General features: G+C 39.6%; 1 protein-coding gene, 1 non-coding gene and 1 pseudogene across 2 annotated transcripts; 1 reads left to right on the top strand and 2 right to left on the bottom strand.

The window, feature by feature from the left end:
• The first annotated feature begins 8,605 nt into the window (after positions 1-8,605).
• Positions 8,606-8,714, top strand: LOC120106830 (small nucleolar RNA R71). The gene has a single exon (XR_005508845.3). It is a non-coding gene; the product is annotated as a small nucleolar RNA R71 (small nucleolar RNA).
• A 17,674-nt stretch (positions 8,715-26,388) lies between these two features.
• On the bottom strand, positions 26,389-54,688 carry LOC103708771 (zinc finger CCCH domain-containing protein 32-like). The gene is made up of 3 exons (XM_008793843.6): positions 53,727-54,688; positions 28,947-29,057; positions 26,389-28,640 (listed from the first exon to the last, which is right to left on the bottom strand). The coding sequence occupies exons 1-3, from the start codon at positions 53,838-53,840 to the stop codon at positions 26,718-26,720; spliced, it is 2,148 nt and encodes a 715-aa protein (XP_008792065.4). The 5' UTR covers positions 53,841-54,688; the 3' UTR covers positions 26,389-26,717.
• A 2,615-nt stretch (positions 54,689-57,303) lies between these two features.
• Positions 57,304-57,401, bottom strand: LOC113462839 (small nucleolar RNA R71; annotated as a pseudogene).
• Between the last annotated feature and the right edge of the window lie 14,688 nt (positions 57,402-72,089).

Genomic DNA, 72,089 nt, shown 5'->3' on the forward strand with positions numbered 1-72,089 from the left:
TTTTTCTTGTCCATCACTCCGTGTTTAGGTCAAAAATGCCTAGGAAAGCCGTTGTCCCAAGCCGGAAGAGACCCTCCTCCGCGAGTGGGGCCGAGCGACGGTCCAAGGCTCGGAACGAACCCACGAGGCCACCACCTCCGGTTCCTTCCCCGCCTAGGCCGGTTCCCTCGCGCTCATGCGCCGGGAAGGTTGTCTCTACCGGGAGGCAAGTCAACTTTGACTTCCTCTCCTAGGAAGGGTCAACCTAGGACATCACCTTAGGGCCCAGGGCTTAGAGTCCTTTTGTTCTCTTGACCTCCCTACCTATCCAGGGTTAGTTAGGAAATTTTACGGTACTGTCGCACGGGGTAGCGGCGGTATCCAGGGGACTGTAGCGGGTGCCCCAGTTTTCATTTCCGAGGACTTCATTGCTCGAGTCCTCCATCTCTCCAGAGAGGGGATCGTTCCCACACACTCCTCAGATAGGACAGAGACCCTTACGGCCATCTTAGGGAGTCCACCTGGTGCGTTCGAAAAACTGTTCTCCCAAGTGCAGGAGAATCGCACAAGTAGTATAACTCGGAAGTCCGAGGTCGATTCCTCAGGGAACGATCTATAGATTATTAGCGTAATTTTTAGATGAATTTTTTAGTTGATCTTCAGAAATTAAAAGCAGAGAATAATAGGTAATTAAACAATGTTCAAGAATATAAAGAAGGCTAGAGATCCGGAATTCTCCTTGACAATATTACTTTCAACAAATAAACTCGGCGATTTCTTGATTAAGGATTAATTTGATAGAATAGTTCTAATCATGGAGTATATAATCTAAAAACATGAATTTAACATCCAAGTATTTATCGTGCCGGTTACGTCTACGACAAATTAAGCATTGAAACAATCCATGCATCAATATATATAAACCATACAAGATCTATCTAATAAATAAATATGCAAGAATCCAAAACATACCAATGGATATAAAACATTTAGAATAAAGGTTTAGAATGTACTTGATGAAAGCAACATGACAAGGGTTCATCCATCACCCTTTGCCAAAAAAAATCAGCCCTCCATTAAAAAAAAACGTTCACCTCCCATATATTTTTTTTCTTTTATTTTCTGAAATAGAACATGCTCTGTTTCTCTCTCTGTTTCTCTCCCCCTTTCTCCTCTTCAACCGAACGGCTGTCTCCTCCTTCAAAAAAAATGAGAGATGCCTGCCCCAGCCGAGAGAGGAGCTTCATATAGTTAGTATCCGATCCCCCCTGAGCGCACGCGGTGGAGATGGGCGGACGGAGAGGAATCTCAGACGTTGATCGCGGCTGGGATGATGCTGGATATGCACGTGGGCAGATTCAGTGCTGGGAACGGATGCGGAAAGGGTGGTTGATCACGGGTGCGGCGATCGCGGGATGAGTGGATGGCTGGGACGCGAGCTCCATCAGAATGAGATGCACGTGGGAGAAGAAGCTCGGACGCCGTGGAGGAGACTCGTTGATAACGGGATTGTCCTGGTGAAGATGGAAAGACTCCACGCTGTGAATGTTGACCCCGAACTTGTGCACGAGATGGAGCTGGGAGGTGCTGTAAACGTAGATGGGACGGATGCCGGAGCTGATTGAAGAAGAAGGTTGCGGAGTATCCGGATGCGGGAGGAAGCAGACTGATGGAGTGCTAATCCGGAAGCTAATTCGGAAGGAACGCACGGAATGAAGCAAATCCCAGCTAGCTGCAAGATATGGAAAGCTCGGACGTGATGGAGGAGGTGGTTGGCTATGGAGGAGGCGGACGGCAGGCATGGGATCACGGGCTTGCGGACATCGCGACGCTTCACGGCTGGCTGGGACCATTCACGGGATGCTGTGGAGGAGGCGGACGGATCTTTGGACGCTGGGTAGAGGCTGGGAGGCGCGGACGGATCGGGAGCTGATTGCGGACGCCATGGTTCACGCTCGGGATGAGCGGATGGCTGGGAGGCGCTCCAACGCGTGAGATATGGACGCACGCTAGGATGGGTTGCACGCGGGCTCCATCGAAATGAGATGCATGGGCTACTGAAAATCGGTTGCAGTGAACTGGACGGCTGAACTTAGCCTCTTTCTAGTGTGCAACTGGGGTTGACCTATACGGTTGGCTGGTCATCCGCGGTGGTGCATCTTTTTGGACCTAATGCACATTTTTGTTTTGATTTACAATCACCTGCACCCCACAAAAATATAATATAAATGCAATACTTTTATCATTATTTATTAGCAATAATACTAATTTAAGTGATGTGTAAATCGCACTTTTGTGCTCTCATCACACCCCCCAACTAGCTTATTGCTAGTCTCTAGCAATTCAGAGTAAACAATAATATGAGAGTACAAAAAGTGTTGGTCAATCCTTTGACTTTTTATTAAAGCTAAAGACATAAAACTAAGGTATGTACCCACTTTGGTAGGGCATCACGACTGCACTTAGCATGTGCAACAAGCCGTTAAACCCCTAGGTTACCCTAGTGGACGAGTGTTGTCTCGTGAGGGTTTTTAAGGATGTTACCCACAAACATTATGAATGATATGACATGAGATCCTAAAAATATGAAATAAAGCCTAAGCTAATACACATGTAATTAATTAATATATATTTTCAAGCATGGCAACTTTCAAAGCAAGGAAAATATGAAAGTGTAGTGTGCATAAAATAGTATGACTTTCTCGGAGTACTAATACCTCCACCACAACATGGCACCGCTTGAATTTTAGGTGTACTACTCAAGTTCACAAGTGTTTACTACAGTTTATTAGAGCCTGATCCATCAAATTTTCAGAATATCTCATGTTGTCTAAATTTGTCAAATCGCATATAAAGAAGGAGCTATCGAGCCCAGCTAAACATCCAAAGTACACAGAGTTCCAAATTAATGGAGTCAAACCAGCCATTACCACATGTCACTGGGTTCAGTCCAACCAACCTTATTCATGCTTATTTTTATTTTTGAACAAATACGACGATTACAATAGTCCAACCCCCTTAGGCTCTAGTAAGATCCATGTAACGAGTTTTTGGCCAATGACTCCTGATCCAGTTGGCTCAAGGCATTAGGTGAAACACCCCTCGGGCTTAATTACTCGAACCAGACTACGCCACGAGGTCAGACTTATCATCTCTTTTTTTTTTTTTTGCGATAAAAAGAGGAGGTAAACTGAACCATATAACGTGACTGCATCGTGACTATAGGTCAACCAAGGTCGGAACATAAGGCACTTAGGTGATCTAGCCAGGGTATTCAACCTCTATCTTTATGTGAAAACCAAATCATGAACCTTATAGTACGGACAAGGATACTCGTACTTCTTTTACAGATACGGCTTAATAAAAATGCATTAAACAAATATAAACTCCTGAGGCCTTCCTATAATCATTAAGCACATGTGCGGGGATCTAATAATAGGTCTCTGATCAGTCATAATATGCATGTGTTCCTTGCCGTAATAGTTGCACAAACTCAATATGAAAATACATATGCATTTGCTTAGAAAAGAAAGTAATAGAATAAATCAAATGCAAAAGCAAGTTTTTTTTTTGCAAAATATTTTCCTCCCCCCAACTTAAACATTGCATTGTCCTCAATGTAATAGATACAAGAAAACTATATATGAGAGACAGTAGAGAAAATAATATTGGAGAGAAGAGGAACACCTTGAGCTGTTGATATCTAGAAAATAAGACCTACAAAATAAGAAGAAAAATAGAAATAAAAGAAAATTTAATTCTAAATAATATATACATACCTTTGCCATCATGCTTTAGTCATAAGAAGGCTCCCCTAAGAAAAAGGAGTACTCTTCATCTGAAAAATTCTCAAGAAAAGGTTTTAACCTGTGTCCTTTACCTTAAAAATTTTACCATCCCGTGGATTCTCAATCTCTACCGCCCCATGTGGAAAAACAGTTTTTATAATGTAAGGACCTGTCCATCTTGATCGCAACTTACCAGAAAATAGATGTAAGCGGGAATCATATAAAAAAACTTTTTGCAAAGGTTCAAAAGATTTTTTCAAAATTGATTTATCATGTAAGATCTTCATTCGTTCTTTGCAAATTTTAGCATTATCATAAGCATCTCTGCGAATCTCATTAAGCTCGTTCAATTGCAATTTTCTAGCTGGACCGGCATCTTGTAAATCAAAATTCAATTTTCTAATTGCCCAATACGATTTATGTTCTATTTCTACGGGCAAATGACACGCTTTTCCGTAGACTAGCCGGTAGGGAGACATGCCAAGAATGGTTTTGTATGCAGTACGGTAAGCCCATAATGCATCTGATAGTTTCAAGGACCAATTCTTTCGTGATGGGTTCACTGTTTTTTCTAAAATTCGTTTAATCTCCCGATTGGCTAACTCTACCTGGCCACTAGTTTGCGGGTGATATGGGGTAGCAACTCTGTGGGTGACACCATACTTTTTTAATAATGTCTCAAAAGGCTTATTACAAAAGTATTTTCCACCATCACTAATTATGACCTTAGGCATCCCAAATCGTGAAAAAATATTTTCTTTTAAAAACTTCAGGACGGGTTTGTGATCATTGGTCTTACAAGCAACAGCTTCTACCCATTTGGACACATATTCGACACCGACTAAAATGTACTCATATCCAAAAGATGGTGGGAATGGGCCCATAAAATCGATGCCCCATATGTCAAAAATCTCAATAGCAGTAATGGGCTGAAGAGGCATCATTTGCCTACGAGTTAGACTCCCAACACGTTGACATGGGTCACATGTCCTACAGAACTCGTGGGCATCTTTAAATAGTGTAGGCCAATAAAAACCACATTGCAATACCTTAGCTGCCGTTTTCTTAGAAGCAAAGTGTCCACCACAAGCAAAAGTGTGACAGAAAGAAAGTATGCTTTGTATGTCATGATCTGGTATGCATCGTCTAAAAATTTGGTCATTGCAATATTTAAATAAATAGGATTCGTCATAGTAATAATTCTTTACTTCGCGCAAGAAAATTTTTCTATCTGTCGACCCCCAATGCTCCGGAATCCGGTTCGTAACAAGAAAATTTACAATGTCAGCGTACCATGGCACAATAGCGAGTGCAAACAACTGCTCTTCAGGAAATGAGTCCTTGATGGAAAACTGTGGCACCGAATCATTAAAAACTAATCGTGATAAATGGTCAGCAACCACATTCTCTACTCCTTTTTTATCTTTGATAGTGATGTCAAATTCTTGGAGTAGAAGTATCCATCGTATTAAGCGTGGTTTGGCCTCTTTCTTATCCAACAAATATTTTAGTGCCGCATGGTCCGTGAAGATAACAATAGGAGCACCAAGGATATAAGAGCAAAATTTGTCTAATGCAAATACTACTGCAAGCAATTCCTTCTCGGTGGTGGTGTAATTCATTTGAGCATCGTTTAAGGTTTTGCTTGCATAGTAAATGACATATGGCTTATTATCCTTGCGTTGTCCTAAGACAGCTCCTATCGCATAGTCGCTAGCGTCGCACATGATCTCAAAAGGTAATGACCAATTGGGTGGTCGCACGATGGGTGCAGTGCTAAGCATAGACTTCAACTTTTCAAATGCCTCCTGACAGGTGTCAGTCCAATTGAACGGTGTATCAAGGGATAGGAGGTTACATAATGGTCGAGCTATGACACTAAAGTCCTTGATGAACCTCCTATAAAATCCGGCGTAACCCAAAAATGATCTAACATCTCTAACCGTCTTGGGTGCAGGTAGCTTAGCAATTAAATCAATCTTAGCTCTATCTACTTCCATGCCTTTCGATGAAACAATATGTCCTAGGACAATTCCCTTTGGCACCATGAAGTGACATTTCTTCCAATTCAGTATCAAATTCTTTTCTATACATCGAGCTAAGACGGCTTGTAAATGTGACAGGCAATCATCAAATGTGTCGCCAAAAACAGAGAAGTCGTCCATGAACACTTCCAAAAATTTCTCGTTCATGTCTTCAAAGATGCTGAGCATGCATCTTTGGAATGTTGCAGGTGTATTACACAACCCAAATGGCATTCGTCGGAAAGCAAATGTGCCAAAAGGACAAGTGAAGGTAGTCTTCTCTTGATCTTCTGGTGAAATTTCAATATCCTATAATAAGCATCTCATGCCATGGTTGTTTGATAATATCCCGAATAGCCATCGAGAAAACAATAGAAATCATGCCCTGCAACTCTCTCCAACACTTGGTCTAGGAAGGGTAGAGGAAAGTGATCCTTTCGTGTGACCAAATTCAGCTTTCGGTAGTCAACACACATGCGCCAACTTGTCGGGACACGAGTTGGAACTAGTTCACCTTGTTCATTTTCTACTACCGTCAAACCCGATTTCTTAGGAACGACTTGAGTAGGGCTTACCCACTTGCTGTCGGAAATTAGGTAAATAATACCCACGTCAAGCAACTTGAGGACTTCTGCCTTAACCACATCTCTCATTGTAGGATTTAACCTTCGTTGCATTTGCCTTGTGGTTTTGGCATTGTCCTCCAAATATATCCGATGCGTACAGATTAAAGGGCTAATCCCCTTCAAGTCTGCAATAGACCACCCTAAGGCTCCTTTATGATTCTTTAGAACACCAATTAATTTTCTTTCTTGGGTATGATCAAGTCCAGATGAGATGATTACAGGAAAAGTATCTTCGGGTCCAAGAAAAGCATAGTTAAGTTCCTTTGGTAAGGGTTTCAATTCGAGCTTGGGTGCTTGCTCATGGGATGGTACTATTTTCACCTCTCGAGGCGACAATCTCTCAAATTCTCCTTCTTTTGGTCTCCACCCATTGACCATCTTGATATCCAGATTATCCACAATAAGTGTGACTGACAAATCATCATCATTGGTTCCATTAGGACACCAATCAATTAAGCTATCATTGAATGGGTCGTTAATTGCTTTAGCTAACAAATAATCTTCTGCGATGGTTTCAACCCAATCAACCTCCTTACTCTCTTCGGGATCATTGGGTTGTTTGCACACATTAAAAATGTTCAATTCTAAGGTCATGTTACCAAAAGAAAGCTTCATGACGCCATTCCTACAATTAATCAATGCATTAAAAGTTGCAAGGAATGGACGTCCTAAAATGACCGGAATCTGAGACTGTGAGTTCGAAGCCGGATGTATGTCCAATACGATAAAATTGACAGAAAAATAGAACTTATCTACTTGGACCAATACATCCTCGATAATCCTCCTCGGAATTTTAACTGACCTGTCAGCTAATTGCAAAGTGACGGAGGTTGGCTTCAACTCACCTAAACCAAGTTGCTCATATACAGAATATGGCAACAGATTCACACTTGCCCCTAAATCTAACAATGCTCGCTCTATCCTAAAGTCACCTATGATGCACGAGATGGTTGGGCAACCTGGATCTTTATATTTAGGGAGAATGTGGTGCTGCAAAATAGCACTCACATTTTTCGTTAAAAATGCCTTCTTCTTAACATTTAATCGGCGTTTGACAGTACACAAGTCCTTCAAAAATTTGGCATATGAGGGTACTTGTTTAATTGCATCAAGAAGAGGTATGTTGATCTTTACTTGCTTAAAAAGCTCAAGAATTTCAGAATTAGGTTCGAGCTTTTGCAACGGCTTTAACCGTTGTGGAAAAGGTGGAGGAAAAGGACATTCAGCTTTCTTGGTAGAAGTTGGGACCTCAACTTCTTCTTTGTTCCTTTCATCGGCGTTGGGAGCATCAGAATTAGAAGTGACCTGCGGTCTCAATGGGATGGTCTGATTAATGACTTTTCCATTACGCAAAGTCATGATGCTCTTTGCATGTTCTGTATGCGAACTAGAAGGAGCTGTATTATTACTACCGTGCACTTGTGGGTTAGGTTGGGGTTGAGCTGGAAGCTTACCCTTCTCTTGGGTACTTAGGACGGTAGTCAACATTGACAATTGGTTCCTTATATCTTCAAAATTTTGAGTATTTTGAGCATTGATATTAGCTTGACCTTGTAGAAAAGTTTGTATGGATTGCAAGGCATCTTCAATATTTGGCTTTTGAGAGGGTGGTGATGCAAAAGTAGGATGTGCAGGTGGAGGAGCTGAACGGTGTGACTGTTGAGGATGATCATTTCTCCACCTAAAATTTGGATGATTCTTCCAACCAGGGTTATAGGTATTCGAGTATGGATCGTTATAAGGCTTTTGGGAGGAGTTCATAGCATTTGCTTGATCGTGCAAGACTTCTTTGAATGCCGGTATGGTGGGACAATCTGTAGTAGTATGACCCGACATATCGCAGATACCACAACACTCATTTCTAAGTTCTATAGTCTTGATAGGCTCAATCTTCCTAAGCTCAATTTCTTCTACCTTCCTAGTGAGGGCTGCCATGTTAGCATGAAGATCATCCTCAGTTCTGAGGTTGTAAAGGCCTCCCTGTACAGAGCTAGTAGGCTTAGGCAAAGACTTGTTGTTTCTATCCCCGTTATCCCAAAGTTGGGCAGTCTCAGCAAGGGAATCCAAATACTCCCATGCCTCATCAGGTTGTTTTTCTAAAAATCTACCATTACACATGGTCTCTACAAACTGTTTCAACTGTGGAGATAAACCTTCATAAAAGAAACTAATGGTTCTCCAAGTTTCAAACCCGTGATGAGGGCATGAGAGAAGAAGGTCTTTAAATCTTTCCCAACATTCATAAAATGTTTCATTATCTTTTTGTTAGAAATTGCTGATATGTCTTTTCAAAAAGTTGGTCCTTTGTGTGGGAAAGAACTTCTTTAAAAATTCTCTCTGCATATCTTGCCAAGTTCTTATTGATCTAGGTCGCAAAGAGTTTAGCCATGTTTTGGCCTTATCCTTTAGAGAGAAAGGAAACAATGTCAACTTGAGGACATTCTCGGTGACGTTCGGCACTCTAAATGTAATGCTCAATTCTTCAAAATCTTTTAAATGAAGATACGGACTCTCTGACTCTAACCCGTGAAACTTGGGTTGCAATTGGATTACCCCTGGTTTGATTTCAAAATGTCCTACATTATCAGGAAAAATTATGCATGAAGGCTGACTAGTCCTAGTCGGTTGTTGGTATTGTCTTAGAGTCATAACATGGGGTTCATGTTCTCGATCGTGGTGGCTTCCCGCATCTTCATTTAAATCAGCCATCTCACAAGGTGTGAGATATTGAGAAGGAATTTCAGGGGTATGTCCTAAGGGATGATCTAAAGTTGTACGACTTAATCGACCAGTATCGTCCCTATTCCACTTTAGCATGCAAAATATTTTCCTCTCTTTTTTTTTTTTTTTTTAAAATATAAGTACCAACTAAAGATAACCTAAAACGACACCCTAAAACAAAAATCTATTCACAATCAAACATGCAACAAAACATTACACCTCAATTTCTAATATTTTTCTTAAATTTCTAGACAGCTCCTAACTGGTTTGAAGAGGGCACCTAAGCCTCCAATCCGGTCTAATGAACCGAGTTGACCAGGTAAGCTCCCAGGTAAGTGGAGGGGTCACGATGCGTTCGCAAAGGTCCCACTTAAAACCCACTTGCCTCGAACAGATGAACTGTCTCTCTTATAGGGACAAAGCTTGCCTAGACATCAACTAAGCCACAGAGCGAAATTGGTGCAACTTTCGGTGGTCTTCCTCCTATTGAGCTCGAATGTTCTTAGGGGCCGACGTCTAGTTGATTTTAGTTAAGCTTAGGATATCTATGCACTGGGGTGATTTTTGGGCTAAGGACGAGTGATGAAATCCCGACCTTATCTTTTTAAATGGGTTCAGCTCTTAGAATATTTTATGCTGATGCCTTATACTATATGCAACAATCAAGAGATTTTTTTCTTAATATTTTATGACAAGACATTAAATTTCATTGAATAGGTGATCAAGCAAATTATTTATTTATTTTTCTTAAATTTTATGAGTTGAAGTTTGAAATTTGAATTCTGAAATTTGAAATTTGAAATTTGAAATTTTAGGTTTTCCTCTTCTTTTTTTTTAAATTTTTGAATAATCACCCTTGATCTTTTCTTAAAGTTTTTTTTTTCTTAAATTTTCAATTAGCAAGAAGGGTTAATGAGATATAACAACAATAAACTCTGATTCTAAAAAAATTAAATGCAGAAAATTCAAAACAGAAATCAGCAAGATTTTATTTTAATCTAATGGTCTGAAAAGTCTCCGAATGTTAATCAGACCGTTCGGATTATTGAGCAATGTGTCTTGCACTAGCTGACCAAATTTGAGTCAAATCAGACGGCTAATTTCTATGATATCAGAGTTTGATGCAGACTGTGCAGGGAATTAAAAATAGTAGTAAAGATTTAAATTTTTTTTTTTCAAAAGAAAAATACTAACTACTAAGGTAAAAATTAAATCTAAAATTATACTAATAACTCAGTCGTTCCTCGGCAACGGCGCCAAAAACTTGGTGCGTTCGAAAAACTGTTCTCCCAAGTGTAGGAGAATCGCACAAGTAGTATAACTCGGAGGTCCGAGGTCGATTCCTCAGGGAACGATCTATAAATTATTAGCGTAATTTTTAGATGAATTTTTTAGTTGATCTTCAGAAATTAAAAGCAGAGAATAATAGGTAATTAAACAACGTTCAAGAATATAAAGAAGGCTAGAGATCCGGAATTTCCCTTGACAATATTACTTTCAACAAATAAACTCGGCGATTTCTTGATTAAGGATTAATTTGATAGAATAGTTCTAATCATGGAGTATATAATCTGAAAACATGAATTTAACATCCAAGTATTTATCGTGCCGGTTACATCTACGATAAATTAAGCATTGAAACAATCCATGCATCAATATATATAAACCATACAAGATCTATCTAATAAATAAATATGCAAGAATCTAAAACATACCAATGGATATAAAACATTTAGAATAAAGGTTTAGAATGTACTTGATGAAAGCAACATGACAAGGGTTCATCCATCACCCTTTGCCAAAAAAAATCAGCCCTCCATTAAAAAAAAACGTTCACCTCCCATATATTTTTTTTTCTTTTATTTTCTGAAACAGAACATGCTCTGTTTCTCTCTCTGTTTCTCTCCCCCTTTCTCCTCTTCAACCGAACGGCTGTCTCCTCCTTCAAAAAAAATGAGAGATGCCTGCCCCAGCCGAGAGAGGAGCTTCATATAGTTAGTATCCGATCCCCCCTGAGCACACGCGGTGGAGATGGGCGGATGGAGAGGAATCTCAAACGTTGATCGCGGCTGGGATGATGCTGGATATGCACGCGGGCAGATTCAACGCTGGGAACGGATGCGGAAAGGGTGGTTGATCACGGGTGCGGCGATCGCGGGATGAGCGGATGGCTGGGACGCGAGCTCCATCAGAATGAGATTCACGTGGGAGAAGAAGCTCGAACGTCGTGGAGGAGACTCGTTGATAACAGGATTGTCCTGGTGAAGATGGAAAGTCTCCACGCTGTGAATGTTGACCCCGAACTTGTGCACGGGATGGAGCTGGGAGGTGCTGTAAACGTAGATGGGACGGATGCCGGAGCTGATTGAAGAAGAAGGTTGCGGAGTATCCGGACGCGGGAGGAAGCGGACTGATGGAGTGCTAATCCGGAAGCTAATTCGGAAGGAACGCACGGAATGAAGCAAATCCCAGCTAGCTGCAAGATATGGAAAGCTCGGACGTGATGGAGGAGGTGGTTGGCTATGGAGGAGGCGGACGGCAGGCATGGGATCATGGGCTTGCGGACATCGCGATGCTTCATGGCTGGCTGGGACCATTCACGGGATGCTGTGGAGGAGGTGGACGGATCTTTGGACGCTGGGTAGAGGCTGGGAGGCGCGGACGGATCGGGAGCTGATTGCGGACGCCATGGTTCACGCTCAGGATGAGCGGATGGCTGGGAGGCGCTCCAACGCGTGAGATATGGACGCACGCTAGGATGGGTTGCACGCGGGCTCCATCGAAATGAGATGCACGGGCTACTGAAAATCGGTTGCAGTGAACTGGACGGCTGAACTTAGCCTCTTTCTAGTGTGCAACTGGGGTTGACCTATACGGTTGGCTGGTCATCCGCGGTGGTGCATCTTTTTGGACCTAATGCACATTTTTGTTTTGATTTACAATCACCTGCACCCCACAAAAATATAATATAAATGCAATACTTTTATCATTATTTATTAGCAATAATACTAATTTAAGTGATGTGTAAATCGCATTTTTATGCTCTCATCACCACCTCAGTCCCCCATAGACGAGGTGTTCGCAAATCAGCTTTCGGCTGAAATGCGGCTTCTCCTAAGTATCATTTCTAGGACTCTCTTCCCCAAAACTGGTAGGTTTGACTTCATCTCAGAGAGAGACCTAGCTTTGATGTTCCACAGACTCCAAGACACTCCTATCAACTTCCCTAAACTCATCTACAAGTATCTCTGTGAACCCCTAGACAAACCTAGGTTGAGTCTCGCATATGGAATGCTATTCAATCTTATCTTTAGGGAGTTAGAGGTCCCTATCCCTGTGGGAGAATGAAAGAGTAGATGCCCTATAAGCCAATCATTTGATGGGTTTCTCTTTGTAATCCTCTAAATCATGTACTTTGACACTCGATATATATCAATAAAGGCATTGTGTTTCATCATTTGATGATTATCTGTTTTATTATTGGATGATGAACCCCATAAATTAGGACATTGGTTTTAGGATTATGATGAGATCATACCAGTGAGACCTAAAATCCTAAAATCCTAAAATCCTAATTTAGAATATTTCCAGTCAAATTGGTATGTTGAGTCGGGGATCAATATTACCGGAAAGACTGGCACATCTTATGTATGCTCGATGTAGAGGGTGATTGATCTCACAATCACTTGTGTGAGACACTAATACAAAGATGTGGGTGCTCATTAGAGGAATGAGTTCACTGAAATGACCAGCCATGAGAACATCTTATGGATTCTTACTTAATTATCAAAAGATGGTTCTCATAGTGGGAGTTGTGCAAGTGATCCTTAGATCTGAGATCACCATGGTACCTTGTGCACTTGAAGCTATGTTTTGGTTTACCCTCATTCACGACATTGCGTTGTGTACGGGGTATTCTGGATATGGTGGATTTTGTACGAAGGTTGTGAGTAGGTCAACAAGGAATCAGTCACTTCTAGTAAGAGAAGGTAACATCCTACTTACTCTAATCTTATGATGATTCAAGAAGCCTTTGATCAAAGCAAAATGAATATTAGAAAGAATTTCTAATGTTTCATTGTTTGAATTATCATATAAAAGATTCAGAGAGACATGAATAAGTGATTGAGTTTGATATTGATCCATACTCATGCACTTATTCAGGATGTAGTATGACTGAGGGATTGAATTGCACGATAACTTGCCACTGAAGGGTATGTTTGGATTTATCCAATACATTCCTCATCTTCCGGGTAGACATGATACGTTGCTAGACGTCAATCATGTCTTGTGGGTTGATCGGATCAAAGAGTTTGATTAGATCAAAGCATCAGAAAGGTTCTGATTGCTAAGTCAGGTTTAGCACTAAATTGAACCTAAATTGGATTAGAGGTATTCTAATCAGGCTAGGTCAACTTGCACCTGCACCTATTGCTGGCTAAGATAAGGAACCCAATGGGTCACACACAAGAGAATTGATCAAGGGTCTAATTGGATTAGATCATGTTTGCAAGATGAACATGCTAGCACGTGTTGCAAACCCTAGCTCCTGATTCAAATTAAATTCGAATCTGATTCTTAGATTAGGTTGATCTAATATGATTAGATCATGACCTAATATGGGTTAGCCAAGAGTTGGAACCCATTTGGCTTTAATTAGACCTGATTTGATTAGGTTTAATGTTTTCTTTAAGTTCGTTAAACCCAATTGGATTGGGTTTGATAGGGCCTTCACTTCTGGACCATTGGATCACTCCCTGGATGAAGGATCTGGTCCACTGGTTGGCGCCTTCATCTGGACCATTGGATGGCTTCCTGGATGAAGGATCTGGTCCACTAGTTGGCGCCTTTATCTGGACCATTGGATGGATTCCTGGATGAAGGATCTGGACCATTGATCAACGCCTGAATCTGGACCACTGGATGGCTCTCTGGACGAAAGATCTGGACCGTTGCTCAGCGCCTGAATCTGGACCATCGGTGATGGCATTTTGCTTTTGGACCATTGGATGGCACCCTGGATGATGATGTCTTGATCTGGACCATTAGATGGCGCCTAGATCTGGACCATTGGCTTTGGTTCACTGCATTTGGGCCCTTGGATCATCAGGATTTAAGAGGGAGACATGAGAAAGAAGTTGATACACCCTTCTCCTTAGCACCCCATCATGATGGGATGCCTCTCTTGGCACATGCCTCATCATGATGAGGTGTGTGGATGGGATGCATCCCTTTATGATGCATCCCTCCATCTCTTATAAATAAGGAGGTGCCTTAGGGTTCTAAAGATCATCAAAGAAAAAGTCTCTCCTTCTCTCTCCCTTATCCCTTCTTTCTTACAAGCCTCTCTCTTTTGTCCTAACCCAAGACAAGAGGGTTTTCTTTAGGACAAAAAGGCTAGTGAATGTTTTAGAGGTAGAAAGGAAGAAGGAAGTGAAGAAAAATCAGCCAATTAAATCCTTTGGAAGGATTGAACAATTAGAATCAAGTTTTGGTGGAGCTAGAGTCTTGAACCTATTCCTGTGTGGATCAACATCGGAGGGTGAACATTTGGGCACCTTAGGACATCTTCAGACATATTGGATATAGCATGATAGGTATTCTTCTATACCAAGATTATATTTTCTACATTATTTGGTTATACTATTAAGGTGATCTTGGCTTATTAGGGTTTCATATAATGGGTTTTATAAGAAAATTTTATAATCCCGTATCTTCTGCTGCATCCTAGGGCACTGGGAAACCCAACAGTGGTATCAGAGCCACCCTTAATCAGTTTAACCAAATGATAATACATGCTATTATCTTGATGCTATGAGATAGCTAGGTTATTTGTATGCATGATTAGTTTATGCCATGAGATAGTGTTATATTCATGTTGTAGCACAGTATAATTGCTAGTGCTAAATTATAGAATGTGCAATGAGACCAATATAGTAGTATGAAAACTTTGGGCTGACCCATTCTGGAACAATCGACTCAGTTGGTGTCTAGGAAGGAAGCCACTGGTGGTTACTTAATTAGGACCTCACTCTCTGAGAGAGGGGTGCCTCCCACCTGCTTTTCTGGCCAATTATTTGATTGTCCTTTATGGTTGAGCTTAATGTTAGTAAGATACTACTATTTGAAAGCCCTCACTAAATTCATAATTAAGTCGTAGTGTTAATTGCTTTAAGCTGAGCCATTCTGAATCAATTGACTAAGTTGGTGTCTAGGAAAGAGGCTACAGGTGGTTATTTAATTAGGACCTTACTAAGTAAGGAGAGCCTCCCATCTGCTTACCTGGCCAACTATTTGATTGACCTCCATGGAAAAGCTAATTGCTGATATAACACTATAAAGGTCCTTCCTTCATGCTTAGATATTATTATGTCAATATCTACGCTAGCTTGTTGTGATTCCCACAAGGCTAGTATTAGGGATTGATATTGTAATATCTTGGTGTATATAATGCATATGGCATATTTTAATATGTTGCCTTGTTGTGATTCCTACAAGGGCAGCATTATTCAAATATGACTGTATAAAAATGAAGGGTTTGACTTAACTAGACACAATAGTTTGTTGTGATTCTCACAAGACTATATGTGTGCTAGAGGATAGGATAAAGTTGGGAATTGCATGGGATGTAATTGGAAAAAGTTTCCTACCTTTGAACTTATAAGGGCTTGTTGTGATTCCCACAAGGTCTTTTATAAGAAATTTGGATCTCAACCCCACTAAGAAAATTAGTATTTTCTCGTTCATCATACTTGAGGGTTATGATATTCGATAAAAATAGTGGGAGTAACAATTAGATAAAAGTCCTTGTCTGATTGAATACATGTCATCATGATTGGTCTGCTTAATTAATGGGAATTTTATCTTGTTTAATGCCATAATCTTCTAATTGTTGTTTAATCCACAAGATTTGAGCACAACAACTCCCGGCTGCAACATATTCAGCTTCAGCAGTAGATAATGCAACCGAGTTTTGTTTCTTGCTAAACCATGAGATAAGGTTTTCTCCTAGAAATTGACACGACCCGCTGGTACTTTTTCTATCAAGCTTACATCCAGCGAAGTCTGAATCTGTGTATCCTATTAAGTTTAGGCTAGATTCTTTAGAGTACCATAGCCCTATATTCTTAGTTCCTATTAAATATTTAAAAATTCTCTTAACTGCAACTAGATGTGATTCTTTAGGATTAGCCTGATATCTAGCACACATGCAAACACTAAACATAATATCAGGTCTACTTGCAGTAAGATACAATAAGGATCCTATCATACCTCGATACAGTTTCTGATCTACAGATTTACCTGATTCATCTTGGTCTAATTTGCATGATGAACTCATGGGGGTGCTGATTGATTTGTTTCCCTCCATATCAAACTTCTTGAGCATCTCCTTGATATATTTGGCTTGATTGATGAAGATGCCTCCTTCAGATTGTTTGATTTGGAGTCCAAGGAAGTAAGTCAGCTCTCCCATCATGCTCATCTCAAATTCACTCTGCATCAAGTTAGCAAATTCTTCGCAGAGACGATTGTTAGTAGCACCGAAAATAATATCATCAACATAAATCTGTACTAACAGCATATCTTGGTTTTTCTTTTTCAGAAAAAGAGTTGTATCTATATTACCCCTAGAGAACTCATGTTCTAATAGGAATTTGCTAAGTTTCTCATACCATGCTCTAGGTGCTTGTTTCAAACCATAAAGTGCTTTGTTCAATTTATAAACATGATTAGGGTATTGATGATTTTCAAAACCAGGAGGTTGTTCTACATATACCTCCTCATTAATATACCCATTTAAAAATGCACTCTTTACATCCATTTGAAATAGTTTGAAGTTCTTAGAGCATGCATATGCTAATAATAATCTAATAGCCTCAAGTCTAGCTACAGGAGCAAAGGTTTCATCAAAATCTATACCTTCTTCTTGATTATACCCCTTTGCTACTAGTCTAGCCTTATTCCTTATTACGATTCCATCTAGTTTATTTTTATAAATCCATTTTGTACCTATAATTGGATATTCAGAAGGTCTCTCAACTAGATTCCACACTTTGTTTCTAGTAAATTGGTTTAATTCTTCTTGCATTGCATTTATCCAATTTACATCATTTTCGGCTTCTTCTATATGTTTGGGCTCAAAGTGTGAGACAAACGCTAGATGGTTATTTAAATTCCTAAGGGATGCTCTAGTCCTAACCGGTTGAGATGGGTCATCTAGAATTAGTTCCTTAGGATGCCCGTGAGCATACCTCCAAGCTTTAGTTAGCCCATGATCCACAATAGCCTCTTGGCTTGATGATGCTCCTTCAATCAATTTTTGATTATCATCTTGTAATGTCATTTCATCTATCTTTTCTTCAAGAATTTCAGCATCATCATCAAGGTTAACTTTCTTACTAGAGGAAATGTCACTAGAATCATCAAATACAACATGTATAGATTCTTCTATAACTAGGGTTCTTTTATTAAAGACTCTATAGGCTTTACTAGTCGTAGAGTAACCTAAGAATATGCCCTCATCAGATTTAGAGTCAAATTTACCTAGATTATCTTTTTCATTATTATGAACAAAACACCTACATCCAAAAACATGAAAGTAGTTTACCTTTGATTTTCTGTTTTTCCAAAGTTCATAAGGTGTTTTCTTTATAATGGGTCTTAATAAAACTCTATTTAATATATGACAAGAAGTATTAATGGCTTCTCCCCAAAAGTACTTAGGGAGGTTACTTTCACACAACATAGTTCTAGCCATTTCCTCTAGAGTTCTATTTTTTCTCTCCACAACTCCATTTTGTTGTGGTGTCCTAGGTGCAGAAAAATTATGAGTTATTCCCTTTTTACTACAAAACTCATTGAATAACTGATTTTCAAATTCGGTACCATGGTCACTTCTAATGGCTATTACTGAAGTATCTCTAGCATTGGTTACTTCCTTATGAAACTTTTTAAATACTGAAAAAGCTTGATCTTTATGTGCTAAGAACATAACCCAAGTGTACCTAGAATAATCATCTACAATAACTAGACCATATTTATTTCCACCTAGGCTTGTTGTTCTAGTTGGTCCGAATAGGTCCATGTGTAATAATTCTAGAGGTCTAGAGGTAGAGACACATTTTATGGATTTAAATGAGTTCCTAGATTGTTTGCCAAATTGACATGCTTCACATATTTTGTTCTTTTCAAATTTTAATTTTGGCAAACCTATCACGGAATCTCTTTTAACTAGTTTAGTTATTGTGTCCATGATTGCATAACCTAACTTACGGTGCCATAACCAACTAGCATCATTATCTTTAGTTTCATTAACAACTAAACATTGGTTATGTTTTGCAAGATCTTCTAGGTCTACAACATATACATTTCCACGTCTAATTCCTTTAAAGACTAAACTATTGTCATTAGGGTTTGTTATAATGCATAGTGATGGTTTAAACATAACATCATACCCTTTATCACATAATTGACTAATGCTTAACAAGTTATGCTTAAGACCATCAACATATCTAACATTATCAATAAAAGTAGAAGGGGTGATTTGAACTTTACCAATACCAATGATGTGACCTTGGTTGTTGTCTCCAAAAGTCACAGCACCTCCCTTCTTAGCTTCAAGGGTGAAAAATTGATCCTTATCACCCGTCATGTGTCTTGAGCAGCCACTATCCAAATACCAGCAGTTTTTGTTGACCTTGGCTGCAAGACACTCCTACACAAGCAAATCATGTCAACTTAGGTACCCAAGTTTTCTTGGATCCTTCATGGTTAGTCAAGTTGGTTCCTTTTGGAACCCATACCCTTTTAATTTTCCTTCTTGATTTACCTTTCCTAAAATTACACACATTTGCTTTATGACCTATAGTTCCACAACAAAAGCAGGTTATTTTCTTAGTTTTAGTTTTCCCAGCTTTAACAAAGAAGTTACTAAGAAGTTTTTGTTTATTTCTTGGTTTATATCCTAAACCCGCTTTATTAAATACTGCTCGTTGACTATTGAGTATCATATTTAACTTTTCAGAACTATATGTAAATTTTTCAACTAAGGGTTTGTATTTGTTAAGTTCTTTAGTTAGTGTTTGATTTTCTGTTTTTAGATCATTTAGTTTGTTTGTTAGATCCTTGTTTAAGATTTGTTTATGGTTTTTAAATTCTGAAAATTTCTTAGTTAGTTTTCATTATCTTTAGTTAAGGTATTAGTCTTTTGAAATAAAAGTTGGTTGCTTGTCTTAAGTTCTATATTTTCTTTGGTGATTAAATCCTTATCCTTAACTAATTTATCGTATTTATGTAGGTATGATTGATTAGTTATTTTTAGTTCTTTATTCTTAAGATTTATTGCCTTATATTCTATCATTAATTCATTAAAAGCATCATAAAGTTCATCAAATGTAAAATCAAGCTGTGTTTCGGAAGTTACCTCATTTTCATTGGCCATGAAGTAGAAATTGGCCTTCTCTTCTTGTTCTTCATCCGATGATGAAGATGATGTGTCGGAGTCCGATAGGGTGGTGACAAGGGCTTTCTTCTTCTTGTACTTGCTACCCTTCTTTAGTAAGGGACACTCAGCTCTGATGTGTCCCGGCTTTTTGCACTCATAGCACCCAATCCCCTCATTTTCCCTTTCCTTATCTTTGTCCTTGCGGTAGAAATTTGAGGGGCCTCTCCTTTGATGATAAGCCTTCTTGTGGTTGATGAATTTTTTGAACTTGCGCACAAGAAGTGCCTCACCATCATCTTCCTCATGTTCTTCTCCTTCACTGCTGCTACTGCAAGATAATTCCTTGTTAGATGAAGTAGATTTCAGAGCTATTACCTTTTTCTTGTGGGAGGACTCTTCCTCGTTGTGTTGCTTCATGGTTAGCTCGTGCGTCATTAAGGATCCAAGAAGCTCCTCGAGTGGTAATTTGTTCAAGTCCTTGGCTTCTTGGATTGCCGTCACTTTAGCTTCCCACGACCTTGGTAGACACCGAAGGATTTTCCTGACAAGCTCACTGTTAGTATAGTTCTTGCCAAGGCTTTTTAGGCCATTGACAATGTCAGTAAACCTAGTGAACATGCTAGTGATTGTCTCATTAGAATCCATTTTAAATAGTTCATACTTATGAACCAATATATTAATTTTGGATTCTTTAACTTGATTTGTGCCCTCATGGGTCACTTCAAGTCTATCCCAGATCTCTTTTGCAGAGTTGCAAGTAGAGACCCTATTGAATTCATTTCTGTCTAAGGCACAGTAAAACACATTCATAGCTTTAGAATTTAGTTGTGCCTTTCTCATGTCATGTTCATCCCAATCCTTTTCTAATTTGGGTACCGTGATACCCTCTACATATGTGGATGGGATGTATGGGCCATTTACTACAATGGTCCACATCTCATAGTCTTGGGCTTGGATGAATATTCTCATCCTAGCCTTCCAGTATGAGTAGTCGGATCCATTAAAGAAAGGGGGTCTTTGGGTGGACTGACCCTCAATGTGGGAAGATCCAAATGGGGTTGTCATTTTGATCTTTTAACTCTTGGATGGAAAAGTTTAGGCTCTGATACCACTTGTTGCCCAGATAGACAACCCAAGAGGGGGGGTGAATTGGATTTTAAAATAATTTTAACTATTAAATCGTTTGTGGGTGACTAATTAATGCTTTTTACAAGATGATTAATTAGTTGCTGTGATGTGTATGAAATAAGAGTAATGGTAAGAGACAAGCAATCACAAACACAAAGCTTTTATAGTGGTTCGGAGCTAACCCTTGCTCCTACGTCCACTCCCCAAGTCTCTCTTGGGAATTCACTATAACCCCTTGGATTACAGCCGGTTGTTTTCCAAGCTCACAACCAAACTTGTTGTTTTACGAGCTCACAACGAACTCGGTCGGTTTTCCCAGGCTCACCGACTAGAACCAACCCCGATTGTTTTCCCGGGATCACAATCGAACCCTTACACACGTTGGTTTTAATAACTAGGCTCACCAACTAACCTCTATACCCTTGATTCAATCTCCCGATTGAATCAAGCAAATACAAGTTGTAAATAAAATAGACAAACAGAAAAACAAGCTTCTCAAAAGCAGATTAAAGACAATATAATCTAAAAGGAGTTTGGAAGCCCTCAAACGCTTTTAAGTTGGAGAAGAGGAATGGCTTCATAAACTTCGGTCTCCTCTTGAATGTGTAGTCGACTTGAATGCAGGAGGAGCTTCTTTAATTGCTGGGAAGATGTAGGTGGATGCAGTAAATGCAGATCTTCCCTTTTTCTCGTTGAAGAACAAGTTGCAGAGTTGAATGCTTGAATACTTGGAGTGGAATGGTTGTTCTCTTCCTTGCTACAGTCTTCTGTGGCTATTTAAACCAACCCCCACGGAAACTAGCCGTTAGAGAGCTTTTTCTGCCCGTTCTGCACACTCTGCGCAGCCTGACAATGTGTCCGTTGGTGGGTTAGAGTCGACTCGCGCGATCAGGAGTCGACTCGGCTGTAGCGGGAGTCGACTCAAGCTTTTCCGGAGTCGACTCGGCAACTGTTCCAAATTTGAATTAAAGTTGCCTTCACGACTGGGAGTCGACTCGTCTTGACCTGGAGTCGACTCGCCAACTTCTGGAGCTGACTTGGCAATTTTGGAGTCGGCTCATCCACTGAAGTCCGTGGATCCAATTTTGAATTTGATCTACTCGAGTCGACTCGACTGTCCTGGGAGTCGACTCGAATCTCAGAGCCCGAACTCTCGATTCTCTGTCTTTTGGCTCGTCCAGTCTTGGAGTCGACTCGAACTTCCTCGGAGTCGACTCGGCTCTCAGTTTCCGAAACTTGGTCTTCTGCCTTTTTGATGTGAAGCTGTCTTGGAGTCGACTCGAGCTGTCTGGGAGTCGACTCGAATCTCAGACCCGAAAACTGCTCTCTGACTTTTTCTTTGTGCTCCTCTTGGAGTCGACTCTTACTATCCTGGAGTCGACTCGGTGAACATCGGAGTCGACTCGCGCACTTTGGGAGTCGACTCGTTGACAGGTTCTGAGTTGAAGCTTTCTGTTCTTCTGTCTGTTCTCAGTCGGAGTCGACTCGTACAGATCTGGAGTCGACTCGAGCCCGTGCCAGTAAACTTGATACGCTTGGAGTCGACTCGTGATACTCTGGAGTCGACTCGAGTCTCAGACTTTGGTTCAAGCTGACTTCTTAACTTATCCAAAAATTATGAACCAAGTCTTGAGACACTTAGACAAGATTTTCACTGAAACACTTAATTGAATTCATTAGTAAACAAGAAATATACTCAATTGCTTTGATCTCATCAAAATCAAATAGGGTTTTAATCAATCACTCCACAAGTTTAGAATATAGTTATCGCTTTGATAAGGCTCTTCTCTTCTTTGTCAAGATTGCTTCACTCTTCAAGGGTTGGTGGAGCTCTTAGTGCCTCTTAGAATCTGCTCAACCACTTTCTTTTAGCTCTTTGAATGAAGCACTTGATTGAAGAATGCTAGGACTTGCTTTTTCTTGAATGAACTTTGATTTGTTTGCAAAAGATACCTTACTCTGATGAATAGTGTCACTTTAAATACTTTTCCACATCTTTTGGTCGCTCCCCATTGGTTAGATTTGAAAAACGATTCGTTACTAGCCGTTGGAAGGTCAAAAAGTACTTCTGCAGAACTAGTCGTTATGCCTCTGCCCATGCTGGGGTCGACCCAAACTTTTCTAGGGTCGATTCAACTTACTGTTCATTGGGCTTGGGCTCGACCCAACTTACTCTGGGGTCGACTCAACCTTCACTGGGGTCGACCCCTGCTACATTGGTGTCGGCCTTCTCAGGAATCACAAAACCTTGGATTTTCGGCAGTTTTCACTGGGGTCGACTCAACCTATCTTGGGGTCGACCCATGCTACAGTGGGGTCGACTCAAACTCCATTGGGGTCGACCCTCTCAGGGATTCCAGAGACATGATTTTTGAGCATATATCCTTGGGGTCGGCTCATGTTCAGTTGGGGTCGGCTCTATTGGGGTCGTCTCAAGTATTCCTAGGGTCGACTCCAGCTGGGGTCGGCTCAAAGAAGCTTGGGGTCGGCCCTCTCAGTAAATTTCAGAGAGTTGTTTTCTTGAGGCTTGAAACTGGGGTCGACTCAAGGTTCTTTGGGGTCGGCTCCACTCCTGGGGTCGACTCAAGCATACATGGGGTCGACTCCACTTACTGTTCATTTGTGCCATTTTTGCAAGGGTGTGCGAGATGGTTCCATGGTATGCCAGGGTCGACTCCACTTATGTTGGGGTCGACTCAATCCACACTTTGCTGCATCTTAAGGTTAGACTAATTCATATAATCAAAGAAATATATTTCAAACAATTATGAGTGTATGCTACGATAGAGCTGCATACCCTTAACAATGAAAATCACTGTTTTGCCCTTAAGAGTTCTCTATCCCTTCTCTTTTGCAAATTTTATCTCGTTGTTAATCATTGGAAGACATCTTGATCTCATTCTCTTAATGTATCGAGGGTGTCGTATTCATTAGGGATGTATCACATTAAATTGTATTATTAATTTGATATTTCCTCAATGGTTGTGTTAATCATCGAAATAACACTATTATTCTCATTATGATAGACGGCCAGTGTTGTAAGTACGACCACTCTTTGTACTCATGATAACAGCCATCCCATGGAACCACCGCTCTGATACCAAAATTGATGAGGGAACGGGATGGAGGAGGATGAATTTGGAGGTGGAGAAAGGCGTGACAATTTTTCTCTTTTTTCTTTCATGCAAATGTGGCTTGAGTAGGGATGAGCAGAGAGTGTTTGTTAATTTGGGTGAGGATATGGCTAGATTGGGTGTGGGCAAGTTTAGATTGGGTGTGACGTAGGTAGGTAGAATGGGATTTGATTGGGTTTGATGTGGTGTGATTAAAGTGGATGAGGCGTGGCTAGATTGATGAGTCATAATAGTACTCAAACTCTAAGGTATAATGGCGTGGGAAGGCTAAGATAAATAAGATGATGGGTGGTAGAGTCCTACTTCCACTCAAACTCTCAAAGAGCTGGGGCATGAGAATGGGTGAAGAATCCCACTTCACTCAAACTCTTCCCAAGTTGGTGTCTCACCCAGAGAAAAACACATCGCACTTCAAGGAAAAAATAATAGATTCAACTTAGAATTTTCTAAACTCTAATCTGTCGATTTATTCATCATCCCTTCTTTTATAGAGTAGGAGGTTAGAAACAAACAACAACAATTAGCTCTTATCTACTAGAGATAAGGAGTTTAAAATAAATTAAACTCCTTTAAACAAGGACTCGCTAACACTCACTTTGAATGAGTCAAACAAACAAAGTAAAATAGAAGGACTCTCGTGACTCTGGTTAGCTTCACGCACACCTAATTATTTTAAATAAAAGGACTTGCTAACAGATTCAGACTTTGAATAAGTCAAACAACAAAAGACTCGCTAACTAATGGCAGAGAAAAATGTGACTCTAGTTGGGCTTCACGCACGCCCCCCTGAGAAGTCCTTATGGGAGTGAAATTGCTCCCTTGCATTGGCGCCCCCAATTGGCACGGACGCCCTTGAGGAGTCCTTCTGGGAGTGAAATTGCTCCCTTGCATTGGCGCCTCCAAATGCCACGCATGCCCCTAAGGAGTCCTTCAAGGAGTGAAATTGCTCCCTTACATTGGCGCCTCCAAATGCCACGCATGCCCCTAAGGATTCCTTCAAGGAGTAAAATTGCTCCCTTACATTGGCGCCCTTGGGTTGCTGCATTGACGCCCCTGGAAAACCCCAAATGCCGTGAAACCAAGCTGCTGGTTGGCGCCACTTGGAGAGTCCCAAGTTGAGTGGAACTCTTGATTTCCATCATGTACTCTTAGTTTTTTTTTTTTTGGTACAACGACTACTCACACCCGATGGGTGTGAATGCGACCAACAAAATCAGAAAACAGATGACTACATAGAAAATGCCAGTGCAGACGCATGGTTCATCCAGATAAAGCCTCCTGAGTGATGTACAATAAAGGAAGCAACCCAGTTAGCAATACAATTTGCCTCCCTATAAACATGGGTGGCTAGGTAGGACTCACTCTCCAAGAAGTCGGCGGATGTCTTGGAGCAATGGCTTCTCTTAGCAGAGCACCCTCGGCCCCAGACCTACTCGATCACCATGGTCAAGTCCCCCTCTAGAAGGATGCAATCCACGTCCAATACCCATCTCGCATAGGTGACGCCCTCCCATGCTGCTCTGAGTTGGCCGCACACAAATGTAACCATTGCAGAGAAACTGTACTCTTAGTTTTCACCACACATCTTGCAAATTTTTTTTAAAAGACCTAATTCACACCCCTCTTGGGTTGCATATTTGGACAACAAAATGTATAATATATAATATACATAATGTATAATACATAGTGTAAATATATTCAATCCATATCAAGCCAGTTTGATTCAAGATTTTCTAGAATTGAGCTCATGCTACTCAGTTCATTTGATAGTCCTAAAACTTAGGCTACTCAATTTATTTGATAGCAAAATCCAAGAACATTTATAGGAAATTGCCCAAGTAATATGACAAGTCTTGAAAATATTTAACTCCTCATGAGTGGACTTTGAATCCACTATACATATATCTAAAACTTGTAGGTGTTCCAGGAGCTAAAAGATGCTAATGAAGAGAATTTGGTGCAAATGGAAAAGTCCCAAGGATATTGATCTTAAGTTTCTAGATGATTGTTGTTAGCTTTTAAAAGATACGTTGCATGCACCTGCACCTGTATTAAAGGAGCTATCAATTTCTAGATGGTAATAGCGGTTAGAATTTCTCCTTTTGCAATGGTTGCGTTTCTATTGATTTGTATAACCACTTGATTAAATGACCCATACCTTGACGGCGCTATTCAATTTACCAGGGACTATGTTTCAAGCGAGATGAGGCTGTTCTACTTGTATGATACCGTCAAAGGCCGAAATGATTTGCAGGAATGCTAATTGTGAAAAGATTCTGGCTCACATGGTGAATGACGATATACTTCCAGCTACCAAATACAGCACGTTAAAATAGGCTTTCAGCCAACCTTATCATATGAAAGAATGGTAAAATCAGATACGAATATATCATCCTATTGTGGTTCACTTTTTACCGTACCATTTACAGATCACTCCGCTTTTGTTGTCAGCTCATTTGCTGCACTACTTTGATATCTGTTTTTCCATTTAAAGAACATAAAGAATGAACCATTGAGACACCAGAATGAAACTCAACCAAAGTCTGGAGCAAATCCTTTAACGGTGATTCATAACCTTATAAATCTGGTTAAAATGTAGAGCAAATAAATATCTGTTAGGCATCTAATACAATTCAAGTGCCCAAAGAACCCCGTTAAGAAAACTACAGGGCCACAAAAATTACAACTCATATGGTCAACCTTCAAACAACCCTAGCTTTCCATCCGGAGCTATTCTAACAACCAGCCTGATAGAATAAAAAGGGCAACCACTTGTGGTGCCATTACACTTCTCCAAGAGATCCAAAGATGATATCTTTGGACTCTGGTGCCTCTTCATTCACTCAAAGAAATGAACCTCCAATACACACTCTTCAAGAGAACATGACACCAACCTTCTTAGCAAAGTCATCTTCATCATCCTCTTCATCCTCCTGGTATGAGTTCTCATGATCTTCTGGTTTGAATTCCTCATCATCAACTTCCTCATAGTCAGACTCTCCATCTCTCTGGCCATAATTTTCCAGCTCCTGATCATCTGTAGCACCCGCTATCATGCCATCTTCCACTTCATGTGTATGTCCTCCAGCTGAAGCTTGGTCATCATTAGGTAATTCTTCCCCTTCCATAGGGATGATACCTACTTCTTTCTCTTCATCAACTCCTGCAACCTTGGATTCTTTACAGCAGTTGGCAGTAAAATCATCTTCTCTCTCTGTTGCTACCAAGATAGAAGAACCAATCCCACCTACATTGTCTCTCTCAGTATTTTTATCCCCATTGCAGCAATTTGCACCATTTCCAAAAGCATTCTCTCTTTTCCTCTTCAGAATGACACTCAGAGACTTTGGACCCCCGAATGAAAGAAAATCATCCGATTCTTGATGGCCCAAAGGTTTCCCTATCTTGATTTTTTTCTGGTCTTGTAACTTCTCTGAAAGTTTTGCTCCTTTGAGCTCTGCAAGACTTTTTGGACCTGCGAAGTTTAGAGGATCCACTTCTTCTCTTCTGATGGGCTGAACAACAGGATTCCTCACATCTGAGACAACAGGCCTCTTTATTTTATCGTGGTGCCTTCCCTTGTAATTTACAGGCCTCGCAGGTGATGATCTTTCTTGGTGTCTTCCTTTTTCTCGGTTTCCCTCTGACTGCAGATCAATAGGCCGATCTGCTGACGATCTGGTAGGAAGAGTTATTCTACCTTGCAGACGACTGTTTACAGAGCTTTCCATGGGAAAAAGTCGGGGACCCCTGCAGGCATGATGAGCACGGTACCTCTCCTTATCAACAAAGTAGTTATGCCTCTGATAGAGTTTGCCACAATGATCAGGACTGAAAATCGATTTCGAACCATTTAGCTTTCTTTGCTTCAATAACCGATGGCGCAAATCCGACCCATCTATGTCATGAGAGCTCTCCTGCCCCTGCAGCATTCTTTTTTCATGCATTGATGCTCTTTCTAGAATCCTCTCAGAGGAAGTCCTTTGCTGTTCCCGACCATAGTGATTATCTAATTGTCCATGCCTGTCATGCACACCCACCCCATTATCCTGGTCTCTCTCTAAACTAGGAACAGACTCATAGTCAGAATGGTGATAATCGAAGTCACTGACATGGTTCAGATTCCTTGCATCTTGAACAGGCACTCTTTCAAAGTCACCTTCATCGCAGAAGTATTCAGAGTCTTCCATATTATTTACAAGAACGTCAAAACCAGGAGATGACTCTCGCAAGAACTCATCGGCTTCTCTAGCATTCTGGAGGTAATCATCTATAGGCTGAGACTGCCGACTTCGTGGCCAGCCCAGAGCAATACCACTGCCGACAGGAACATTGCTTTGCTGGAACATGGGAAGCCCATCTTCTGATGGATAAGGTGACGCAGTTTCCTTAATTGCAAAACCATTATTGAGTACATTTTCAGATTTTCCAGCTGGTTTAACAGGGGCAAGTGGCACTTCAATTGGCTTGTCAAAATCTGATTTACTTATGCTTTGCTGAGAGGTACGTTCCTTAAGACACCATGATTCTTTCTTGAGGGGTGACACAGCATCAGGAGGAGATGAATACTGCTGCGGAACAGGATTATCTCTTTGTTGTGGTCCATGCATGAAAGGGCATCTATCACCTTTCAAGCAATGCCCCTTTTGAAAATAATAGCAAGGAACATTTTGCTTATTTAAGTTAAAACCAGCAGGACCATGTGCTGCAGGAACATGTGTTAATGCCACAGTTTGTGAGGGAGGTGGTGCTAATTCTGAAGTAGTCCCCAGCATTCCAAGCAGACCATCAAGCGGCTGAATAAAAGAAAAAAGTATTAGCATCCAGATATTAAACAGCATTTATGGAATATGCGGCATCAATGTACAATGATTGAAAGAGTATTCTTTTTTTTTTTTTTGACCAAATGTGATGATTTCTGAACCCATAAGCAATTTAATTCCAGGCTCATTTCAAGCAAACTCATGCAAGAAGATGAGCAAGATATTTCCCATCATGTCACATGGATGAGATAAAAGGACAACAGATGTGATTGTCAAAGAAATCAATCATTATAATACAAAGTTGCATGCTTGTAGATCAAAAAACAAAGAGAGACTCACCGGATGCCGGAACGTGCACTTTGGATTCAAGCAGTTACCATTTAACCAGTACCAGCAATCTCTGGGGTTAACCCTGGCACCCTCGCTGTGGCGATATTCACACTCAGTTCCCTGAATGGGAAAACGCTATGTTAGTTATGTTTAAAGTCGAGCACAATATCTAAGAGAAATACTATGACAGAAAGTAGTTCATCTCCTTACATCTGTTATACAATTACAATTATAATTAAAATAAAGGAGCATATGAGAAATTCTTTAGGACAAAAGATGATTAAAGAAATAAAGTTATGAAGATGCTAATCTTAGAATTGCAATCTGTATTTGAAACTAATGAAGATATTACGGCGAACTAGTGGAAGCAGCAAAAGGATTTCAAGTAAATACATTTCCATACAGAAGCCAGGCCATCAGTAATAAACCACACGTATACTGTTGGCAACATAGTAACTACACTTCAATTAGTTATTCTTGGTTGCACAGAAAAAGAATAAATTCTCATAAATGCTTTAGTATTTACTAATTCAAACAGGAATATTTTCCAAAGACTGAAGTTACAGCACATGAAATCTGAATGATCAGGTAGATGTCTCATAATATAGGAGTAACCCATACTAACAGAAGATAAGTAACAGAGAACCAAACAAAACCGTATGTGCCAGGAACACAATCCTTTTTTAAGAAGTTCTACTTTATTTCTTCTGCTCCAAGGGGCACAACCTTTTAGCTAATAAGAATGGTCAATAGGAATTACTACAAATTATTTCTAGAGGTAGTTAATAAAATTGAATATAAAAACATTTTTGATCACATGTAAGTTTAGATTGTCGTAAACAAACCCTAGGGGCAATATTTCCCAATGTAGGTCGAGCACCAGGATAGAAGTCTAACAAAAACGACCATTACCAAGTGTCATTTCATTTTTAGCAGAGACTACGGCCGGAAACCAGGCTTTCCAAGCCTCTCCATTTTGTCTTTAGCATTGTAAAGGAAGATGAGCATCAAAAGCAAGCCCTCCTATTCATGTCCAGTGTAACAACAGCAAACCTAATTGGACTCCACCTGACTTGAATCATGGCAACCTCAACACACCGAACCCTACCCACCCAGCCCAAACCCGATCCTATCTCTAAGGCTGCAAACAAACCACTGTTCATGAGTAGCTTGGGATCGGCTAGGCGACAAAGCTTTGTTTGTTCTCAGCTCAACAAAGAAATGAGCCATGACAGATCTTAAAGCTTCAGCCCTATAGACTTGGAAAAATAAATAGGAGATCGCCTCAACTTGGTAAGAAGCTCGTTCAAGCTCAGCTCCATCCCATATGCAAGCTTGAATACCTTTTGTTAAGCTCAGCTTGAACTCCATTAAACCTTTCATATAGCAAGCCAAGCCTGAGCAGCCTCCCATTTGGATAGTTTATACCCCTAATCGCAGACAATCAACATAGCACAATATGAAGTAACCTGAATTTCAATAGCTTCTATGTCAAAACTCACTTAAGGAGGGGGGGGAGAAAAGAGTTGTTGGAATTTGCAGCTCAGCAGCAACTAGTATAGAAACCAGGAAAGGTAAAGTGAAAATTCAATTACATTTGTCTGCACGGAGCTCGAATTACAATAACTCCAATTAAACTTGTTGTGGTTGAAATTTGGCCTGAGGGTGACCACGCCGGAGGAAGCCGAGAAGACGCCGGCCGCGACGGAGAAAACGAGCCACCTCCTACGCTCTGAAGGCACAAAGCCTTGACCAGAGATTCCAGCGAAGGCCCTCCGATGGCTAAGTTAGTCGGGCCTTTTAAGAGGTTTCTAAGTGTTTTTAATTGCCTCTAATGGCTTAGAATGGCTTGAAATAACTTGAAAAAGCTTATAATTGCTTGAAGAAGCTTTAGAAAGCTTACCGAGGGTCTTTTCCTACCCCCTTTTTATAGGCTGAGGGTTTCGGCCGTTACCTGAAGTCTCGGGCCAGTTTGTGATTGGCTAGCCATTAGCTGGAGGCGGCGTGAATCATGGAGATCAATCTCGCGAGTGGAGGATGCGGGAGATATCTTTCCAGATTTGTTCTGAGGACCCGTCACGTCATAAGCGAAAGTCCTCACAGCATGACGTTGGCAAGTGTGGCAGGATATGGCTCTTGGCAGCAAGGCATGGTCCTTAGTTGGCACATTCGGCCGCATGTACGGGCGTGGGCGAGGTTGGGCAAGCTTGGAGGCTGCGGCATGTGCTTGGCGAGGTCAACTCGGCCTTGTGCCGAGGTTGGCTCGGGCGTCATTGTACCTGTGGTCGAGGGAGCCTCTTAGGCTCACGGTCGACACTGCAGGACGCCCTAAGCTCGAGTCGGGGCATCATTGGCGTGGTGTTGGCACCGATCGCATCTTCAAACAAAATCGGCCTTGTGCCGAGGTCGGCTCGGCCTTCGACGACGTCCGAGGTCGACCTAGCTCTTAGCAGGACCGAGATCTGGCTTGCTCGGCTATGAGGTATGCTCGGCCGAAACTGGGTGGCTCCACGCTGGGGTAGGACGATCCATTTTGCCTTCCAACATTTGCCCCCTGACTTCCGAGTTCGAGTCGTTCTTTGGCTCGAGCGAAGGAAGTAACCGAGTTGTCGATCGTCCTGCGCTACAGACAAATGTTCATGAAGGTGTGTATGCCGAGTAGGGTGCATCTCTCATATCATTGGAGCTAATGGCTTCAGGCCGAGCTTGGATGGTTTAAGCTGCTAGGTCATTCCAAGTGGAAATGGTTGAGGGGGCACTTCAATGCATTGTGTGCGCCCTCTTTTTCGAGGCGTTACCTGATGGAACGCGAGGTGCCAATCATTAATGCCCCGTCCCCCGAGGCAGCTACTATGATGACCTCTGTCTTCAACACCGCGATCCAGAAAGATTTGCTGAGAAAGCTTCTGGATTGGCCACGTGGCATGATCTGGCTGCTCGGCCGCCTGGGCAGGCCGATCAGAGCTGTTGAGGAAGGCTATATAAGGCCTTGGGGAGGCCCTAAGGCCCCTATATGACCTCCATTGCTCTCACTTTTCTTCTTTCCGGCCGCCATCATCAGCATCTTGAGGTTTTTCGGTGAGTTTCGCAGCGGATTTCTTTCCTTTATCTTCGATTTTCGGCGATTATTCTCCTTTTCCAGTTGTCTTCTCCGATGAAGCCTTGGGTGGTGCCTTCTTCCTTCTCAATCGCTCGGAGGGTTATTCCTCTTTTCCATCTTTTCCTTCGCCTTCTCTTTTTTTGGGTTTTCTGTAAGCGAGGCGAAGTCCTTGATTGCAATGGCCTCACCCGTGAGAGCTCCTGAGCCCAGCACGGGTCCATCCCGAGCTCGGGCTTCTTCGGATGTGGGGGAGGCCGAGCTCGGGCTGGATCACGGTCCTAGTGAGATTAGCTCGAATTTGGCTGAGAAGCTGGACCTGGTTCGGGCCCGGTTCTTCTTTCCGCGCGAGTTTATTCTTGAACTTCCGGGGCCTAGGGCTCGAGTCACCGATCCTCCTCAAGATCGGATCGGAGTGTATGTGGAGACTCTCCGAGCTGGGCTGAGTTTCCCTCTTCATGAATTCGTAAACGAGCTTCTAACGACTTATCACCTCGCTCCTGCGCAGCTCGCTCAGAATTCGTGGAAAATGATCATCGGCTTCCTCTCCCTTTGCCTTGCTCACGGTCTCCCCACTTCGTTAAATGTCTTCCTGGCTTGCTTTATGTTAAAAGCTAGCCCTGCAGACAAAGGGTGGTGATACTTCTCTTTTCGGAAAGGCCGCTGATGCAGAAGCATCACCCTTATACCTTAGGCCATAGAACATTGGGTCAAGGTGTGTGAGGAAAATTAAGCCCAAAGTTGTGTGATTGAGTCCATGTAATAAGTGATTTAATTCACAATGGGTTAGTGTTTTCAATGCCTAATCAGATTGAGTCCAAGGCATTGAATGGGTCTTTGATTAATTAGGATTGGTCACATGTCAAATGGGAGAGAGTTCTAGGAAATTTGGACTCGATCCTATGCGCATGGAAGGAGTCATGGCATGTGGTTGAGTTGTGCCTAGTGGAGTTCCAATTCACACGCCCAAGATAAGGATTTATGGGTGTCAAGAGTTAGGTGATAAGGTGTTTGATTGGTCAATTAGGAGATTTAAATTTTAAAAAAGTCCTCATGTGGTTAGGAGTCCAACTAAATTCTAGTTGTAGTCCTTATCTTATCCAACCTTCCTTTCTACATAAAGGAAGATATGAAGAATAAAAATTAGAATTCTTGAGTGTTATTTTTGAAAGAAAATCCTTGCCTACGTGAGAGAGACTCACCCCTTCTTCGATGTGACGCCACTAGGCTGAAGGAAAGGGGTGAGACGCCTCTTCCTCTCACGCCTTGATGAGATTGGTTTGGGTGAGACTCCCACAACCAACTCATCCTTATCCCTTCCTTAATTCAAGCCTCCCTTTGCTCACGCCTTTTTAGATTGTCACATCAGCATCCAGCCAACTCCACATGCCCAAATCCTCCTCGTTTATTTTAAAATCTCCACTCCAAGTCTTCTGGATTCTCTGAAAGAGTCGACTCCCCAGATTTCGAGTCGACTCCAAGGATACTCGAGTCGACCCCAGCTGAAAGTCAGAAAGCTTGTTCTCTGAAAACTCTGCGAGAAACGACTCCCCAGATCTCGAGTCGACTCCAACATTGGTCGAGTCAACCCCAGCTCAGTTCGAGTCGACCTCAGCTCGGCTGACAGCAAACGACTATTTTGCAGAAGTACCTTTGAAGGCTCCATCCTCCTCCCTTCCACCCACAAAGAACCCTAGCCACCATTGCCAAAGGAGGGAGAAATTCTGCAACCCATCTCCCACTGCGCCAGTTTGGTCTCAGAGCAACCATCCCACCTCCGTCCTGCGTCAATTGGTATCAGAGTGAAGATCATCATGAGTACTCGCAGCAGACGCCCCTACAATCTGGAGAGACAACTTGCTGAAGCCGTGCATTAACTCACCCAGCAAGTGGCTACCTTGAATCAAAAGGTGGACACCGTTTGGGATCACCTCTTCCCCGAGCCAAACAATCTTGAAGATGATCATGGCGTTCCTGCACACCCTGAAAATCCAGAAGTGCCGTTCGGAGAACCTAACATTGAGGCTTTCTCCCCAAAGGATCTATCACCCCAAAGACCACCTAGGGGTCAGCGGATGCTACCTTCAAATTTTCTTGTATGGGGAATAATTTCAGGAACCCCTATGTTCACCAAAATCAGCGGGAGCGCAATGATTCCGACGAAGCCATGAAGCGGGTTCGCGTAAAAGTTGCTGATTACAGTGGAAGCATGGACCCAACCCACTTCCAGGATTGGCTGATGTCCCTCGAAGATTACTTTGAATAATTCAGCATGTCCAATGAAACCAAGGTGCGATTCGTACAGATGAAGCTAAAGTGCCAAGCACGTGTATGGTGGCATAGCGTTGAAGAGAAGCTTCATTGACTCCGACAGCCCCTATCAATGATTGGGAGGAGATGAAACTTCGTCTGAAGAAAAAATTTCTTCCCCTCGACTATGAGGAGACACTCTTCGAAGAACTTCCGAAATATTATCAAGAAAGCTCTTCCGTAGAGGAGTATACGGCCCGGTTTCATGAGTTGATGATCTCCAGCAACCTCACGGAGACGGAGCGACAGTCCCTAACTCGGTACCGAACCGGTCTAAGGGATGATATTAAAAGGAAGTTGATGACGACGCGCATCTTCAGCCTAGAGGAGGCATACCAACTCGCCATTTGAGTTGAATCACAGCTGCGACAAAGGCGCCCTGCGCAAGCACCGGTTGCACGACGGTTTTCCGAATGCAGCACCAACCGAGGAGTTCCTTTTTCTCGAGGTAACGACCCTGTTTTCAGATTTGAAACTTCTGTTAATCGAAGTACATATCAAGATAGAGGTGCCACAAGGACCAATGAAAAGGGTAAAGGACCTATGCCACAACCTACGCCGGAAGAAAAAAACTCTGTTGAATGCTATAAGTGCGGCGGGCGAGGCCATTTTGAGTCGTTTGCCCCACCCGAGACCAACGTTTTGCGTTGGTATGTGAGAAAGACGAGATCATAGGGCCTTCTAAAGTTCCTCCCTCCTCTCAGCCCGCTGATGAAGAAAATGAAGGGAGCGAAGAACATGAGGAAGAAGCCCATGCAATGGAGTTAGAAGCTTCGGATCTACCCATGTGCATCGTGCGACGGATTCTTACGGGTTGTAAACAAGAGAACGTAGAGGAAGATTGGAGGCGCACCAATATCTTCCACACTCACGTCGAGCATGCCAACAAATCTCTAAATCTTATTATCGACAATGGAAGCTGCATGAATATCATATCCGAAGATGTGCTAAAAAATCTGAATCTGAAATCGGTACCGCATCTAAAGCCGTATCGGGTAAGTTGGATCGAAGATTCCTCCATACCTATTAAACAAAGATGCTTGATCAGTTTTTCACTTGGTAAGGACTTCCGAGATGAAGTATGGTGCGATGTTCTGCCCATGAAGGCGTGCCATCTTCTTCTAAGAAAACCATGGTTCTATGATCGTAGTGTCGAGTATGACGGTCGATCTAATTGTTATTCTCTATATTGTGCCAACAAAAAAAATGGATTAAAGCCCCTTCGGATCACTGATTTTACCTCTGAAAATTTGATAATCCAACGGATTTTAACCATGAGAAAGTTTGAAGCTTGTAGCCGAGAGATTGGAGTCATGTATGCACTAGTATCTAGAAAAGTTGGGGCTGAAATTTCAGAAGTTGTTCCTCCTGATTACAAGTCCATATTGGATGATTTTTCTGATGTAACCCTTGAGGACCTTTCTAAGGAGCTTCCACCGATGATGGATATCCAACATGCCATAGATTTGGTGCCCAGTTCAAACTTATGGAATCTTCCTGCAAACCAGCTGAATCCTAAAGAACACGAAAAGCTTCACCGCCAAGTCCAAGAACTTTTGGATAAGGGATTCATCCAAGAGAGCCTCAGCCCATGTGCCGTCCCGGCTCTACTTACTCCCAAGAAGGATGGTTCATGGAGGATGTGCGTGGACAGTAGGGCAATCAACAAGATTATACTGAAGTACCGTTTTCCGATCCCGCGGCTTGACGACATGCTGGATTTGTTGCATGGAGCCATCATCTTCTCGAAGTTAGACCTTCGAAGCGGCTACCACCAGATTAGAATCAGACATGGGGACGAGTGAAAAACAGCGTTCAAGACCAAGGATGGACTCTTTGAATGGATGGTTATGCCTTTTGGTCTCTCTAATGCGCCAAGCACCTTCATGCGAGTCATGAATCAAGTGCTGAAACCATACACTAGGCGCTTTGTAGTTGTTTATTTTGATGACATATTGATTTTCAATCAAAGCCGTGTGGAACACTAGCAACATCTTCGCCAAGTGCTTCACACCCTCAGATCAGAAAAGCTTTATGTCAACTTGAAGAAGTGCTTCTTTGCCGAACCACAAGTTCCCTTCGGTTTCATAATTTCAGCCAATGGAGTCTCTGCCAATCCAGAAAAGGTTAAAGCTATCGAGAGTGGCCTATACCCCACAACATTCATAAAGTGAGGAGCTTCTATGGTCTGGCATCCTTCTACCGAAAATTCATAAGGAACTTCAGCAGCAGAATGGCCCCAATCACAAACTGTATGCGGGCTGATTTCTTTCATTAGACTCCGGCGGCCACCAAAGCATTTGAAGACATTAAGGTAATCCTAGCACAAGCCCCAATTCTTCGACTTCCAGATTTTGATCAGGTATTTAAGATTGCTTGTGACGCATCCCACATCGAAATTGGTGGAGTTCTAAGCCAAGAAGGTCATCCCATCGCCTTCTACAGTGAGAAGCCCAATGACGCGAAGCGCCGGTACTCCACATATGACATTGAGTTCTACGCAGTGGTCCAGACCCTAAAACATTAGAGGCACTACCTCCTACACCGGGAGTTCGTCATGTACACCGACCACGACTCTCTGAAGCACATCAACTCCCAAAAGAAGTTGAGTGCACGGCATGCTAGATGGGAAGAGGTGCTGCAACAGTTTACGTTTGTGCTGAAACATAGGCCGGGTGCAGAGAACTGTGTTGCCGATGCTCTCAGCCGAAAGTCACATATTCTAACTCTACTGAAAACTGAGGTAATAGGGTTTGATGATCTGAAAATTTTATACCCTACTAATGCCCAATTTCAGTCCATATTTGCGGAGGTTTCAGCAGGAGACCGGCAGCAGCATCCAGAATTTTCAGTGCATGACGGTTTTCTCTTTCATGGCACTCGCCTATGCGTCCTGAAGTCTTCACTTCGAGATCACATCATTAGAAAGGTTCATGGTGGAGGTCTTGCAGGACATTTTGGCCGTGATAAGACTATCAGCATGGTGGAAAATCAATTCTATTGGCCGACATTACGAAAGGACGTTAATCGAATCATCAAGCAGTGTCGCACTTGCCAACTTGCCAAAGGATCCAAGACTAATGCCGGTCTTTATTCTCCCCTGCCCTTGCCAAGTTCACCATGGGAAAATCTCAGTATGGATTTCGTCTTGGGTTTGCCAAAGACAGTTCGAGGCCACGATTTGATCTATGTGATTGTTGACAAGTTTTCCAAGATGGCTCATTTTGTGCCATGTGCAAAGACTTATGATGCATCCCGAGTTGCTGATTTGTTCCTAAAAAAGGTGGTTCGCTTACAGGGGCTACCGAAGACTATTGTATCTGATCGTGATGTCAAGTTCGTTAGCTATTTTTGGAAGACACTTTGGACGAAGCTTGGCACACGTCTATCTTTCTCCAACGCCTATCATCTCCAAACCGATGGACTGACCGAGGTGGTCAACCGCAGTCTTAGAAATCTTCTTCAATGCTTAGTCTGGGATCATGTGAAGTCATGGGATCTGATTTTGCCCCATGTCGAGTTTGCCTACAACAGCAATGTCAACTGGACCACAGGATTGTCACATTTCGAGATTGTTCTTGAGTTGAAGCCGCGGCAGCCCATTGATCTCATTCCACTTCCCATCAACACGAGGACCAGCGAAGGTGGTGAGGATTTTGGTAGGCACATACAAAACATCCATGCTGAAATTCAACGTCGTTTGGTCACCAACACCGAGATTTATAAACAGCAAGCAGACTTGAAAGGGCGTCCCTTGGAATTTAAGGAGATCTTGTGCTGATACGGTTGAGTGCTGATCGTTTTTCCCGTAGAAATTTTCAGAAGCTTCATCCTTGTCGCGCCGGCCCTTTCAAGGTGCTGAAACGATTGGGACCTAATGCATATGTGCTTGATTTGCATGAAGATTTGCAGGTTAGCCCAATCTTTAACGTTGAAGACCTGCAGCTCTACGAAGGTTATGCTGAAGAACCTCTAGCCGTACCACCTACACTCCCACGACAATCAGCCCCAAAAGATACAATTGAAGACATCTTGGATGATCAGATCGTGTCCACATGCTGAGGAGGATATCAGAAATTTTTGGTTAAATGGAAGGGCAGACCAATTTCAGATTGCTCATGGTTGAAGATGGAGGAAGTCCAACGGCTGGACCCGGATCTCTATGAGCTATACCAGTCGCAAAACTCAACAGAGTCGAGTCTTTTCCCAGCCGGAGGAATTGATGCAGGAGCATCACCCTCATACCTTAGGCCATGGAACATTGGGTCAAGGTGTGTGAGGAAAATTAAGTCCAAAGTTGTGTGATTGAGTCCATATAATAAATGATTTAATTCACAATGGGTTACTGTCTTCAATGCCTAATCAGATTGAGCCAAGGCGTTGAATGGGTCTTTGATTAATTAGGATTAGTCACATGTCATATGGGAGAGAGTTCTAGGAAATTTGGACTTGATCCCATGCACATGGAAGGAGTCATGGCATGTGGTTGAGTTGTGCCTAGTGGAGTTCCAATCCACACGCTCAAGATAAGGATTCATGGGTGTCAAGAGTTAGGTGATAAGGTGTTTGATTGGTCAATTAGGAGATTTAAATTTTAAAAAAGTCCTCATGTGGTTAGGAGTCCAACTAAATTCTGGTTGTAGTCCTTCCAACCTCCCTTTCTATATAAAGGAAGGTATGAAGAATAAAAATTAGAATTCTTGAGAGTTGTTTTTGAAAGGAAATCCTTGCCTACGTGAGAGAGACTCTCCCCTTCTTCGGTGTGACACTACTAGGCTGAAGAAAAGGGGTGAGACGCCTCTTCCTCTCACGCGTTGATGAGATTGGTTTGGGTGAGACTCCCACAACCAACTCATCCTTATCCCTTCCTTAATTCAAGCCTCCCTTTGCTCATGCCTTCTTAGATTGCCACATCAGCATCCAGCCAACTCCTCACACCCAAACCCTCCTCGTTTTCTTTAGAATCTCCACTCCAAGTCTTCTGGATTCTCTGAAAGAGTCGACTCTTGAGATTTCGAGTCGACTCCAAGTCTAGTCGAGTCGACTCCAAGGATACTCGAGTCGACCCCAGCTGAAAGACAGAAAGCTTGTTCTCTAGAAACTCTGCGAGAGCCGACTCCCCAGATCTCGAGTCGACCCCAGCTCGGCTGGTAGCAGCCTTCCACCCACAAAGAACCCTAGCCACCATTGCCAAAGGAGGGAGAAATTCTGCAACCCATCTCCCACTATGCCAGTTTGGTATCACAGCAACCATCCCACCTCCATCCTGCGTCAGCCGCATACTCTTCCAAGGTGCTCCTTCCTCCATTCATGGGTGGAAGAATAAATTCTTCCTTACTTCCGAGCGGTCGTGGGGGTTCGACCCAACCTAGGGCTCGCCGCTGACCACGGTGAACAATAAAGCCCCCAAGTTGTCACAGTCCGAGCAGGAGATTCTGGACAGGTTGCTCGGGCTGGGAGAAACTTTGAAGCTTTCCAAGCTGCTTAACAAGGAGGCCTTGGTAAACGTCGGCCTTAGCTCGGCGCATCCCAAGGGTAAGGGTGACGCGGTCATTTTTCTTTCTTTTTCTTTTCTCCTCATACTTGATTTTCATTAGGATTCCTGCTGTCAGAAATTGCAGGAATGATCTTCAGCAACAAGACTTTAATGGCCAAATATAATAAGCGGGCGGCCGCCTCGAATGGAGCTCGGCCTGAGCCGAGGTCGAAGAAACCGAGGGCCGCATCTTCCTTCGGTGTCACGCAAGGCGAGCCCCTTCATGAGGCCGAGCTGCCCCCACTGACTGAAGGAGGTCAAGGAGGGGCCACAATGGAACAGGCGGCCGCAGCGCCTGGTAGCAGAACTCGAAGGGCCCGCAAGGTCATTCGATTGCGGAGATCGGGCCCTGAGCCGGAGAGTGGGTTCAGGGTCCCGGCTTCTTCTAGGAAATGTTTCAGAGGTTTTGAGTTGGTTTGGGAGAAGTGTTGAACCATATTTTGCAAATGGATTATCCACGAGACGTCTCCCACAGGTCACGAGACATCTCTGGCACTAAGAGGTTCATTTGGCACGCTCCCGAGTCGACTCCCTGCTGAGACGAGTAATCTCCAGCAAGAAGACAGAAATCAGTTTGAATATGCTAGTGTGCGAGTCGACTCCCCGATGCGCGAGCCGTCTCCTACAGTAGAAGCAGAAACACACTTTTGAAAGAACAGTGCGCGAGTCGACTCCCGACTTACGTAGCCGTCTCCCGCAGAGAATGACAGAATGTTATTTTTGAAGAGCCCGATCTCGAGCCGACTCCCAACAAGCGCGAGACGTCTCCTATCTCAGGCGAGCCGTCTTCCAAAATAGCCGAGTCGACTCCAAGTCTGCTAACACCTCCAACGGCTAGTTTTTAAGGATTTGAACAGCTCTATTTTTCCTTCTAACGGCTATTTTTCATGAAAAAGGACTATAAGAAGGTGGTTTGTTCTTTAAAAAAAAGGAGGTTAATGAGCATTAAAGTGCATTAAAAAGAAGAACATTTCTTTGTGCAATCAAGTGACATTCCAAGTCAAGAGAGAAGAAAAGTTTTTCAAAGAATGATTCCTTTGCTCTTCTCAATCTGCAAGCTTTGTGATCCTCAAGCAATTCAAGCCATCTAAGGAGGATCAAAAGAGAAAGAAGCCAAGTTCTTCAGCAGCCTTCTTTCAGGCTTCTCTTATTTTATAGTTCATAATTGCTATATTTGATTATCTTGAGAAGCTTGTAAACTGTATGCAATCTCTTTCATACTTTATAACTTGATTCAATCAGGGAATTGAATCAAGGAGTTAAGGCATTGTCCAACCCTGTGAATTGGACACTGTACAAGCCAAGGTTGGCTTGGGGTTTTGGTTTAGTTGGTGATTCAGTGAACCAACAGGGTTCGTTGTGATCCCGGTAAAACAACGAGTTGGGTTGTGAACTCAGAAAACAACCACGCTATAATTTGAGGATTATATTAAACTCCCAAGTGCTGCTTGGGGAGTGGACATAGGAGGAAGAGTTAGCTCTGAACCACTATAAAATTTCTATTTGTATTGTGGTTCATTCTCTTTACTTACTTTTCAGCTTTGCTTTATCTGCATTAGCTCTTTACTTAATAATCAAGAAAGCTTTCAATTGTTAAACAAATTAACTGCTAAAAAGTTTTAAAGAACCCAATTCACCCCCCCTCTTGGGTTGTCTTATGGGTAACAAGTAGTATCAGAGCAAGTGCTCTATAATTTCTTGTCTTTTGATTTTGACCTAACCGTTAAAGAGCCAAAGATCTGATGGCAACCCCCTTTGGCTCCTCTCTAGCTGAAGGACAGTCTACCAATAGGCCTCCTTTGTTCAATGGAACAAATTTTACCTATTGGAATGCTAGAATGAGAATTTTTATTCAAGCTCTTGATTATAACATTTGGAGCATAATCATCAATGGACCACACATTCCCACACACATAGTTGATAATGTAGTTGTCCCCAAATCTGAAAGAAATTGGGATGACAATGATAGAAAGTTAGCACAATTGAATGCCAAAGCACTGAATGTTTTATATTGTGCATTAGATCCTAATGAATTTAATAAGATTTCAACCTGCATTTCTATCAAAAAAAATATAGGATAGACTTGAGGTTACCCATGAAGGTACCAATCAAGTTAAGGAATCCAAAATTAACATGTTAGTGCATAAGTATGAATTGTTTAAAATAGAACCAAGTGAATCCATCACTGCTATGTTTACTAGATTTACTGAAATTGTTAATGGTTTGAAAAGTTTAGGTAAATCATATGCTGACACTGATCTTGTCAGAAAAAATTCTTAGGTCCCTTCCAAGGTCATTGGAAGCCAAGGTGATAGCGATTGAAGAGGCAAAAGACCTCAATACGCTTCCACTAGAAGAGCTTCTTGGATCCCTAATGACATACGAGCTAACCATGAAGCAACACAGTGAGGATGAGACCCCAAGAAAGAAGGTTATAGCCTTGAAGGCCACCGCTCAAAAAGAATATGAGGACAGCAATGAAGAAGAAAAAGATGATGATGTGGCTCTTCTTATAAGGAAATTCAAGCAGTTCATGAGGAAGAAGAAGCCATTCTTCAAGAAGAAGCTTGCTGCCAAAGAATCAGAAAAAGATAGAGAGAGAAAAGGAAAAGAAAAAGGAACCGAAAATCTGCTATGAGTGCAGAAAACCTAGACATTTTAGAATGGATTGCCCCCAATTGAAGAAAATGTCAAGGAAGAAGGCTTTTGTCACAACGTGGAGCGACAGTGAGGAGTTTTCATCAGAGGAAGAACCCCAAGAAAATGCAGATATCTGCTTAATGGCAGATGGTAGTGAAGTATCCTCTCAAATTCCTTTAAATTTTACTTTTGATGAATTATATGATGCTTTTAGTGAATTAATGGATGATTGTAGAAAACTTGGATTGAAGAACAAAGAACTTAAATCAACTAATCAAACACTTATGCATCAAACAGAAAAATTAACCAAAGAAAAAGAGAGTTTAACCAAAGAAATTTCTGAACTGAAAACCTCTAATCAAATGTTAAAAGAAAGCTTGATTAAAGACAAAGATTCACTGATTAATAAAAATCAGAAACTAAGCAAAGAAGTTGAAAAATATAAGCCTAGTAGAAAAGTTCACTTATAGCTCTGAAAAATTACAAATGATACTTAATAATCAAAGAGCTATTCAATAAAGCTGGATTAGAATATAGGCCAAACAGTAAACAGAAACTTCTTAAGAACTTCTTTGTCAAAGCAACTGAAACTAAATCTGAAGAAGTAACATGTTTTTGTTATGGAAAATCTAGACACAAATCATATACTTGTAACTTCAGAAAAACTCTTAAAAATAAGAAAGTAAAAAAAAGATTTGGGTTCCAAAAGGAACCATCTTAACTAACCTAAAAGGACCCAAGAAGACTTGGGTACCTAAATCTACTTGATTTGTGTTTGTAGGTGTGTTTTGCGGCCAAGAGAACTAAAAGGAGCAGGTATCTTGATAGTGGCTGCTCAAGGCACATAACGGGTGACAAAGAGCAATTCTTCACCCTTGAAGCAAAGGAAGGAGTAGTGATTTTTGGTGATAATGGCCAAGGTCATATAATTGGTATTGGTAAAATTCAAATTACTCCTACTTTTGTAGATAATGTATTGTATGATAGTGGTTTAAAGAATAATCTTATTAGCATTAGTCAATTATGTGATAAGGGTTACAATGTTTCTTTTAAATCATCACTTTGTATTGTAACTAACCCTATTGACAATAGCATTGTATTTGTGGGACTAAGACGTGGCAATGTTTACATGATAGATCTAGATGATCTTTCCACGAGTAACCTCTGTTTAGTTGCCACCAATGCTAAAGTTAATGAGGCTAGTTGGTTTTGGCACCGTAGATTAGGTCATGCAAGCATGGATCTTTTATCTAAATTAATCAAAAGAGATTTAGTAAAAGGATTGCCAAAACTGAATTTTGAAAAAGAAAAAATTTGTGATGCATGCCAACTTGAAAAACAAACCAGAAATTCTTTCAAATCTAAAAACATGTTTTCAACTACTAGGCCACTAGAACTACTTCACATGGATCTCTTCGGACCTACAAGAACCACAAGTTTAGGAGGAAAGAAATATGGCCTTGTGATAGTAGATGATTTTTCTAAGTTCACATGGATATTATTTTTGGCACATAAAGATGAAGCCTTCTCCCTATTTAAAAAGTTCTATAGAAAGGTTTTAAATGAGAAAAATACTATTGTTATTTCAATTAGAAGTGACCATGATACTAAATTTGAAAATCAATATTTTGAAAGTTTTTGTAATGAAAATAAAATTGAACATAATTTTTCAGTACCTAGGACACCTCAAGAAAATAGGGTAGTAGAAAGAAAGAAAAGGACATTAGAAGAAATGGCCCGTACCATGCTATGTGAAAGCAACCTCCCAAAGTACTTGTGGGCTGAAGCTGTTAACACAGCATGTTACAACTTAAATAGAGCTTTGATGAGACCAATCTTGAAGAAAACACCTTATGAGCTTTGGAAGGATAGAAAACCAAACTTAAGTTATTTTCATGTTTTTGGCTGTATGTAAATGTTTCATTCATAATAATGGCAACGATAACCTTGGTGAGTTTGATGCCAAGTCAGATGAAGGCATCTTTTTGGGATACTCTTTATCTAGCAGGGCATATAGAGTCTTCAACAAGATAACTCTTCTTGTTAAAGAATATATTCATGTTATTTTTGATGAATCTAACAGTACTTCCTCTAGCAAGAAAGTTGCTTCTGATGATGATACAGGTATTCTTGAAGATAAGATGGAAAGAGTGAACATCCATGAAGAAAAATCAAAGGAACCTGAAGAAAATGGAGATAGCAATGAAGAAAGGGCAGATCAAGATCTACCAAAGGCTTGGAGGTATGCATATGTCACCCAAAAGAGTTAATAATTGGTGATCCATCGCAACAGATAAGAACTAGAGCTTCTCTCAGAAATTTGAGTAATCATTTAGCTTTTGTTTCTCAAATTGAACCTAAAACTATAGAAGAAGCTGAAATTGGCGCTAATTGGATGGTTGCTATGCAAGAAAAATTAAATCAATTCAGAAGAAATAATATTTGGAACTATAATTGAAAGACCTAAAGATTATTCAATTATAGGAACTAAATAAGTATTTAAAAATAAATTGGATGAAAATGGCATTATAGTAAGGAACAAGGCTAGACTAGTTGCAAAAGGTTATAATCAAGAAAAAGGTATCGATTTTGATGAGACTTTTGCACCTGTAACTAGACTTGAAGCAATTAGATTACTACTTGCTTTTGCATGTTTTATGGATTTCAAATTATTTCAAATGGATGTTAAAAGTGCATTTTTAAATGGATATATAACTGAGAAGGTTTATGTAGAATAACCTCCAGATTTTGAAAGTCATACATATCCTGATCATGTTTTCAAATCAAACAAAGCACTTTATAGTTTAAAGCAAGCCCTAGGCCTTGGTATGAGAGACTTAGCAAGTTTTTATTAGAACATGATTTTACTAGAGGACATGTAGATACAACATTGTTTTTGAAAAGAAAAGATAAAGACTTATTCATAGTGCAAATTTATGTAGATGACATTATATTCGGTGCTACTAACAATACTCTTTGTCAAAACTTTGCTAAGCTAATGCAGGGAGGGTTCGAGATTAGCATGATGGGTGAACTCAATTTTTTTCTCGGACTCCATATCAAGCAACTAAAAGAGGGAATCTTCATCAACCAAGCAAAGTACATCAAAGAGATACTCAAAAATTTTGAAATGGAGACAAGCAAACCACTTGGTACACCTATGAGCCCCTCATGTAAATTGGACAAAGATGAATCAGGTAAGAAGGTTGATCAAAAGCTATACAGAGGTATGGTTGGATCAGTTCTCTACCTTACTGCTAACAGACCTGATATCATGTTTAGTGTTTACATGTGTGCTAGATATCAGTCTGATCTTAAAGAATCTCGCTTGCTGTTAAAAAAAAAAATAGATATTTAATTGAAACAAACAATGTAGGCTTATGGTTTTCAAAAGATTCAAACATAGATTTAATAGGGTATACTGAATTTAGCAACAAAGAAGCACATAATTGATTTTACATGAAAGATGAAACACCTTAGTGAATGTTATCTTTGATATTTTCAATTATAAAATTATATATAAATGCAATGTCGGTGAAATTGTCCTGAACCGAGCGGTTCCGATCATACCAAGCTATCCCAACGGCGAACCGGGACGGTTCCAGTAACAGAAACGAAATCCGTTGCCAAAGAGAGAGGAGAAGAAAAGTGAGAAAAAGAGAGCGAGCGTGAGAGAGAGAGAGAAAGAAAGAGATGAAGGAGGAGGCTGGTCGGCAGAGGCTAGCGAGCCGTATGGAGGACGCTCCTCCGGTCTTCACGGCTAAAAAACAGGTCAGGCCCCTTGATTTGCCAACTTCACTTAAAAATCGCAAAATTAAAGAAGGGGTCGGATCCCTATTTCGAACAAAATAGGGGATTCAGCCTGTTTTCCGACCGCGGAGCCTTCCTCCGCCTCCTGCCCGGGTCGCCGGCCTCCGCCACCCACCTCTCTCCCTCCGTCTCTCCTCTATTTTCCCCTTTCCTATTCGCCCTCTCCCCCACCTCCTCTACTATATCGGTACGGGCCCGACACGGCACGAGCCCGTACCAACCCGTGCCACCGGACAACTAGTCCGAGATTCGGTACCAGCACAACAGACCATGTATAAATGTAACTTAATAAACACTATTTTTCCCATTTCTATGCAAATTTTTAATCCCTGTTTCTTCCTATTGGCAAATCAGAAACTTGGACGCAAGACTTCATGTGCCCGGTGGGCCTATCTGGCTGACAGGTATAAGAAGTTTCTTATTTTAAAATGGCAATCACTATACACATAAAAAAAGTCATAATAATTAGAATACCTGAAATCACATGACCTTATGGACTTATCATCGCGAGATAGTTTAGCGCTTAACAACCGTCCAACAAATTTTACAAGGAATATGGAACACACCTTAATAAATATTATCTTTTGACATTTTCAAACATAAATATTAATATAAAATATAATTTTATTAATATTATATTTTTTCCATATGTGCCCGAGTAAATTTTTTTCTTCCTCTCAGCAAATCAGCCATTCGGATGAATGTCTCTGCGTGTGCCCAACAAGCCTATCTAGATGGTGGATGTAAAAATTTTGCATTTTCAAGATACTACCCAATGTTCTAAAGGGGGATTTATTATTTTTTTTCCAAGTAGTAGTCCAATATAAAAGTGCATTATCCAGGAGTAAAATAAGGCCCCGTAGAGAGTAAATTGTGTTCAGAGTCTTCTATATTTTGCAGCTAATATCTTTTATGGAAGTTTGTAAGGGTAGTACATGGATATAAAATTAATATACCCGCGTGACAAGAAAATTTGCTTGCATCATACTCAGACAAGCTAGTCTAGTCAAAGTTATATTAAGTTGGTCAATATGCTAATTGTATAAATTTTCTACAATAACCTTCTTAGCCAAGTATAAAAAGAAGGCTATCTTAGTGTTGTTTCCATGAAAAACTCTGACTAAAGTTTGTCAAATGGTAGGTTTTTACCTTACAGAATTGTGAATTTGATGGCTAAATGCACAGTCAGGATGCACCGCTACAGGCTTAGACTACGTCACACTCCACATTCCCATCTCAATTACATATGGAAAATCTAGCTCACATCTATATTGCAGTCCTAGCTCACAACAAAAAAGAAATGATTCAATATGGAATTAGTGATCTAGATGGTCGATATTTTCATAGTTTAGGTTTCCATTTCTGTTTTTCCTACAGTTTTCATATTAATCTTTAGGATTATTTTATTATTGGGTTTTCAAGTCCTAATATGCTCAGGACTATCATCTAAAGGACCTAATTTTTGTCTAGGTTGGGCTAGAAAGTTTTAAAATTATTATGATCTTGATTTGAAAAGATTTTCCTTAGACTTTTACATGGGATGCTAGTGAATTATGAATTTATTTATTTGGGATGTCTTTAGTTATCCTTTGTGAGGAAAGGGGAAATTTTTGATATCTTGAAATTTTAGGTAGATTAGGAGTCTAAGTCAAATTGTCTAAGTTAAAGTTCTAGAGTCATTATTGGCAAGTTGGAAGTTCTTCTATCATAAGGAAGCATTGTTGTAGGCAAGGTCGGAGGAACCAGTACCAAGCACCAGTTTTCCAGCAGCTCGAGTCGGTACGGACCATGTCGGGCCTATACGGACAAGAGCACGATATCGTGGGAGATAGAAAAAGAGAGAGAGAGAGAGAGAGAGAGAATGGGGACAGGGAGAGGCTGGCGGACACCGGCGGAGGGCGGCGGAGGACCGCAGGGGGGCGGCAGAGGCCGTGGCCGGTTCTCCTGTTTCGAACGAAACAGAGGTCCGGTCGTGGCAAAAAAATTTCGAAATTTTTAAAGTGAAGTCGGCAAATCGCTTGCCCACTTCACTTACAAATTCCTAAATTTTTTAGCCGTGGTCGGACCCCTGTTTCTTTCGAAATAGGAGAACCGGCCGCGGCATCGCCCCCTGCAGCCTCCGCCAGCCCACCACGGCCCTCCGCCAGCATCTGCCACCTCTCCCTCTCCGTCCCTCCCCTGCTCGCTCTCTTTTTCCTTCTCCTTCTCCAGCTTCGGCAACGCATCTCGTTTCCATTTCCAAAATCGTACCGATGAACAACCGGTACGGCTCAAAACGGACGGAACCGCTTGATTCAGGATGGTTCCACCGACCTTAGTTGTAGGGTTGTTAAAATGGTTATATTTTTGCATAACTAGGGAGTCAAGAATTATGTATGCTTATCAAGCATTAGATCTCTATAGTCTACACATGCAATGCAGATGTGGTAGAAAAGGGAAATCATCCCCGATAGTGCTGCACAATGTGGAATCCAAGATACAGCAGTGGAACTTGGAGGGTGGAGATGCACCCCCTAGAGCTGGCATCATATATCCAAAAGATGGACAATCGATAGACAGTTTTATAGTTGTGACACATCAAGCAAGACTGTTAAAAATAGAGTTACTAAGTATCTTTTTATATTTAGTTTTCAACTGCTGTTCATTAATCTAATCTTTCTTATTTTATCTAACATTTGTTGTTGTGGTGGGTAAGAGATACTCAATGTATATTTAAGTTACAAATAGAAAAAATATGTAGAATTAAAGATGCATGTGTATGTCTATGGGCTTTTATTATTTTGGAGAACAATTTATGTACAATTTTATTCTCATGTGTACTTGTGTTGTTAATTTATGCTTGTTTGAATATGTCTGACATTTTACTCAAAAGATTAGTATACTCATATGTTATATCTAGTGTATATGCGTGCATTTTATAATTCTAAATTCAGCTTGAATTTACCCAAACTATATAAATTATGATCCTAAATAACTTAAAACATAATAAAATGATATAAAATAAATTGCTTGATTTATATATTTTCTTATATTTCCTTTTTTGAATTTTTTTGACTTTTCTGAGAAACTCCAAACACAGAATGAAACTGTCAAAACCATTTAAACTACAGAAACCAAAACTCTGTCCAAGAAACCAAAACCAAAAGTAAAACTGAGTTTGAAAAGGATGGCATGTATACCATTCTAAACAACACACTAAGGTCCCTCTACAGTAAGGGCTCCATGACTAGCACCAACCTAATAAAATTTGAAAGAACAACCAATAGCACAATTTACCCATACTTTATTCAAATTATGAAGGTTTGGAGGCCACATTATGCAATCTTCAACTGAAACATCATATTTCACATGTTAAAACATAAAACATACGATATGAAGCAGAGTAGAAGAATCGCGTCGAGTAACAATTAAAATTTTATACAAGTGGAACTACTGTAAGGCACATGAGTAGATCTATAAATCAAGCAGAAAGTTAGTAATGTTTATTATTTTGGAATGAAAGAAAGCAAGGGATTGAGGAAAATTCTTTCGCATGAGTTCTCCAGCCATGAAGGTAACCAAAAAATCTTTCATTTATGCATTAGAAAAGTAACTAGTAAAAGAAATTGATAATGACCAATATATCCAGTTAGAATTTCCCAATTAAAATTTAATTTAACATTATTTTTAGAACTTAGTGATCTCATGCCACTGCCTCTCTCAAGGACCTTACACTACTTTATTTGTTTCATCTGTTCTTTAACCGCTTTACTGTCGAATGAAAATATTCCAAACACTAAGCATGAAGGAAACAGCAAAAAAAAGAAGTAATATTGTTCGAAAATCCACAAAGATGAAATTATTGACAACCACATAGCAGTGATGCTTCACCAATGCACTCCCTATAGAATTCCCTCTGACATCATATAGCAGAACAAATAATTTGATCAATCAAGTACAAGTACAATTGAACATTTAAGTATCCATCTATTAGACAGAAAGTTTGTGGGATGAAACAATTCCCTTTCAAGGAAAGACAGAAAATTGTATGAGAAATTTGAAATAGTAGTGAAAAGAAAGGGCAAACATGTGATCACTAGTTCTGATCACAATCTACGGGCTTTACAAACATCAAAAAAATTACTAGATACATCAGTTACTAAACAGATTAACAGTGTCTTCTTGAGATTTGAAGAGAAGATAAAGTTTGGATGTTTTAGAACCTAGAAAGGCCACAAAAAGTAATATGATTAGGGGATCAGGGATTAGGGTCAAATATATAATAGTGACTACCAAAATGCAGGACATCATGATCAGATCTATAATGCGAAAGTCCAAGAGTGATATCGTGTAAGATAATGACCAGATACACTGCAAAATTGGACATATTTTCAACCCTCTCTCTTTTCCACTTTAAAAAGAACAGAAGGTTAGCAATGATTTTACAATTTTGTTAAATATAAGAAATAGCAGAACTCGCCTGCGATTATCTATGCATTAGGAGCTAATGGTAAAGATTGCAGCCAGTACTCTTTATTTAGCATTATATGAAATCACTTACAGCATCTTTCAGTGATGTGGGTTACATTAAAAGCTACATGATCACATTGACAGGGGGATTTGGGGTTGAGAGGGCTCATTGGCCCACAGCATAAAAATCATCTAAGCAATATCCAATCTACTTCCTTAAAATTTTTTGTCTCCTAAATGAACGGCTTCGCTCTACTCTCTCAAATCCAAATAAGTGTAGGAAACTCCACTTTACAGTTAGCTTTCTATCAAAATAATCTAGCGCCTACAATGCATATGCAAGTGAACAGATACACCCCTACTACTTATCCATGCACGAGTTCCTTTGGCCATTGATCAATGCACGAGTTTATGGAGCTCATAGCAGAAGAAAAAGAAATGGGATTTGCATTGTCCACTGAGCCCTATGGTGGAGTCCGGTGAACGAGGGAAACATGTAAGAAATAATAAGAAAAGAAGAAAGGAAACCATGAGATGTAGTCGAGCTTGAGGTGGTGGAATTAAATCCCCAAGAGTTTGCATTATATAGCAAATAAGATTATATGTAAGAACCATGCTTGGAGAACAATAGCATTATATTTGTTCCCCTAAACCAACCATAGCATCAGAGGTTTAATAACCTAATCCAAAGGTTGATAGTACTTAATAGTCAACCTCTGGAAGGAAATAAAGAATATTGCTCTCTAAAGCTAACTTTAATCAAAAATTCAATTTTCATTTCTATATTTCTTTACTGTCAATAGTTAATTTCCACCTAGACTGCATCAAAATCCAAGAGAATGGTGCGAGAAACTAGTTTTGTATGAAAAAAGAGGGATAAGTTTAACATAAAAACTAATAATACTAAAAGAGAAAAATTAGAGCAAAAAATTAAGTTCATCTTGCTTTTAGAGAGGGTAGAGAGAATAAGTATCTAATAAATCTGAGCCGCCTTATTTGGAAGGAAATTTGTCACAAAATAAGAAGACCGGCAAGATAATGGTAAAGATCTAGTAGCTGTGGCTGCATTCTCTCCTGGGTATTTCGTTTCTCATTTAATCTTAGATTACCAGTCCCTTGTGTATGAATTTGCATAATGTTTTGTAATATGTTAAGATGGAGAGTGGAAGCTTTAGCATTTGTTCCATCCTTTACATCCCTCTTTTAATAATAATTTCTACATTTCTTCAAAAATGTGTGCAGTTTATATTTAATTTTGCTTCCACATAGTCACCTCAACAACTAAATAGGCCAGGAAATTGCTGATCTCCTCATTTTACCTCACACACACACACAACAAAATGATAAGCAGATTGAAAATGACAGCTTCCATCAATAAAAATATGAGTTTAAAGTAGAGAATTTTACCAAACAAGAGACATTTTTTATTTAAAAAAATCCAAGATTTATGGCATGTTAATTCTCTCCATGCTTTAGAGAGGAAAAGCCAGTACTAAGCCATCAAAAGTATATGGATTTAGCTTCTCTTTAGAGTATGCCACAAACATAATTGCAATATGTACCTCAAACTGAGCACTGTATGATTCTTCATTTATTGAAAGCCATAACAAGAAGAGTTAAGTAAAGTTTTTTTTATCCTTCAGAAAACCAATCATTTAGCAAATGCTGCATTCTGCTCAACTGAGCAAACATCCATTCCCAGGAAAAGTTATAAAAGTTATTGGCAAACATCTCCATGAAAAAGATAAAAATAGAGGAAATCTGAAAAGAAGATTTCCAAATTATCGTTGTCTGCTAAAAAATAATCTCTAATGCAATCACAGTCTACATGACCAAGCCATTGAAGTCAACTAAATCATGGAACATGCAAGGCAATTGGCTATTCAACTGCCAAAATCCATCACCATGCACGGTCAGTGGCCGTGCAACAGCACATGAAAGTTTTCACATTATAATAAAGGGATTACTCCTTGGTCTTTCTGTATAACCAAGATAGTTCAAAGCAATAAAAATGTTTTAGCTTCTGTCTTATGTTACACAAAAATCACCTGCCCATTACACATAACTCATGCAAGAACAAGACTCAGACAGCACTAAATTCAGTGCGGCTTAAATTGTAGGGATTTTCTACATATTGGGTACGTGGAAGGTTTTAAATAACTGAACAAAAAGCAGTATGCAATCAACGATCTCTCTCTCCATGTTAAAACCGCCCACTACTAGCTTCTTGAATTAAGACAAGGTGTCGTATTAAAGACCTAATCAACAAAAAGAAGCCACATATTTTCATCTTTTGGTGTGTGCTGAATTTTCTTGAAGACATACAGAAATATGTTTAAAACCCTAATACTCTCTTCCAAAAGGCTACGAGCACTCTTCCTTGCAGACCTGACCCTAGAATCAATTAGTCATTCAAGTAAGCACTGATTACAAAACCAAGGCACTCCAAGAATCTCAGAATAATTGATCGCTCCATGGTAAGATCACCCAGAGAATTAATTATCATCACAAAATATTTAAACCAATTAATCAGTCCAACATCAAGTCAGGCATCTGGATTTTCCAAATCAAAGAAAAATAATCCTGACAACTCAAGTTAATCCCTGAGAACCTAGGTCATAATATCAAAAGTAAACTCTAAGTTAAATTAAACAAAGTATCGACTTGAACCAATTTTGCACCACAGAAACCTAACTTTTCGCCACCACTTGTTAACTTTCCACCACCAACCTACAAATAGACATCCCTCAAGCATAATGCAAAAGATTCCAATTAGAAAAGAAATTAAATGAAACGAAAGAATCAATGGACTTCAGAAGAAATTAAATCTATTCTAGATCATCAAAAAAATTCGATATAGATCCAGGAAAAAATTGTATCGAAAGTGGCAAGCCAAAACCCTAAATTCACATGACCAAATACGATAAACGAAGAGAAGAAAATGTACCTTTTTGCATGTCAATGGGGACGCCAGAAAGTAGACGCAATCGGTGTTCCTCTTCAGGGCCTCCTCCTCCACCGTCAGTGGACGGCTCTGTTCCAGCCCGCCGCCCGACTCCATCGATCGCCCTTCTTCTTATTTGATCCAAGCAAAGCAAAGCAAAAAAGCGAGAAAGAATCAAACAACTGGAGATCGATCACCCACCCCTATCACGGCGCCGCTTCACGGCTCCAAGATAATCGATCCGAGAGGGGAATGATCGAGGAGGAAGAGGAGGAATTGGAGATAAAGGCAGAACAGAAAGCGACGGATCAATCAAGAAACCGATCAGGGCATCCCGAGCGAGAGAGAGAGAGTGGAGTAGAGAGAAAAAAAGGACGGAGGGTTTGGGGGGTTTTACGCGATGATAAATTTACTTGGTTCCACGGCCTGCCTTGCCCCGATATCTGTGTTCGTGGAGGAGCCCATCGTGGGCTTCTACCAGGCTGGCCGTTCCCAGCTTTTGTACCCCCTCACGAAGATGGTACTTACCGGGTGAAAATACAAGGATAATTCGTCTTTAAGCTTCACTGGACAGTCGTTAAAACCAAAAAAACAATCAGATATTTACAAAAAAACCTATGTGCGGAACTAACATTAGAAGAAAAGGTTGTTCATCTAAGTTTGGTGTGAGGAGCCGGTGTATCAAAAAAAAAAAAAAAAAAATTGCAGAATGAGTCAAGCTTCAAATAAACACCATATGAAATTTCTGAACTAGCTCTGGAAGCTAAAGATTTAAAGAAAAAATTGAGTCTAGAATCCAACAAGTAGGAGAAGAGATTCATGGGACTTCAACTACTGTTTTCTCTAGAGAGATGTCTCTTGTACAAAGGAGATTAATCGGGCAACTTGAAAACTTCTCCATCCCTAGAGCCTCCACCTCAGCCAAACCCCCTGCACAATCTAGCCAACCTTCTTTATCTAGACCCTTTCAATTCTTCACTAGGACCTTTTATTGGGACTGGAAGTCACGAAGCTGGTGCATCCTCTAGCATACCTACTCATTTGAATGTCTCTTCTTCTGATGATGAAGACCAGACAATTTTTCATGATTATTTTTGATCAATGTTTAAATCTTTCTATTATGTACTTGAACTGTTAATGAAAAATGATGAGAGCACAAAAGTGCGATCTGCAAGCTGCTTAAATTAGTATTACTGCTAACATATAACGATAAAATCACTGAGTTAATATTATATTTTTGTTTGGCACAGGTTATCGTAAACTAGAGATAAAATGCATATTTGGTACAATTGGGTTCAGAAAGATGCATAGCCCCAAGTTGTGCGTACCCAATCTCACTATGGCTTGGTCGAACCTATCATTAATCAAGCTCACAACCACGAGTAGCAGCCAATAATTCGACCTATTGCTCCGGATCCCCGTTTACTAGGAAGATAAGAATCAAAAGGATCGAACTACCTACTCATTATTCAGAGGTGAATCATAGAACACCAAAAGCTTTGGTATATTATGGACCTAAGCCTAATCACACTGGAGCAACACTTGGCGACCATCCAGAGGGAACGAACAATGAAACATCTAAGGCAAGACCATCCCAGAACTACACATCATCAACCCATGGCCTAGAGAAAGATCAGCAGATGCTTGGCACGGTGGAGAGCATTCTAGATTTCAGCCGTCCACGGTCACAGCGTGTCCCGACTTCATCCACGCATCCCAGCTCCCGTGCACAATCTCAAGCGTCCATTTGAAGGAGCTCGCGCTTCAGCGTCCAAACCTCATCCGTCTGTATCCCAACTTCTACCTAGCGTCCACGAGCCTCCCAGATTCCGCCTCTCCCGCGATCACCACCCAGTATTCTGCGCGTCAACCTCTGTGCTTCCTTCCGACCCACTAGCCTCTTCCGCGTTGGATCCGCCCGCGTGCATCTCCTAGCATCCTGCATCCTCTTCTTTCCTCGTTTCAAAGGCTTCTGGAGTTCATGATTCATCCATCCCAGCCATCCGTGTGCTATTCTCCCGCATCCAAGGCACTGTGATCGTTCCGTGCGTCCACCTCTCCCAGATTCACAATCATTCGAGTCCCAGATCTCAGGTTTCCGCGTCCGATTCTTCCGCATCCACAGCCTCATCCAGCCATCCACGTCCATCCTCTTCTCCTGGGGATTCAACTCAGCCGACCAGTCTCCACCGCGTGCAACCAGAGGGGGATCGAAGTCCAAGGGATATCCCTCTCTCGGCTGGGAGGGGGGCTCATCTCTCATTCGAAAAAAAAATAGAGAAGCCTCTGCTATTCAAAAAAAAGAAGGAAGAAACAGGGAATGCCCTGTTTTCCGAAAAGAAAAGAAAAAGAGAGGGAGAGGCTAATGTTTTAATGGAGGGCTGATTTCTTAGATGAAGGGTGATGGAGGAACATTTGATGTATTGCTTTCTTTGAAGTAAATTCTGAACCTTTGCTCTTATAGATTTATACTTTTGATGTGTTATGGATTCTTGCATAATTATTCTGTAGATAGTTTTTTAATGGTTTATGTTTATTGATGCATGGATTGCTTTAGTATTTGATTTATCGTTGATGTAATAGGCACAATGAATGCTTAGAACTTGAGTTAATATGTCCATAAAATATATTCCATGATTAGATCTATTCTACTTTTACATCTTTAATCAAGAACCGAAGAATTTATTTCTTGAATGCAATATTATTATCAAGGAGGATTCCGGATCCCTAACCATCTCTATTTTATTAAACTTTGTTTATTTACCTATTATTCTCTGCTTTTAATTTCTGAAAATCAACTGAAAATTACATCAGAAATTACGCTAATAATACATATATCGTTCCCTGAGGATTCGATCTCGGACTTCCGAGTTTTACTACTTGTGTAATTCTCCTGCACCTGGGAGAGCAGTTTTGTGAATGCATCAAGTTTTTGGCGCTGTTGTTGGAAAACGGCTAAATTATTAGTATATTTTCAGATTTAATTAGAGATTTAGTTTAGGTAAATTTCAGCTTTTTTAAAAAAAAAATATAAAAAAATAATTAAAAAAAATGCATGCTAAAGTGGAATAGGGACGATAGTGGTCGATTAAGTCGTACATCTTTTGACAATCCCTTAGAACACATTCTTAAGATTCCTTCGCAGTATTTCACACCCTGTGAGATGGCGGATTTTAATGAAGATGCAGGAAGTCACCACGATGGTGAACCCCCTGTTATGACTTTGAGACAATACCTACAACCTACTAGAATAAGTCAGCCTTCATGCATGATTTTTCCTGATAATGTAGGACATTTTGACATCAAACCAGGGATAATTCAATTGCTACCAAAATTTCATGGTTTAGAGTATGAGAGTCCTTACCTTCATCTGAAAGACTTTGAAGAATTGAGCATCACATTTAGAGTGTCGAACGTCACCGAGGATGTCCTCAAGCTGACGTTGTTCTCTTTCTTTCTAAAGGATAAGGCCAAAACATGGCTAAACTCCTTGCGACCTAAATCAATAAGAACTTGGCAAGATATGCAAAAAGAATTTTTGAAAAAGTTCTTTCTCGCACAAAGGACAAACTTTCTAAAAAGGCACATCAGCAATTTCCAACAAAATGACAATGAAACTTTTTATGAATGTTGGGAGAGATTTAAAAACTTTCTTCTCTCATGCCCTCATCACGGGTTCGAAACTTAGAGAACTATTAGCTTCTTTTATGAAGGTTTATCTCCACAATTAAAACAGTTTGTAGAGACCATGTGCAATGGTCCTTTTTTTAGAAAAACAACCTGATGAGGCATGGAAGTATTTGGATTCCCTTGCTGAGACTGCCCAACTTTGGGATAACGGGGATAGAAACAACAAGTCTTTGCCCAAGCCTGCTAGCTCTGTACTGGGAGGCCTTTACAACCTCAGAACTGAGGATGATCTTCATGCTAAAATGGCAGCCTTCATTAGGAAGGTAGAAGAAATTGAACTTAGAAAGGTTGAGCCTGTTAAGACCATAGAGCTCAGAAACGAGTGTTGTGGGATCTGCGACATGTCTGGTCATACCACTACAGATTTTCCCACCATATCGGCATTCAAGAAAGTCTTGCATGATCAAGCAAATGCTATGAACTCCTACCAAAAGCTTTATAACGATCCATTCTCGAATACCTATAATCCTGGTTGGAAAAATCATCCAAATTTTAGGTGGAGAAACGATCATCCTCAACAGTCATACCATTCAGCTCCTCCACCTGCACATCCTACTTTTGCATCACCACCCTCTCAGAAGCTGAATGAGGATGATAATGTTATTTTGATGATTAACACAACCATTGAGGCCATATCAAATTAGAAATGCAAATTAACTCGATACATCATTGATAAATGGCACACCCTTGATACACTCATGATACATTAGGACTATATGGTCAAACCACTATCAAGAATTGATAAACGAGATAAAATTTGTAATAGAGAATGGTAGAAAGCTTAAGAATCCATTTTGGCAAAGTTTCATGTTAAAAATACCTAAAAGGGCAATTCGGTAATTTCCACTATTAAGGGTATGAAACTCTATTGTGCCTTGCATCGTAATTTGCTTGAAATATCATATTGTTGTTTCAATGTGCATAACTAACCTTCAAAGTACAGAAAAATATGGTTAGAGTCGACCCCAATTAGTTTGGAGTCGACCCCGATACATTTGGCATGCCTTGAAACGAAGTGGCACGCCTTTGGAACACTTGGCACAGAGTAGGAGTCGACCCTAGAAGAGATGGAGTCGACCTTGGCACGTTTTAGAAATATTCTGGCACATTCTAGCACTTATGGCATGGATGAACAGTACTTGGGTCGACCCAAGTGAAAGTTGAGTCGACCCCATCTTCAAGCCTCAAGAAAACAAGTCTCTGGAATTCCTGAGAGGGTCGACCCCAATGGAACTTGAGTCGACCCCACCTTGAGTCGACCCAACCTTGAGTCGACCCAAAAAGAGTTGAGTCGACCCAAGTGAAGGAAGGCTGAAATACAAGGTTCTGTATTTTCTGAGAGGGCCGACCCAAGAAAAGCTTGAGCTGACCCAAGTCTGATGAACAGTGGTTTGGGTTGACCCCAGAAAAGTTTGGGTCGACCCAAGCACGGGCAGAAGCATAACGGCTAGTTGTGCAGAAGTGCTTTTTGGACTCCCAACGACTATAAACGGCTAGTTTCTTCAATCCAACGGTCAGGAAGGACTATTTGGAGATTGGAGAAGTATTTAAGAGGGAGTATTCATCAGAGGAAGTAAGCTTTTGAAAAGACATCAAGTGCATTCAAGAAAAAACCCTAGCAAGGCAAGCTTCATTCAATTGCTTCATTCCAAGAGCCAAAAGAAAGTGGTTGAGCAGATTCCAAGAGACATTAAGAGCTCCACCAACTCTTGAAGAGTGAAGCAATCTTGACAAAGAAGAGAAGAGTCTTATTAAAGGGATAACTATATTCTAAACTCTTCTTTGTAGCTCATAATTGTTTTATTTGCTTATTTAGGAGCTTTAGTTTCTTGTTCTTTATTCTTGTTGTAAGGTTTGTTGGTAAGCCCGTAAAACCAACATTATAGGTTTGTTGGTGAGCCCGTAAAACCAACGGTATAGGTTTGTTGGTGAGCCCGTAAAACCAACGGTGTAGGTTGTTGGTGAGCCCGCAGAACCAACGTAGGTTGTTGGTAAGCCCGTAAAACCAATGTTAGGTTGTTGGTGAGCCCGCAAAACCAACGTAGGTTATTAGTGATCCCGAAAAACCAAATTGTAAAGGTTTTAGATTGTGAGCCCGAAAAACAATCCTACTGTAATCTGAGGGATTATAGTAAAATTCCCAAGGGGACGCTTGGGGAGTGGACGTAGGTGCCTTGGGGTACACCGAACCACTATACATCGTGGTGTTTGTGTTGTGGATTCACTTGTGATTATTCTTGCATTATCTTTCATCTTTGCTATAGTTTAATTCATTGAAGTAATTTAAGAAAGCATTCACCGCACTCAACTAAGGATGTTTTTAAAGCATTAAAAATTTAGAAAAACCCAATTCACCCCCCCCCCTCTTGGGTTGTCACCTTGGGCAACAAGTGGTATCAGAGCAGGTACTCTATAATTTCTTGCCTTGTGAAGCCCGTTTTGAAGCTTCTAAGCTGCTTCCCCTGAAAGAAGCCCAAGCACAACGTCACTGAAAGTGAAACTAGCCATTCCATTTCTTTTAGAGAGAGATTCTCTTTAAGCTAAGGTGGTTGGTGTGGTAAGGCAAGCAACTCCTCTTTCCGAAGAAGAGTGCCTGCCCGAGCTATCTTAAAGTAAAGCTCTCTAGGTTAGCTATAGGTAATGTTCTCCCAGAGCCTTTTGACCTAACCGTCAAAGAGCCAAAGATCATGACAACTCAAATAGATAGTTTTCTAGAAGAGGGACAATTAATTGATAGACCTCCACTATTTAATGGTATAAACTACACACATTGGAAAGTACGCATGCGCATTTTCATTCAAGCACATGACTACGATTTATGGAGTATCATAGTCAATGGGCTACACACAAATATTAATCATGATAAGGAAATGGCTCAGCAAAATGCAAAAGCCATGAATATTCTATATTGTGCATTGGATGATAGTGAACTTAATAACATATCTTTTTGCATAACTGCTAAGGAAATATGGAGTATGCTTGAAGTTAAATATGAATGCACTAACATTTCTAGTGAATTTGAAACTAGCTCCGAAGAAGAAGAGCAGCAAACTGAAATTGAAAATCTATACTTTGTGGCATATGAAGATGAGGTATGTACTCGAATACAAAGTGATTTCTTATTCAAAAATCAAGTACATACTGAAGCTCAATCTGATTTTACATTTGATGAACTTCATGATGCATTTTCTGATTTATACTTAGAATACAAGAAGCTTAATTTAAAGAATAAGAAGCTTAGTTTAAGGAATAAAAAGCTACATCTGAAAATGTCAGAAGAAAGAAATTCTACTGCTGAAATGAAAGACAAATTAAATTCTGAGAATGAACACTTAAGGTTAAATTCAGAAGAATTGATTCAGAAAAATCAGAATTTAATTGAAGAAAATCAAAACTTAAGTGAAAAAGTTAACCAACTAAAATTCTTTATTAACAAATTCACTGTAAGTTCAGAAAGATTAAAAACGATGTTTGAAAGCCAACATGCTATTTTTGATAAATCAAGACTTGGCTGGACTTCTTTACTTAAATCTCTAAATAAAAGAGTTATCAATTCACCAAGCAAACCATCAAATAAGATAACTTATTTCAAACATGAAAAGATTGGGTATAACAACTTTGCCTATAGTTCCAATACTATTAAAACAAATGGTAAAGTTGTTACTATTAAACAAATTTGGGTTCCAAAAGGAACCATATGCACTAACCATCAAGGACCCAAGCAAGTTTGGGTACCTAAAATGAAAATATGAGGGTGTAGATATAGGTGTGCCAAGTTACGCATGGAATAAATGGAACTCTCATACAAATGGGTGCGTTGACACATAATTTAAAATAAGTCTCAACTTATTCATTAAATCTAGTATCAGGTTTAACATTCTACATCATATATTAAAATTATGATACTCTCTGCATCAAAGCTTTAAATGCCTTATATGTATGTTAAATTTTTATCTCAACAATCTTAGCATAAAATTTTTCTAGTGCTTGCATGATAATAAGAAAACAATGAATGAATATGTATAACCTTCCTCTTTAATTTTTTCAAAATCTAAATTTCTTCTCTAGTATAAATGTTTGATGCTGATTCATGCTAAAACTTTATTGAGCATAATACTTATGAAATCTTATGTTATCTTTTGTGAAGGTATGAATGTAATTCATCATGTTATTATTATACCATTCATTCCTTATATGATTATCCGAAATGTATTATGATTTGTTTTATAAGTCTCATATATGCATCATAGGTTAAACCATAATCATCTCAAATTGGTTCAATCATAAATGATTAATGTGTTATGATCATAATAAGAAACTTACTTAAACGTTTTTATAATAACAAATCATCTTCCCTCTTACTAGTAAGGCTCAAGACTATTCTAAAATTCAAAATAAATAAATCTGATCACTAAAATATTTCATTGAGCATAATCATTGTATCCATGATTAATATCTTTCTCTAAAATTATCTCGAACTCTGCTGATTATTTTTAACCTATCATGTTTAATCTGAGCATAAAAATTTTTTAAAGCATGAATATTAATTCCTTTGAACTATCTCTCATAAGTCAAAAATAAAATCTTATCTGCTCTAAAAGAAGATTGCTTATCTCTCTAAAACATGATTATTTGTGTTGAAAACTAAATCATAATCAAATTTTTTGATAGAAACAACTGTTTAAGATAATTTGATTAAAACTCAACTTGTATATCTTATTGATAATTATCTTAAGCAAATAGAATCTAAGCTAAATTGATTTTGAAAACAAAAAAAAAATTGATTTGACCTTGATGAATCCTTCTATTGCCTCATATGTTTGTCCTTGAACCATTTTGCTTAATGAAGCTATCTCCTTAGTTCAAGTGACATGTGCTTGCGTATATTTAGGTAGAGTGACTCAATATTCAATTATTGTCATGATTTATGTTGAGTCATCTAGTTAAGAAATATGTTGTATGAATGTTTTATATCTTGAAGAAACTAATGACTTTCCTTCAAGAAAGAAAAAGATTTTGCTAATAATGCAGGATCTATGAGCAAGAAATGAGAGATTTCAACTTGAAGGATACCTCTACGTAAGGTACAATAAACATTCACATGTAAACAAGAGAGAGGATCTTCTTCAGCCAAAAATTTACATATAAAAAATCTAGTAGGTATTTGACTTGAAGAATGCAGAATGAATTGCTAACTTTAGATACCTCTCTTATAAATTAACTGAGCAAAGTCAATAACTTAAATCTGAGTGTGGCATGATTAAAGTCTTTAATTACTAATTTCTTGATATCATGCCTGCATATGTATTGACTAACTTATGCTTTTGGAAATTGTTTTATGGTTTGCCTAAATTGAAATATACCTTTGCCTATGTAATGCATAACCATGAAATACACAAGTTAATGCTTTGAATTTTGATTTAAAATAACTTGTGATAAACTATGAATTCTTGAGCATAATGAAAATGTTGTTTGCATGATATACATCTATATGATACATTAAATTATTTCTTTATTCTGCTCTTTCATGTAAATTACTTAAGAATAATAAAAAGAGAGAGAGATAAAGAAAAAAAATGAACATTATTCAAAGGAAGTAAAAGCTAAGTAAAAGCAAATACTCCAATCTTAAGAAAAAGCAAAACAAGCATAATATATTCGGCACATTTGTGAGACTTGTGTGAGCATTCTTTTGGAAGAGATAAAATCCGTAATTAATTACATTTAAACAGGGGGAGTTTGAAGTGAACATTTTAACCTTTCTATATTGCTCATCACAGGGATGGTGCCAATGGGGAGGCTAGTGGTAGTACCCGACACTATTTGACCCAACTATTCGGTGTAGGGTATATTAGGAACGGCACAAGAGGGAGGCTAGTGGTAGTACCTCGTGCCCCTTCCAACTCCATCGGATAGGGAGCAAATAGAATATAGAGCATAGAAAAGTTAAACCGAAAAACAAATGAAGATAATCAAAATGTTCATTGAGTGGTTAAAGAAAGAAATTAAAAAATTAGGCAGAATGAATTGATTATAATTTATCTTTCAACTTGCCTAACATTAGTACATAATGTCCTCCAATTTGTACCAAAACTCAATATGAATTACAAAGATTCTGGATGTGCTCTAAGGTTTTTGAAATATATGTTTTCAATCTTAATAATTTAAGATGAGCTACAATGTAGAAGATGCATATCTCAAATTATAATCCTAAAAGCTTTCTTGAAAATTTTTATGAAATTCAGAATCTGATTTTGTATAAAAGCTTAAACTTAATTTAAAAATGCTTCTATCGTTGCATCTTTGTAACTTTCATTATATGCTTCAATGATTGCATCATTTTGGAGAATAACTCAATATGATTCCTAGATAAAAACTATGGTTTAAGAAAAATAGAATTAATTTTGATGCCTTGATTGTTTGCTCCGATACGCATCTGAAACATATCATTTTCTATCTTATAAGTTTATTAAAATTGGTCTAAATGATGTATTTTTCAATAATCTTGATTGCGAACAAATGTTTCTAAACATATGATTTTATTTTGATATTAAAAAGATTTATTGTGCTTCATGTATACATTGCTGAGAAACTATGACTAAGAAATTGAAATTTATAAATATACACTTGAATGATCTTCTATATATTTTTCTTGCATAGTTAATTGCTTCTATCATTAAAAGAAAAAGCTATTTTTAAGAAGAGAGTGAATGATCCTAAAGCTTGAAATATTTCATCTTACTAAAATAATTTTTAAAGGAAAGAAAATATAATTACTTTTGAAAGAAATTTGAGCTTCAAAAGAATTATTTTCTGATTAATACTTCAGTGCATATTCTCAAAAATTAAAAGGAAGCATAATTTGTTCTTGAAAGTTTAAATGGAGTGATTGCTATATATTTTGAAAAACCCTATATTCTTGATGTTGCCCAAGGTGACAAGCCAAGAGGAGGGGGGGTGAATTGGTTTCTCTTAATTTTTACTATCTTACTTTAGTCAATTGATGAATGAGTGAAATTAGAACAATGCACACTACAAACACACAAGAAGTATAGTGGTTCGGTGCTCTCCTAAGCACCTACGTCCACTCCCCAAGCGACCCCTTGGGAATTTACTATAATCCCACGGATTACAGTTGGATTGTTTTCCGGGCTCACAATCCAAAAACCTTTACACTTTGGTTTTTCGGGATCACCAAAAACCTATGTTGGTTTTACGGGCTCACCAACGAACCTTCACAATTGGTTTTACGGGTTCATCAATAAACCTACACTGTTGGTTTTGCGGGCTCACCAACAAACCTTTACAAGGTAATTAATAAAAAGAAAGAAGAAAGTTGAAGCTCCTAGATGAGCAAATATAACATTTATAAGCCACAAAGAAGAGTTTAGATAATAGTTATCGCTTGATGAGACTTCTCTCTTCTTTGTCAAGTATGCTTCACTCTTCAAGGGTAGATGGAGCTTTTGATATCTCTTGGAGTCTGCTCAACCACTTCCTTTTTGACTCTTGAATGAAGCACTTGGATGAAGAAGATTAGGGCACTTGTATTTCTTGTGTAAGCTTTGATGTTTTTGCAAAATGATGTTTCCTCTGATGAATAGTGTCACTTTAAATAGTTTCCTTCATCCATTGGACAAGCCTTAATGGTTAGAATTCAAAAACTAGCAATTACTCACTGTTGGAAGGTCAAAAAGTACTTCTGCAGAACTAGCCGTTATGCTTCTGCCCGTGCTTGGGTCGACTCAACTTTTACTGGGGTCGACCCAACTTTCACTTGGGTCGACTCAACTTTTACTGGGGTCGACCCTCTCAGAACCACAGAACCTTGCATTTCAGCCTTCCTTCACTTGGGTCGACTCAACACCTTTTTGGGTCGACTCAACTTCCACTTGGGTCGACCCTCTCAGGGTTTCCAGAGAACCTATTTTTGAATGTCATTGCCTTTGGGTCGACTCATGTTAACTTGGGGTCGACTCAAGTTTGGGTCGACCCTCTCAGGATTTCCAGAGAACTGTTTTCTTGAGGCTTGAGGATTGGGTCGACTCATCCTTTTCTTGGGTCGACCCAAGTACTGTTCATCCGTGCCATTTTTGCAGAAGTGTGCCAGATGGTTTCTTGATGTACCGGGGTCGACTCAATCAATCTTGGGGTCGACTCAATCCACACTTTGCTGCAACTTAAGGTTAGATTCATCCATATAATCAATGAAATAACCTTTAAACAATTTTGAATATATGTCATGGTAGTGCTACATACTCCAAACAATGAAAATTACTATTGTCCACTTAAGAGTATGTTTCACTTGAAACTTTGCCAAATTAGAATTTAGAATTCACTATCCCTTTCCTATCACAAATTTTATCTCATTAATAATCATTGAAATACATCTTAATCTCATTATACTAATGTATCGAGAGTGACAGACTTATTAATGATGTATCGAATTAACTTGTAACATACTCTTAATTATTATATTAATCATCAAAATACCACTATCATCCTCACTTGATATCACAAAATTTCAGTTTTATTCACGCTTATCATTAAAATCTGAAATTCAATAAAAGAAAAGAATGTTTAAAGAAGAATGCATCTTTTGAGGGGGAGCTTTAGATATTCTACATCTTTGCATGCTGTATCTTATTCAAAAGTCACTTACATTTGATGCATACCTTGAATGTTTCATATTTGATTCATGATCATTCTTGTTAATTTCTGAATTTAACTGTTTTACTTACAAAGCATGAATTGATATCAAGAGCCTTACATACAAGAAAGAGACATGAATTTCTTAAAGCTAAATCATTAAAGATTACTCTATGTAAATTTGGCAAAAGACTTTTAGCATGCTTTTAATATCTAATTGGTTTCAAACTGATATCAATTGAAGCATATTTTGGTATTAGACTTTGTGCTTCATTGAATATCTTTTGAAAGTTGGATTTTCATCTGTACTTAATTGGTAAATCACTTGTTTTGAAAACTAAGTGAAAAAGATTCCATTTGTCTTAGTATTGAAAATTTACTTTGGAATCTACTAATGAGCTCTTATTAGCTTGCACTTTAGTGTTTCAATCTTGAGCCAATTCATTGTAATTGATTTTGATGCTATGATCTTTAAAGGAGTAAAAGAAAGTCTTTAAGAGAGCTTTAAAAGAACTTTCAAAGCCCTGAATTTTATGTATCCTACATTGCATAAATTCATATTTTGGTATCTATGCCCCAATACTTTTATATCATGAAAGAACTTTGAAGTCATTAAGAATTAAGGATTCAACATAATCTTATGTTTTTCGAGTATATAAGTTTTGATCTTTATCTGCTCTTATACTATACTCTGAAAATTAATTAGATTGCTCTCATATTGCTATATACTTAATATTTAAAAAAAAAGGGTATTGGATTTTCATTCGTGCTTTCTTTGAATATTATTCTTGATACTCTTTGAAATAACTTGAAAAAGATTTCATCTATGCTTGATTTGAAAACTATCTTTGGAATCTACATTTAGAGATCACTTCTGGCTCACATCCTAAATGTCTCATTCTTAAAGCTAAACTTTTCATCCTTGATTTTGATGATAACTGTTACCCCTGAAATTGTTTCAGGTTTACTCTTTTTCAAAGAAAGGTAAAAGAACTTTAAAAGAATGTTAAAATCATCAAATTTGATGTGATCTCATCATAATTTTGAAACTATCTTAATTGGCACTAATCTATGCTCATTATCTTGTCCTGACATTATTGCCTTGAGTTACGTGATTCATATGCTTGCAATAATTTGACATACATTGAATGAAATATTGCCTTGTGCTTAATATTTCATTATTTTGCAATCTTTTTGATATTGTCAAAAAAAAAAGAAATATCTGAGTATATGCTCATAATGCTTTATGTTTTGAATTGAATATAAATCAGCTTAGATTGAAATATGTTGATTATGTTAAAGCTGATTAACTCTAAAGCATTATCATGAAGTATGTTCTTAAAGTATCTCCCAGACTTTGTATTTGTTTTGACTTATATTTGCTCTTTGTGGTAGTTTGTATTTCTTCTCTAAAACATAGTGCTTTTGGCATAGACAATGTTTCTCTTGAGTTATGATCTTTGTGATTGTCATTACAATGCTATCCATTTCATTGTTATTCATTCTTTTTGATGATAACAAAAAGGGGGAGAAAATATAAGGGAGAAACTAGAAGCAAATTCTATAAGAAAAACAGTATAAGGGAGAAAATATAATAGGGGAGAAAATATAAAAGGTATATATTATATACTTAAGGAGGAGACATGTGACAAAAAGAAAATCTAAATTCTGGCACATAATCATAGAAATTTTTCTTGCTTCGATACATGACTTGAAACTCTTGCTTTGACACAAACTTTTGAAAATTTTGTCTTAATGAAATACAAGAGTAAGGGGGAGCAAAGCTAAAACTCATTTGGCATCCATTTGGATAGGATAGGGGGAGCTCTTGGTTCATTTATACAAACTCTAAATAAGACTACTTTGAAACTCTTGAACCAAAAGTACTTTATAAATATTAAATCTAACTTTTCATATGAATGCCAATTTGCTTACACTCAATATTTTGTAATCATCAAAAAGGGGGAGATTGAGGATGATAATGTTATTTTGATGATTAACACAACCATTGAGGCCATATCAAATTAGAAATGCAAATTAACTCGATACATCATTGATAAATGGCACACCCTTGATACACTCATGATACATTAAGACTATATGGTCAAAACCACTATCAAGAATTGATAAACGAGATAAAATTTGTAATAGAGAATGGTAGAAAGCTTAAGAATCCATTTTGGCAAAGTTTCACGTTAAAAATACCTAAAAGGGTAATTCGGTAATTTTCACTATTAAGGGTATGAAACTCTATTGTGCCTTGCATCGTAATTTGCTTGAAATATCATATTGTTGTTTTAATGTGCATAACTAACCTTCAAAGTGCAGAAAAACATGGTTAGAGTCGACCCCAATTAGTTTGGAGTCGACCCCGATACATTTAGCACGCCTTGAAACGAAGTGGCACGCCTTTGGAACACTTGGCACAGAGTAGGAGTCGACCCTAGAAGAGATGGAGTCGACCCTGGCACGTTTTAGAAATATTCTGGCACATTCTAGCACTTATGGCATGGATGAACAGTACTTGGGTCGACCCAAGTGAAAGTTGAGTCGACCCCATCTTCAAGCTTCAAGAAAACAAGTCTCTGAAATCCCTGAGAGGGTCGACCCCAATGGAACTTGAGTCGACCCCACCTTGAGTCGACCCAACCTTGAGTCGACCCAACCTTGAGTCAACCCAAAAAAAGTTGAGTCGACCCAAGTGAAGGAAGGCTGAAATACAAGGTTCTGTATTTTCTGAGAGGGCCGACCCAAGAAAAGCTTGAGCTGACCCAAGTCTGATGAACAGTGGTTTGGGTCGACCCTAGGAAAGTTTGGGTCGACCCAAGCACGGGCAGAAGCATAACAGCTAGTTGTGCAGAAGTTCTTTTTGGACTCCCAACGGCTATAAACGGCTAGTTTCTTCAATCCAACGGTCAGGAAGGACTATTTGGAGGTTGGAGAAGTATTTAAGAGGGAGTATTCATCAGAGGAAGTAAGCTTTTGAAAAGACATCAAGTGCATTCAAGAGAAAACCCTAGCAAGGCAAGCTTCATTCAATTACTTCATTCCAAGAGCCAAAAGAAAGTGGTTAAGCCGATTCCAAGAGACATTAAGAGCTCCACCAACCCTTGAAGAGTGAAGCAACCTTGACAAAGAAGAGAAGAGCCTTATTAAAGGGATAACTATATTCTAAACTTTTCTTTGTAGCTCATAATTGTTTTATTTGCTCATTTAGGAGCTTTAATTCCTTGTTCTTTATTTTTGTTGTAAGGTTTGTTGATAAGCCCGTAAAACCAACATTATAGGTTTGTTGGTGAGCCCGTAAAACCAACGGTATAAGTTTGTTGGTGAGCCCGTAAAACCAACGGTGTAGGTTGTTGGTGAGCCCGCAAAACCAACGTAGGTTGTTGATAAGCCCGTAAAACCAACGTTAGGTTGTTGGTGAGCCCGCAAAACCAACGTAGATTATTGGTGATCCCAAAAAACCAAATTGTAAAGGTTTTGGATTGTGAGCCCGAAAAACAATCCTACTGTAATATGAGGGATTATAGTAAAATTCCCAAGGGGACGCTTGGAGAGTGGATGTAGGTGCCTTGGGGTGCACTGAACCACTATACATCGTGGTGTTTGTGTTGTGGATTCACTTGTGATTATTCTTGCATTATCTTTCATCTTTGCTATAGTTTAATTCATTGAAGTAATTTAAGAAAGCATTCACCGCACTCAACTAAGGATGTTTTTAAAGCACTAAAAATTTAGAAAAACCCAATTCACCCCCCCTCTTGGGTTGTAACCTTGGGCAACACTGAATATCGAGGATACTTTGCAATCTATACAATCTTTTATGCAAGGTCAAGCCAATATTAATGCTCAAAATACTCGAAATTTTGAAGATATAAGGAACCAATTGTCAATATTGACTACCGTCCTAAGTACCCAAGAGAAGGATAAGCTTCCAGCTCAACCCCAACCTAACCCACAAGTGCATGGTAGTAATAATACGGCTCCTTCTAGTTCGCATACAGAGAATGCAAAGAGCATCATGACTTTGCGTAATGGGAAAGTCATTGATCAGACTGACACATTGAGACCGCAGGTCACTTCTAACTCTGATGTGTCCAAAGCTGATGAAAAGGGCAAAGAAGAAGTTGAGGTCTCAACTTCTATCGAGAAAGTTGAATGTTCTTTTCCTCCACCTTTTCCACAACGGTTAAAGCCTTTGCAAAAGCTCGAATCTAATTCTAAAATTCTTGAGCTTTTTAAGCAAGTAAAGATCAACATACCTCTTCTTGATGCAATCAAACAAGTACCCTCATATGCCAAATTTTGAAGGACTTGTGTACTATCAAGCCCCGATTAAATGTTAAGAAGAAGGCATTTTTAACTGAAAATGTGAGTGCTATTTTGCAGCACAATATCCTCCCTAAATATAAGGATCCAGGTTGCCCAACCATCTCATGCATCATAGGCGACTTTAGGATAGAGCGAGCATTGTTAGATTTAGGAGCGAGTGTGAATTTGTTGCCATATTCTGTATATGACCAACTTGGTTTAGGTGAGTTGAAGCCAACCTCCGTCACTTTGCAATTAGCTGACAGATCAATCAAGATTCCGAGGAGGATTATCGAGGATGTATTGGTCCAAGTAGATAAGTTCTACTTCCCTGTCGACTTTATCATATTGGACACACATCCGGCTTCGAACTCACACTCTCAGATTCCGGTCATTTTAGGACGTCCATTCCTTGCAACTTCTAATGCATTGATTAATTGTAGGAATGGCATCATGAAGCTTTCCTTTGGTAACATGATCCTAGAACTGAACATTTTTAATGTGTGCAAGCAACTCAATGATCACGAAGAGAATAAGGAGGTTGATTAGGTTGAAACCGTCGCGGAAGAATATTTGTTAGCTGAAGCATTTAACGACCCATCCGGCGATGGCTTAATTGATTGGTGTTCTCATGGCACCGATGAAGATGATTTGTTGGTCACACTTAGTGTGGAGTTTTCGAATGCCATGATGATCAATGGGTGGAAGCCAAAAGTAGAAGATTTTGAGCAGCTGCCACCTTGAGAAGCAAAGATAGTACCATCCCATGAACAAGCACCTAAGCTCGAGTTGAAACCTTTATCGAAGAAACTCAAGTATGCCTTTCTTGGGCCCGAGGACACTTTCCCTATAATCATCTCATCTGATCTTGATCATGCCCAAGAAAGAAAATTACTTGGTGTTCTAAAGAATCATAAAGAAGCCTTAGTGTGGTCTATTGCCAACTTGAAGGGGATTAGCCCTTTAATTTGCACACACCGGATATATTTGGAGGACAATGACAAAACCACAAGCCAAATGCAACGAAGGTTGAATCCTATGATGAGAGATGTGGTTAAGGCAGAAGTTCTCAAGTTTCTTGACGTAGGTATTATTTACCCAATTTCCGATAGCAAGTGGGTAAGCCCTACTCAAGTTGTTCCTAAGAAGTCGGGTTTGACGGTAGTAGAAAATGAACAAGGTGAACTAGTTCCAACTCGTGTCCCGACGAGTTGGCGCATGTGTCTCGACTACCGAAAACTGAATTTGGTCACCAGAAAAGATCATTTTCCTCTACCTTTCCTAGACCAAGTGTTGGAGAGAGTTGCAGGGCACGATTTCTATTGTTTTCTCGATGGCTATTCGGGATATTACCAAATCGAGATTTCACTAGAAAATCAAGAGAAGACTACCTTCACTTATCCTTTTGGCACATTTGCTTTCCGACGGATGCCATTCGGGTTGTGTAATGCGCCTGCAACATTCCAAAGATGCATGCTCAGCATCTTTGAAGACATGAACGAGAAGTTTTTGAAAGTGTTCATGGACGACTTCTCCATTTTTGGCGACTGATTTGATGATTGCTTGTCACATTTACAAGCAGTTTTAGCTCGATGTATGGAAAATAATTTGATACTGAATTGAGAAAAATGCCACTTCATGGTGCCAAAGAAAATTGTCCTAGGACATATTGTTTCATCGAAGGGCATGGAAGTTGATAGAGCTAAAATTGAC

This window comes from Phoenix dactylifera, chromosome 6 (assembly GCF_051530095.1).
Source record: "Phoenix dactylifera cultivar Ajwa chromosome 6, Ajwa_hap1_PhDact_Kaust_v1.1, whole genome shotgun sequence".
In the NCBI taxonomy this organism is placed as follows: Eukaryota; Viridiplantae; Streptophyta; class Magnoliopsida; order Arecales; family Arecaceae; genus Phoenix; species Phoenix dactylifera.

Coding starts and splice junctions, on each gene's coding strand:
- LOC103708771 (XM_008793843.6), bottom strand. CDS start 53,840: ATGGAGTCGGGCGGCGGGCTGGAACAGAGCCGTCCACTGACGGTGGAG. Junction 29,058..53,726: donor CCCCATTGACATGCAAAAAG/GTACATTTTCTT, acceptor TTTCCCATTCAG/GGAACTGAGTGTGAATATCG. Junction 28,641..28,946: donor AGTGCACGTTCCGGCATCCG/GTGAGTCTCTCT, acceptor TCTTTTATTCAG/CCGCTTGATGGTCTGCTTGG.